Genomic DNA, 60,948 nt, shown 5'->3' with positions numbered 1-60,948 from the left:
CAAAGTCGTAGCAACCGCTATAAACTCCCTCTGTGATAACGTAGAGGAATGTCCTTGGAAATTTTGTGAACTGTATGCACTATGCACTGACATGCGGCAAGACGGTCACATTTTGTGACATTAAGCGTTTAAGGGGAGGTGCGGTGTTGGAGGATAAGAAATTATTCTGGCTTTTACCAACTTGGCGGAATACAGAAGTAGCTCACAGCGAATAAACGATTTGGCCCGGGTTTGCGCAGGTTTGCGCAGTATATTGTAAAGGTCATCTGGCGTAACCGTATTGATACGGGTAATAACGCTCAAATTGGACCGTTTCTGAAGAGTCATAATAATTATGTCGTATCGGTTGGTCAGTTAGAAGAAACCCTCGCTGCCCACGCGATAGGCTTAAACGCTTCGGTTTCATAGCATGCTTTATACAACCACCCTTATGTCTTTTCCGTATGTCATCGCTCATAAAGGGGAACAAACAATATTCAACAAAACCTTTTCCATCTCATAAAAGTTTTTATCCAATGCGAGCTACAGCTTCGGGGTCGGAGTACAGCTACACGCTACACGCTACACGCTGGTACACGTGCAGCTACACGCTGGTAATCCTTTGGCCCCAGGAAAACATTCGCCAAATCACGCGAAAACCCGGATCATATGATGTCATTACAGTTGCAATAAACGGAGGAAAAGAAAAAAAAGCCAGCAGAAACTAAACACTTGCTGTAGGGAAAACGCTGTACCACTACAATGCAGCATTAAAGATTCATCACAATATCATGACACGAAAACGGGATATCGCTGTGACGAAAAACTGCAGAAATTCCGTCGAATAAAAAGATAGGAACGCAGTCTAACAACAAGCTGATAAGTCAGACACTTGAAAGATGTTGCGGATTACACGTAGTAGGTGCGGACCGGGCGGACGACGGCGTAGCTGGCCGGGGCGGCGTATCCGGTGTAGGAGCTCAAGGGCATGTACTGGACGTTGGAGCTGTACAGCGGCGCTGACCAGACGTTGCGGTCGCTGTTGAGACTGCCGCCGCGCAGCGGGACCACCTGCAGCGCCGCCGACAGCGGTCCGGCGCCGCTGACGTAATCCGCGCCGGCGTCTGGGCTGGGACTGGCCACGGAGGTGATGACCGGGGGGTTGTTGTAGGTGCGGGAATGCGCCACCTCCACGGTGATGGACGCCGACTGCACGCCGCTACAGGACACGAATAACACCGCCAAAAATACGCCCACCGCCATTTTAACTGCCGGTTATATATACCGCACTGAAAATGTATAATACACAGTAATGAAATTCTATGCTGTATTGATCAACGTTTATAGCACTTTATATAGGAATTACTTTTCGGTATGTTTACTTTTGCATAAGTGATTAAGAAGAATGCTAATGCACAGGATACATATATGTATTTGTACATAAATGGTCACACTGCGCGGCCAGTTATAATGATACACACGCAGCATGTTGCCGGGCGAATTTGCTTATCCGTCGTAATTTTCGATTTAATTCCCTGGACAAAACCGGTCTTCCTGTGCGCGGCCCACTGCCGGACGGGATTTATCTGGCCAAACCGCTGACGAGCGGTGCTCTCAAGTGCTTCAAGACGTGCACATACAGATATTTGTACATGTACATCATGTACAGAACACCGACTGTAAAACTATTTGCACACGTTAAATGTTGCCGGTTTTGGCGCCGGAGGTATTATACGAGTACAGTACAAGCTTGTCCGGTAATTTCTGACGAATCAATACAGTCAAATAGACAAATTCACGATGTAGTGTAGTGGCAAAATTGGCACAGCGCAAACGCGCGCTAAATATAATGTGCTGTCTGTACCTTGACGTAGGAAATCACCGGACAGCCTTGTACACCATGATTATTTTCTTTTGCTTGATTATGATATTATAATAAATTTATCATTCATTTATTTTTACAATTGTTTATTACTATTAATTTTATTATTTACTGTGGTATTAAATCGTTCTCACGGTACGTACTGTGGCGGATGCAATCATAAATTTATGCAAAGCAATAATAATAAACTAATAATCAAAGTGAATGTATTATATTGGTGCGATGAAGCGAAGCCCTTTTTGCAACATGCGCCAATCCATGCAGTGAACAATACAACAAGTTGCAGTAATAAAAAGCACGGTGGAATAATAAACATAATATTCAAAAACATCCGGTAATGCATAATGAACTGTAGCCGTGTAACGATACATACAAAAAAGCAAAATATAACATTTAAAACATAACATGATGTCAAGGATTTTTGTTCTTGTTACTTATGTAATACGCGATGTAATTAACTATCTAATACAATTTTTTAACTACAAACATTGACAACAGAACATCTCTTTAGCAAATATTGCTAAAAAGATGTAGGATGCAAAAGATTATTTTTTGTATTTGTATTGCTAAAGAGATGTTTATATATTTTGTATTTAACGTGATAATGTCGGTACCGTTGAGAATGCTGTATTGTTTAATCGTAATTAGATCTTGATATTGTTATCGCGCTGTTGAAACAAAGTATATTAAACATAATAAGTTTCATATAAAAAACGCATGTAAAAACATGTCGGCAGATATTTGACAAACAGCAATATTACAGCGGCATTTGAGACTTGTTTTATGCATTTCTGGGTGATTATGCTGATGAAACTGTATTATATTGCAATGTATACGTAACTTTATTGTAATGACACTAATTGAACACGTCCCGCGAATTATTACAGGTACAGACTACTTCCTTATAGATCTTTCGTCTTCCGTCTTCTGTTGTAATTTGCCGGGGTGTGGGCATATAATGGCCAGCGATGGTTGGTTGTCTGTTCAGTCGTTGATGTACGTAATCCGCTCGTAGCCCCAGAAATCGACCGCGCGCCTCCACTAACGTAACCATGACCTTTATCGCTTCGGTCAGTCGTGGCGTGCTCGGTGCGCTCGTGGTCAGTGCGCACGCACTGATTACCGGCATCGATTGGGCCGATTTCTTTCTGAACGGCACCGTGGACAATGCCCAGTACTGTCGACAGTACAAGTACAATCCCGTGCTCTTCGTCGTGACCAAGACATTTTCGCAAAGGATGTCGACCATTGCCTTCCTCATTATGGCCGTCTCCGTGTATTTCTCGGGACAGCAGTGGTCAGCATAGGATTAAAAAATTAAACGATGAAATATGGGATTTAATATAGGACACCAGTGCGCCAAATATAAAAATGGAGTTAACTGTATTTTATAATTTTTATCATTAGGGTTTTGCTGAATGTCTTGCACAGTACAGACACAAGCAATCCCGGAGCACAGCTAAACTGCGTTCATTTCTGTTCCGATTCTTACGCAAATTGTACACTTGGTCTATTTATATTTTCAAATGATCGTGGGAAAAACCCTAGGTCACTGTACCGGACCATACAGCGGGATCTGCGTGGCGACGGCGCCGCTGACCGGGCACTAAATATAGCGGGCACTGTCGGTGACCTTTAACAAGCCAATTATTTGCTTATTGGTAATAACCGAATAATTGTCTTGTTAAAGGTCACCGACAATAAAATCATATTATTACTGGCAATTCCCATACATCGCGCCATACTATTTGTTAGAGATATAATTAATGTGGTTTTCACGTTGATTTGATGGCAATCTGTACGGCTGAAGGCCCATTATAGGTTGGTGCGCGTACGTACTTGCGTTTGATGGTCAGTGTGGCTGTCTGCTCTAGAGCGAAGAGATTGTGGAGACGACCCGTCGATTGTTGGCGGACTGCATCCGGCTGCGCCATAATGAAGTCCACAGGGCGTCCCTGCCGATGGAGGACGAACCGGCGGCCCACCATCGACCGGTACGTGTGAATCTGTACACAGTCACCAGTGAAGATGGAGGCATCAGCCTTTGACAGGCTGACGCCGCCGCTGCCGGCACCGCTGCAGTAAACACGCTAGGCGCGCTCATGGGATTAAGAATTTTCTTACAGGCATAACTTCTCCAACCGGATGTTGCGCGCACCAACGATCACGTTTTCATGCATACAAATCATCTAGGTGCACAATGCATGCGATATTGCTGTAATTATGTGTATGTAAGCTGTTATTATATTAAATTTCTATGGTACATGTATTGCGCCATAAATTAACTAATGTGAATTCACCATCATTGCATTTTATGGCGCACTCCATGTGTAATACATGCGCGGCCCGCGTGCATATATACTGTATATGTACAAAACACTATTAATTTTATATACGTATATTATATACGTATATAAAATATATAGATATATATATATATAGATATCTATATATAGATATCTATATATATATATATTCTATATATATATATATCTGTATATATATATATATATAGACATATATATATTAACTATATACATATATATCTATATATATATATATATATATATATATCTATATACATATATATATTATATATACATATATGTATATATATATATATATATCTATGTATATATATATATATATATATATATATATATATATATATATATATATATATATATAGATTATATATATATATATATATATATATATATATATATATATATATATATATATATATATATATATATATATATATATATATCCATCTGTATTCACCGGCACCCATGGATTGATAATTCAATTTTAAGCAGATGTCTACGTATATTAGTCAATTAGTAATTTATTATTCAATATATTAGTAATTTAATATTCAGTCTCTTTTCTTATTCAACAGGGCCCTTTCACATACTGTATATAAAGGCTTGCGCAGGTGTACATACTACAGAGTGCATTGTACAAACACTAATTCAAAATAATTCGAAATATGGAAAAATATAATTTAAATATTGGAAAAAACAACCAAAACCGTTAACTGAATTTAATTCGCTTTATGTGCGAGACTGGACAAACGCGTAGAAAAGCGGCGTAATTGTCCAGATTAAGCCCAAATCCCAGTATGCTGATAACTGCACACTGTGCACAGGCGTCTTAATTCTTCACAGTTTACCAATATTATTATCAACTACGTTGCGCACCGGAAGTCCTTGCCATTCGTTCGTTTGCCATGTTGAGCTCTGGCATCGTGGTGAAATTTCCATCGAATCAGATGGGAAAGAGGTTTTTTCAGGAATTCCACGCGGACTACAAAAAAAACATTCGTACGGATTTCGAGATACGCACGGTAAAGGTACGCAGGCAATGTTGAAATTGCGCCAGAAAGCCGAACCGTTCTGTAGCCGAACCGACCCGAAATCGGCCATCACAACACAGTGAACGAACCGTATTTCCAATTTTACTGTCAATATTTGCTCACTTTTGAACGTCTGTTCCACAACCTTGGCTTCTTGCAATAATTCCCCCATTCCAACGGATCCAAATCCTCAACGGAATATTTAATTATCACACTGTCTGGAAGGAGCTGCAGGCAGGAGTAGGACGACGAGAATGCCTAAGAAGAAGAAAAGCGCCGTGTTCGTGCGATCGGAGAGCTATCCAGCCGCACCCCCCGTCATTCCCTTGGGATCCAGACCCCCCTTCCTGCCCAGCAGCAGCCACCCCCCGATCCAAAATACGACCCATATCCCCCCGCTCCTTCCCCTCCCCTTCCCCCCACCGCCCCCCTTGCCGTTCGCGGGCCCCCAGCCTTTCCCCCCGCCAGGCACTGCTCCCTCGCCCCGCCGCCGCCTTCGCGCCCCAACCGTTTCCCCCGCTCCCGCGCCTCCCCTACCACCCCCCACCCGTGCGGCACCACGCCCCCTTCCCCCTGGCGCCCCCGGCACCCCCCTTTGGCGGCCATCCCGACGTCTACGCGCAGTATCTCTTCGCGTACCCCTACGGTTCCCTGTACGATGAGCGGCCGCAGCGTGTGCCTCGGCCCGCTCCGCCGCCGGTGGTCGCTGTTAACCAGAATCCGGGTCCGGTGCAAATGGATGAGGAGACGGTGCCGCGCGGCTGGTCCGTCGAGCGAGTCGTCTGCGGGCCCGCGAATCCCGTTAATGCAGCAGCGTCGCAGGCGCCCATTTCCAGCGCCGCCACCACCGTCAGAGGTACGCGACAGAACATCTGACGTAAGTAATTTTTATGCAAAACATAAATAAATATTTAAATTAATTCAATTAATAATATACGGTAATTTATTTTCAAGAAATAAATGATCTCTTATTTGTAATTTACTGATTTACTGCCGGTAGCAGTTTAATACAAAATCTGTTTTTAGTAATGGCATTTATTAATGGATTTTTTTAAGTAATAATTACTTAATTTAATATACGTATTGTAGTTTGTAAGAGATATTAATGGGATTTTTAAACAAAATCAGGTAATTTTTAAAAAATGCAATGCCGAGCCAAAAAATATAAATAATAATAATAAATCTGTAGTCGATAAAATTGAGTAGTAACTCAACGGGCCAGTAATTAATATTTTTAATTGGTGACATTTTTAATGATATTAATTGTACCCTGAGCATTTCCGTTATGCTTAATGTTTATTTGTATTTTTTTTCTGGCCGTAAATCTCGCAGAACTCTGATATTTATTTTAATAATAATACAATTTTAAACTGATTGTTTTTGTTGGGAATAATTGAAATTTCGTGGCTTATCTTGTAGTGACGAAGAGCAAAGTGAAGCGGGAGCGGCGCAAGGCGGAAGCGGTGTCGGCCGCGGCGGCGGGCGTGCAGCGCGAGGACTCCGGCGAACGCCGACTGCGCGAGTTCGGCGAGGAAATGCGACGCTTCGTGGAAGACACCACCGGCGTCAAGATTATTCGTAATGCAGCAGCGCCGCCGCCGGCCAAACCCGTCAAGAATCCGGCTCCCAAACTGCGCCGGGTAAATTCAGATATTTTACAATATTTATTATCAGACAGGTTAAATATTAAAATATTTATTAATCGGTCCACCTTTTAAAAAAATACTAAAATAAAAAGCATATAAAAAAGATACTCGTATATAAGAAGCGTATACAAAATACAAGTTAAATAAGAAGTACAGATTTTTTAATTAATTACTTTAAAAGCCCAACATTAAAATATTTTAAAATATTTATTAATAAGTAGATGTAATATTTAAAATATTGAATAATCGGTGCAACATTTTCCACGCTGATGGAGACGCACTGCGCTGACGACTGGCCTTGTGTTTCGCGCAGATCTTCCCCGCGTACAAAGGCGCCGGGAAGCGGCAGGACACGGAGAAGACGGTCAGCGGGACGCTGGTCATCAACAGCAAATCGCCCACGCAGGCCTACGTTCGCGTTCCCGGGCAGGTGTGATTGATGTTCAGATCTATTTTCTAATCACTTAATTAATAAAAATAAAATATGCACCCTGGAATTACTGTTAATTTTATTCTTATAAAAAGTCCCGTAAATTGCCATTAATCAGGTGATTGATTCGGGTATTTTTCTCAAATAGTGAAAGTTCAAATACGGCAGTAGTAACATCAATTCGGCGTCAAAAGCGGCAGTAAATAGGTAATTAATTTTCTAAAAATTCCTGTAATGTAATGAAATACAGTATAAAATTGCTAATAAGTTGGTAATTTTGGTTTTATTTTACGAAAAAATATTTCTAATAATATTGACCAGTTGCCGTTGTTAAAAATATATCAGCTATTAAATTGCTGGTAATTTGACGTGATTATTCTATAAATGCTGTAGAAAAAAATTCTAATAATATGTGGAAATTTTTCAGGACAAGGGCGACATCAATATCTGCTGCAAGGAGGACCGCAACCGCGCCCTCAACGGCGACGAAGTCCTGGTGGAGATCTTCCCGCGCAGAGACTGGAAGGTCAGCGCCACCGCTCCCTCGCTTGGCGCTTTTTTCCCCAATATTATTTTTTCCCCGATTATTATTTCATATTTTTCCCGAAATTATTATTTCATATTTTTCCCGAACATTTATTATTTTCCCGATTATTATTGTCTATTTTCCCCGAATAATATTTATTATTTTTCCCGATTAATAATTATTATTTTCCCCGATTATTTACTTTTTTTCCGACGATTATTGATTATTTTTCCCGAATATTAATTATTAATTCTTATTTTTCCCGATTATTATTTCGTATTTTTCCTGCATATTATTTGTAATTTTTCCCCAATTTTTGGCGCAGATTCGCGGGGAATATCTGAACGCGCTGCAGGAGAAGCTGGGCATCCACGACGTGGAGCTGGGGGAGGCCGTTAAGAAGGAGGACATCCTGCGGGCCGTCCGCGCCGTCCGCGCCCCCACTTCCGACTACTCGGAGCCCAGTTCGCAGGGCACGGAGCCCGAGGCGACGGCGGCGGCGGCGGCGGAGAAGACGGCCGGGAAGACGAAGAAGAAGGCGGCGTACACAGCGGGCGGGCAGTCGCAAGGGGGTAAATGGATGGACATCGCCGTCCAGCTCATCGGGCTGCAAAACATCCCGCCCGAGTGGCTGCAGCGCACCGGCAAGGTGCGTCCACCAGTTTTTATCCTCATCAGTTTTTCCCATTTTTATTTGGGTTGGTTTAATAGTTATTTAATTTTTTGTTAATTTTATGTAGTTGGTATTTGTTATTTTTTGTACAATAAAAAAATTTGTTTTTGTTTTTTATTATTTTTCTTTATACAATTTTCTAATAGTTTTCTTTGAAAAATTATTACGTTCTGGGAGCCATTTTACTTTTCTGTTTTCGTTTTATAATTTTATTTCTAACGTTCCCTTTTTTCTTTGACTTTTTTCATTCATGAAATTGTCCAGTAATTTTTTTTGCCATTGTCCATTAATTTTTTTGTCCAGTAATTGTCCAGTAATTTTTTTTATTTAAATTATTCCAGTTTTTGTAATTTTTTTGACAGATTAAAAACAACTCGGAGGATAAATTATTTTGTGGCTATATTTTTCCACGTTAAGACGATCAGGTTAAGCAAGAACTTTGCTTAAGTTTTTTCTGGTAAATTTTTCCTTTTTATAATCTCTGGTTATTTACTATAAATTGATACAATTTATTTTATAATTTAAATCGAATTTGTTTTAATTACTCGTGATAACAAATTGTTTTATGGCTATTCTTCTTTTTTTTAGGTGATTAATTTAATTCAGCCGAAGGGCACACGGCAGGCCGTCGGGCGCATCGTGCGCAGTAAAAAACAGCCGAAAACGCCGTCCGTCCCCTCACCGGAAGCGGGGGACGCCCCCGGCGCGGCGTACGTGCTGGAGCCGTTGGACGCGCGGATGCCGCTCATCGACATTGCCGCCCAGGATTTCCCCACAGGTTTCTGAACAGTACATCCATATCTGCAATAATTAGAAATTGATGGGTGAATATTTGCAGAATTATTACTGGAATGGCAGCGCGCACCGGCCGGACTGTTTTTGGGGGAAATCAGTCAGTGGAGCGAATTTCAAGCATCTCCCACCGGGTACAGAAAAACATTTCGACATGGCATTTTAAAATTAAATGAATGAATTAATTAACGAAAAATACTCTAAATAAAATCAATAAATTAAATTTAGCCGTTATAGTAAAATTATTTAAGCGACAATTAAATGAAAATAAATCAAATCAGACGGTTTAGATTGAATTTATGTAATTAAATAAGCAAAATAAATCCAAGAAAATAAACCGATAATAAAGGAAAATTAACGAAATAAATATTACAGAAAATCATTGTGATCAATTCGTTAAAATAAATCAAATAAATCACGTGAGAAAATGAATAAATTGGCTTAAATAAAATAAAATTGACGGTTGTGTGCAGGCGCGTCTTGAAGTCGATCGGGGAGGCGGCGAGCATTGCCAGCTGGACGACGCACATTCTGACGGAAAACAGCGTGGAGGATGTTGATTTCGAGCCGGAATTGTTGGCGGATTTCGTGGCCAACGCGCCCTGGACCTTCACACCGGTATCTCCTTTCATTTGCTTCATGGAAATTTTTACAGATTATTTTTTTGAAATTTATTTGCTGTTTTAAAGCCTATTTTAGCAGATGTAAAAAAAATACTACAATAATAATAAGTAATTACACCTAATTTATTGGAGAATTTGGATTTCTTTATTTATTCTGGGTTTTAATATATTTTTGTAAGGCTTTAATAATTTTGCTTATTAACTGTGATTTTTGAAAAGCTTGTTTCCCTTGTGCGATCATTTTCGTGTAATTAATTTTCTTTTTTAGGAACCTGTTTTTGATTCTTCACAATTTATTGTGATTTTGTAATTTGATTAACATGTTATTATTTTGTCAGAAACGTTTTGAAATGTTGTTTTGAATATATTTATTGTTTAAAATCTCATTTAATCAGATTCAGAAATTTTTAATTATATTAATAACTTACTTATTCGTTTTTTTTAAATTTATTCAATTTTTTCAACGTTTTCTCGGCCTCCAGGAGGAGCTGGCCGCCCGCACCGACCTCCGCGACCACTGCATCTTCACCATCGACCCGCCGGACGCCCGCGACCTGGACGACGCCGTGTCGTGCGCCGCCCTGGGCGGCGGCCTCTTCCGCGTCGGCGTCCACATCGCCGACGTCACCGCCGTCCTCCCCGAGAACTCGGCGCTGGATTTGTTCGCGCGCCGTCGCGCCACCTCCGTCTACCTGGTCCATCGCGTCGTGCACATGCTGCCCAGCCAATTAATCAATCAACTGTGCTCCCTGGATCCGGGCGCGGAGCGGCGGTGTTTTTCGGCGGTTTTTGTCTTAACCGAGGAGGGCGAGATGGTGGAGTACGAGCTGCTGCGCGGGATTATGCGCAGCCGGGCCAAACTCTCTTATTTGCAGGCGCAGGTAAATTCGCCGCGACTTTTAACAAATATTTTATTAATTTTCCTCCTTCTAATGGTTTTCTGTAATTTTGATTTTATTTTTTTTTGGGAATTTGTGGTTGAATTTTTTTAATTTGCTGCGGGGATTTTGCTTTGCATTTTTGATTTTTTAGAATTATGTTTTATTAAATTTGTAAATTTTTGTTTTTATATTAATATTTGGCCTAAACTTTTCGGTTATTTTTTTCTTGTACTTTTAATATGTGTTATTATCTTTAAAATTATCTTTAAATTTCAATTTTTTCAACATTTATTTTCCGTAGAAACATTTTACTCTGAATTTATGGGGTTTAAATTGTATTTTATCGGTTTGAAATTTTCTGAGTTAAGAAATAACTTTGATTTGTTTAATGATTTATTTTGATTTCAGTTGTACGAGTATTATAATTGTGATTGTGTGTAGAATGTGATTGACGAGCCGGTGGGCGCGGTGCAGCGCATGGCCGGCCTCATCCCGTCGCATTCCTGGGAAGAAGCGGACACCATCTGCCGCACCATCCTGGACGTGGCCCGCATCACGCAGGCCATGCGCCGGCGCCGTTTCGCTGCCGGTAAACTATTTTTACATTTTATTTTAATTTAATTTGTATTTTTTATTAATATGTACGTGTTAATTATTCGTCGCTTACTGTATTTTCTCTTGATTATCGTAATAAATCAGTTAAACTTTTTTAATAATTATTATTATTATTTAGTAATTATATTATTTATTTCATTTATTTATTCTAGTATTTATTTTTTTATTGTTAATATTTAATGATAATTATTCTGTGATTTGTAGAGTATGATTATTTTTGGTGAATTATTTTTTGTTTAATTATTAATAATATTTGAATTATTCTGGGTAGGCGCGCTGGCCATCGAGCAGCCGGAGTTCCGCTTCCGGTTGGACGCGGCGGGGATGCCGTGCGCGATGCAGCGGCAGGAGCACTGGACCAGCTGCCAGTAAGCGCCGACGGGAAAAATCCGTTAATCGCTTCATGACACGAGTTTTCGAATGTTTTTCGCTGGCTGGCAGGTTGATCGAGGAGCTGGCCTTGCTGACCAACATGGTGGTGGCCAAACGCATCCAGGACGTGAGTTACTCGCGAAGAACAATTAAATTTATTTTTTAACCAGTCAGTCGACCAACGAAAGGCTTCAGAATTTTGTAGAAATTTTTAACCAACGATAGACATTTTTCTTAATTTTTTGGAAATTAATTTATCAACAAAATTCACCAGATTTTTGCCACCGAAGGAAATTTACCAGTATAAAAAATTAATTTAGTCCCATAACAAATTAACTAATTTAAATAATTAATTAACTAATTATAAATTAATTTAATTAAATTATTAATTTAATATTATAAAATATTAATGAAATAATACTTTAATTTAATTAATTTTTTAGGAAATGTTATGATAAAAATGGAAAATATTTTCAGAAATTAATTTCGTGTAAGAAATCAAGATTTGTGTGTTTCGGTAGGATTTCCCGGAGACGGCGCTGCTGCGGCGGCATCCGGCGCCCTTCACGGCGCCCCTGGAGGAGCTGCAGCGGCACTGCCGGCTGCTGGAGCTGCCCATGGACGTCAGCAGCGCCGCGGCCATCCAGCGCTGCCTCTCGTCCATCACCGCCGCCCAACCGCAACTGCAGCCTGTTCTGTCCTCGCTCTGCGCCCGCGCCATGAAACTGGCCGAATACCTCTGCCCCGGGTACGGATTAAATCGCCATTTAATTTAATCAATTTTCCACCTGAATTTATTTGTAAAAAATGATTTAAACATTTTCCTGATATTATTGTATAAAAATGATTAAAAAATTCCGGATATTGTATAAAAAAATCATTAAAACAATCCTGATATTGTATAGAAAATTTTTAAAAAATTCCTGATATTGTACTCGTATAGAAAATGATTAAAAAATTCATGATATTGTATAAAACAAATATTAAAAAATTCCTGACATCGTGCAAAAAATTGTTAAAAAAATCCTGATATTGTATAAAAAAATGACTAAAAAATTCCGGATATTGTATAAAAAAATCATTAAAACAATCCTGATATTGTATAGAAAGTTTTTAAAAAATTCCTGATATTGTATAAAAAAAGATTAAAAAATTCCTGATATTGTATAAAAAAAGATTAAAAAATTCCTGATACTGTAGGAAAGAATTATTAAGCAATTCCTTAAATTGTATAAATAATAGTAAATCATTAAAAAAATTCCTAAAATGTTTAAAAAATGATTAAAAAATTCCTAAAATTGTTAAAAAATTCCTAAAATTGTAAAAAAATGATTAAAAAAATAAGAAATGAAAAACTTACAAATTGCAGCCCCGGAGGCGGTCGCCCGGACGACGAGGGCCATTGCGAGCCGGCGGACACGTGGCACTACGCGCTGGGCGTGGCGCACTACACCCACATGACCTCGCCGATCCGCCGCTACGCCGACATCCTCGTGCACCGCTTTTTATCCGCCTCCCTCGGCACCTCGCCCCCGCCGGCCCTCTCCCTCGAAGAACTCAAGGACATCGCGCGCAACTGCAACGAAAAGAAGCTGAACGCGCGGAAATGCCAGGAAGGCAGTTGGGATTTATTTTTCGGATTATTCCTCAAGGAGCACGGCCCCCTGCGGGAGGAGGGCGTGGTCGTGGGGGTCCACGCCGCCGGGCTGGCGGTGGACGTCCTCGTGGGGCGGTTGGCCCTGACGCAGCGCATTTTTGTCAAAAAAGAGGCCAGTGTCAAGGCGGTGAAGCATCGCGTGGATGGGATGAAGCGGAATTTGTTGGACGTGGTGTGGCAGGGGCGCGAGGGCGGCCCCGAGGGGCTGGGGGTGTGGAGTCGTGTGGGGGTGCGGCTGTTCGTCAAAGTGGACGAGAAGGATCCCGATCCGCGCAATATCCTGGTCAGTCGGAATTTTTACCGAATTATTCATTTTGTTTGTCGAATTATTCATTGAAAATAATCGGTATAATGTATGGATTTTCTTAATTATTATTGGACAATTTATATTTAATTTAATCGATTTTCTACGATACTTTTGCGCAATTTTTTAATCTATTTATTTTCCATTTTTCTGTCGATTATGTAATAATTTGGTAATTATTTATTGATAAATTGCCGAAATTGGGGAGTTATTAGATTTGTTTTCCGTATTTATTTTTCTGTTATTTTTGTCCTGTAGTTCGCGCTGGAACCGCCGACATTCTCCAGTCAATCTGCTCCGTCCCATTCTTGAGCCCGACATTTTAAAGAATTTGTTGGTTTTTTCCATTTATTTATTTTTCTGCCCGCTCATTTTGTGAACCCGTATTTCCAATGATAAGTCTCTGGTTGTTTTTCTCTGTACATTTTAGCCTTTCAATGCATTAGACAACGCGCTGTGTTCGTTCATGTCTTTCCGGCAGAATTGTTTCCGTGCTTGATTTTTTTGTAACCCGAACGAAGATGATTATTGGAATTATTCGCAGTTTACACCTTTCTCTTGCCCGGATTTTTGGCGGACCATTTTCCTACGAAATTATCCACTCTGCTGTTTTTTTTTTTAAGACGGATGTATGATTTTTGTATCGTACGGAATTAAACATTGAGTCGCGAATTAATTAATTTATCTCGATTAATTCCGAATTAATTCTACAAAATAAAAATAAATAAACGCAAGCAAATTAAAATAATGTTATCCTGTTATGTTGCATAGCATTCTTTAATTCTGGACTTTATTCCCTTTTTGGATTCAAAAAACGGATGGTGATAAAATGCGTCTAGAAATAGATTAATTTATTAATAAACATTATTCTTCAAATTAATTCTGTGCTTTTCTGGTCATTACCAATATTCCCGAAATTTATTTTGGGATAATAAATTTATTTTTATATAAAATTAATATTTCGAAAATTTATTTTTGCAAGAAAAAACCTGTAGAAAATTGTGTAAAAATTAGAAAAGTTTTCTCTTATATTTTTTTTGCAAAAAAGCGCGATAAATTGTGATAGGAAAACAAGGGTGAGGCGGACACGTGTATTGGGTGAAAACCGATTTGTTTCGATAAAATAATAATTATATTACAGGAATAGCAGACTCACTGACTACGAACGAGACCAAGTGTAAACGCTGCGCACATGCCACACAGTTCAAAAGCAAAACGTTCAAAAATGAGAATCCGAGGAACAGCAGCGAGACACAGACGGAAAAATGCCCGGTAAAACAAGGAGTAATCGCCGCGGACGGCGGCCGCGGGAGGTAGCGCCGGTGACTGACTAAAACCCGGTTTAAAGACGTAAGAAAACAAAAAAAAAACAGAATACAACAGCGCGACTGATTAGACACCAAATATTAAGATTGCACAACGTGGATAAACATTTTCCACGGATTTGACGATCATTTCCGGAATACTCCGTGTTTTCTCCGTGCGCACAGGATTTTTACTTCCCTGAATTAAGCGCGCTCTCCGCGGATGCGACGGGCCAACTGCAAACAACATTCCCAAAATTATTAAATTTAAATCACAAATTTATTCCAATTTTATTAGATTTAAATGTAACTGTTTACCGATTAATTTAATTTTATTTACGAATTTAATATTACGTTCAAATTAAAAATTCCAATTTTACCAGATTTTAAATGCAACTGTTTACCAATTATTTTAATTTTATTTACGAATTTAATATACATTTAATTATTAGAATGTAAAATTTCAAACCGACGTTTTAATGTTTCCAATTTTTTTAACAATTATTTTCGGACACAACCGCTCATTATGAAGCTGTGGAAACACAAGAAAGGTTAAATCCAATGTTTCCCAGATTAAATGCGATTAAAACAAATTATTGTCATTATATTTACGAATTTACCGAGTATTAATTTTAATTAATTAGTTTTGTTTTATTTTCAATATTTTCCAGACAGCGAGTTTATTTATCACACCCTGGAAGCTGAGCAAATCCGGATAAAAAAAATAACGCGAGCGTTCCGGAAAATAAAACAAAAATTAATTCACCAGTAATATCCGCTTGCTAAAAAAATTGCTCCAGCTATCAAGATAAATTCGTAAATTAATTTTAAAAGTAATAAAATTAATCTAAAATTAATTAAAAATTAATCAAGAATTAGTTTAAAATTAATTTAAAATTAATTTAATTTAAAAATACAGCCATTTAATTTAAAATTAATTAATGGGCGTGATATGGGATCGGCACTGACCTGAATGTCTTTGGGCATGATGGTGACGCGTTTGGCGTGGATGGCGCACAGATTGGTGTCCTCAAATAACCCCACCAAATACGCCTCGCTGGCCTCCTGCAAACCACAACAAAACCCCCATTCAATCGGGCATTCATCACAAAAACAGAGTCGACATCCTTTCCAGCCGTTTATTTACGCCACAATGTCATCACCAAATTCTTCCTGATTTTTCTCATCGAATTTCCCGTTTCCACCCTTTTATTTTTTATTAATTTTTTTGTTTTTTTAATTTTTTTTTCTCGTAGCTAGTTCAATAAAAAAATTACACAGCTATTGGCAATAAGAAGTATTGCTTGCATCACAGCTTAATTAAATTTATTTCAATTATTAATGGCGATTAATGATAAATCATCAGCCAGTTAATCGAAAGTTAAAATTAACTCCATAATTAAAATTAATTTCCGTAACGCGTATACCTCTTAATAATTTAGAAAATTAATACCGGTGTGAAAATTGAAAAGGAAGGGGAAGAGCGGGGTTATATTGCAGAATACAGACTGGTATACGTCACACGCAATTATCACAAAAGCAGCCGTCTGACGCTGCGGATTTCTTTGTGATCTTTCCCCGAATGTATCGATCCATTCTAAAAGCCTGCAGGCCATTACAGCCACTAATCCCTAACACCCACTCTCCCACGGATAAAAGAGGTCACTCTCTTCTCCAAAAAATGCTGGAACCGATTTAACCATCTGCACATCCCGTAAAAGGAACGTTCAGTTCTTAACATAATTCAAAAACAAGATAACAAAAAATACAAAATCAAAATATTAAGCAATTAAACTCGAACGAGCGGCTCCGTTCCCAGTAATACGGCCATTATACAGTACGCAACTGAACAGGAACGCCATACAGTGCGCACCATTTTGGAGCAATATTTTCAATATTCTCATGTTTAATTGTTTATCAATTGTTTAAGAGATATTGCATCGCTTTCAGGTATTAACTATTAATCTTTTTAGCGTCCGAAATCTCATAAAATAACTTGAACAGATTTATAATGCACCATAAAAGGAAAATTTCATGTTAAACAATTTAAGATGATTATTTTAAAAAAAGCAGAATATTTTGACTTTTGGGCACAAGTAAAACAAAGCGAACTCTCCAAATCCCTGTAACGCGACCATCACAAGTAGCATTCTGAACAGGAGCATCACACAACGCGCACAATTTAACGAATGTTAATTACAAAAATCTTTGTTTTATTTGTCTACACTTTACTTTACGCTGTTCGCCATTTTTAAATCACAGAAACGGAAGGTAATAAATGGATAAAAAAGGAAAACTGTCTAGAGCCGTGAACGGACCTGCAGGGCGCCGATGGCGGCGCTCTGGAAGCGCAGATCCGTCTTGAAGTCCTGGGCGATCTCGCGGACCAGACGCTGAAAGGGCAGTTTGCGGATCAACAGCTCCGTGGATTTCTGGTAGCGCCGGATCTCACGCAGCGCCACCGTCCCGGGACGGTAGCGATGGGGCTTCTTGACGCCCCCGGTGGAGGGGGCCGACTTGCGGGCGGCCTTCGTGGCCAACTGTTTGCGGGGCGCCTTGCCACCAGTGGATTTACGGGCAGTCTGCTTTGTGCGGGCCATTTCACACCAAAATACTCAAAAACTAACAAAACTTCACACAGGAATGTGCAAATGAAAATACAACACAGTGACCTAGGTTGGAATATTACGTGAGTGGTGAGACGGGTGCAAAATGCTACGGAAAACGTGTGATTTAGTCAATACACAGTGATCTGACTGCAGCGAATGAGGCGCACGATGCAAGACGGTTGCAGCCAAGGCAAGAATCGTCGATTTGCACGCGGCACGCTCCTGCAACTTTCGAATTTTTGCCTGCACGCACTGCCACAGTACAGAGCGTTGGCTGTAGCCGATATGCGCAGAGCGTGTTTAAGCGTGTTTCTGTGCTCTTGATTCGCGTATGCGGTATTTCTACGGAAACGTCGGCTTTGCTCGTCACACACAGTCACACAGAGACAGCCGTTGTATCCGCGAGTGGTGCCCTCTCGTATTTTCCGCTGGTAACCGGTCGTCAGCGCCGTCTGACGCACACGCGGCGTTGGAATTTTTATTGATTAGATTTTCCTGTTCTTTCGGCGGCCTTGTTTGTAACTGCGGTTCGCGGAAAAAAGCAGTGGAAGAAGCGCCGATGAGTCACCGAGCCAGGTTTATAAACAAAACGAAGAATTTTGCTTCACGTTTAAACGCGAACAGACAGGAAAACCAGGTGGCCCGCTTCGTGACTCATCAACCGCAGCCGCGCGATGAATGGATGACATCAGCAGCGGGAGGCGGGGCTGTAGTAACGCGTGCGTGGACGGAACGCACTGATCGTGTATCGCGACACCGACTCACAGGGCCGTACTCCGATTTGTACTCCGACGCGGAGTCACTGCAGCCTGTTTTCCGTGCAGTGTAGCAGAAAATTAATTGGCCCGTATCGTGTTGGTTTTTGGTGGCAGCGATCGGGCAAATATTACACAACGCGGTCATTATAGGGACAATAAAGATGACGCTTGATTTGTTTTGGTTAACTTTTGATAGAACTATGTTGTAAGAAGGTTAGACGGAATGAAGAGTATGGGTAGAGAGCACACGGACGGAATAAAGTCTAAATAAGCTGTGGCGACCCACGCGGGTCTTCGCGCTCACATCGCGCAGCCTTTTTCGCGCACTTTCTCAAGTGCCGTTGCACAAATCCTACTGTGAACGTGATTATTGTACTAGGAAGTAATCGGGGCAGCAAAAATGACGGGTGTTGTTGATAATCCACAAGAAAACGAAGCAGTGTATCAAAGGGTAAGATTATCGAAGATTGTCGCAATAACTTTCCTAGTTCCTCGTCGAAATTACCTTTCTCGTTATTTTCTTCGTAGAATCGTTACCGAAATAATTTTCAAATTTATGTAATAATTTTACCAACTTTGCGCAATTTTTTTATAATTTTTTTGATTTTTTTCCAATGGTGAAAACTAAAAGTAAAAAGATTGTTTTTCCAGTTAGGTTTTTATTACTGTGATTAAAAATTATTTTACTTATTCGATTTTAATTTGTTATTCGTTCCATCTTTCGTCACAAGCGTTGTGAATCATGTGATTTATTGAAGGTGGTCGGGTTGATGCACGCGGCGCAGGAAACGGGAAATGATCTGGACGCGCGACTCACGCACTTACTCAGCGTAAGTCAACGCATTTAAATTATTTAATTTTTCTGCATTAAATTTTGATATTTATTGTCTTCATGAAATCTATTTAATTTGAAAATTTGCGTAAGATTTTTTATTTAATTTATGTGATGTTTTGATAATATTTTTCTTATTTTTGTTCTTTATTTTTTAAACAGTGAAACGTTAGAAATTTTTTTTCTACAATTTTGTAGCTTGTATTAACTGCAGAAATTAATCTTCAATTGTTACAGATGGTGAATTTCACATATTAATTTTTTATGTGTGCTGATTTAACAAGAGCTGAATTTGTTAATATAATAATTTTATTTTTTTATTGTTATTGTAAGCTATAACGAAGTGTGTAGAAAAATTCCGGATTATGTTCATTTTGGTATTTTTTGTTTCTTTCTCTCTTTTATTTGCGGTAAATTTCATCGGTTCCGTCTTGAGTAGATTACATTACTTGAATTTCATGATTTGTTTGACGCGGCTGTGTGCTTGTTGCGCTTTTTATTTATTTTTTAATTTAATTTGTACTGTGACAGGTTTTATGTATTTATTTTTATTTTAAAATTACCATATTGTATTTTATTTGCTGTGTATGACGCCTGATTCTGAAATGCGGAGGTGCTAATGGTTGCGTAGGCGAAAGAGGTGATTCTGAGCAAGAGCCCGGAGCTGATCGACAACTTCTGGGCGGAGATGGTGGCGACACGGCACACGCGCAAACTGAAGGCGGTGGCCTTTTGTCTGGACTGGATCCGCGACGCCTGGTGAGGACTACTCGGCATTTTTCCCCGAAAAATGCTGCAGAAATCCCTAGAAATTCTGCCCGATTAATAATAAAATTATCTGGATTTTTTCTGGTTAGTAAAAAGGAGCCGCTGCTGATAAAGGAGCGCAACATCTTCTCCAAGGAATTGTTGCTGCGTTTAATGGAGGATCCCGCCGTCGTCGTGCAGAAACGCAGTCTCATCTGCGCCACACAGATCTACCGCAACGCCATGCGGGTGAGCACCAATACTGCGCTAGTAATTCAGTTTAATCGCTGTTTTATTTAATATTTTTTCTCCTCAATTTTGACTGCTGTGTTATTTTATTTGGCTTATTTTATATCGGTTAATTTTATTTAATGTCGTTTTATTTGATTTATTTGGCTCTAATTGTACGACGTATCTAAATCAACTGTATCTTTTTTTAATATAGGAAATATTTTTTTCACCGTTTTTGGTATCAGTAGATTTAATTGTATTTGATTTCGTTTCAGTTTATTTAATTTTTAAAAATTAGGAAATTATTTTTTCCAGCAATTTTTGGTATCAGTAGATTTAATTATGTTTGATTTCGTTTGAATTTATTTAATTTTTTAAAACTTATTTTCCTGTTGCGTAATTGTATTTATTTTCATAGCGTTGTATTTGATCGAATTTAATTTAGTTTTACTGTGAATAAACAGAGCCGTTAAAGTTGTTGTGTGTTTTTCTTTTTACAGTGGATCTGTTCGGGTGACGTGACGGAGGGTAATGCGGAGCCGGTGTGGCAGGAGCTGCGCGGCGTGAAGGAGCACCTCGTGCAGGCCATCAGCGGCGCCGAGCACGCCGAGAACCACGTCGGCTACCGCCTGCTCTCCTACAAATTCCTCCAGACCCTCATCGAGTGCCAGAGTCCCCGCGACGCCGCCGTCCCGCCCGTTAGTCCTTCCAGCATTTCACATTAATTTTCAGTTAATTAATTTTTATTACGTTGTTATTTAATTTGATCGTTAATTAATTATGCCTATTAAATTTGCCGTTAAATAAGTTAAAATCTATAATTATTTGTTAATTTATTGCTTAATAATTTCCCGAATTGCCCGCCCGTTAGTCCTTCCAGCATTTCACCTTAATTTTCAGTTAATTAATTTTTATTACGTTGTTATTTAATTTGATCGTTAATTAATTATGCCTATTAAATTTGCCGTTAAACAAATTAAAATCTATAATTATTTGTTAATTTATTGCTAAATAATTTCCCGAATTTGCTCGCCAGTGGGTGTTTAATATTTTTTTATTTCAGTAATCAGTTAATTGAAAAACTGATAAATTTGTATCATGTTGTTAATTAATTTTCAGGTTATTTGATTTTATGGTTATTAAATTTGCCGTTAAATAATGTTAAATTAAATCGATAACTGAAAAATAAATGCGTGTGTTATTTTTTGGTGGTAATTTGTAGGATCCCGAGGACAACGTGAGCTCGCTGGACATTCCCGACAAGTGGTCCGGCAGTAAGCTAAGCCGGCGCAGCGTGGAGGCCGAGGCCAGCGCGATGCTGGACGTCCTCGAGGGCTTCGTCACGCGCCAAACCCTCACGACCGAATAGTACGGAAATTCACTTGAATTGTACAAAAATAAATTACTCAAATGATAAAATAAAATCAATAAATAAGTAAAATAAATAAAAATAATTTTCGAAAAGAAATATAACATATGCAACATAATTCTGTAAGGAACAGCGTTGATGTTCAATTTGAACAATTAAATAAATAAAATGAAGGAAATAATTTTCGAAATAATCAGAATAAATGGTACATAATTGTAGAATGAACAGATTAAATTAAAAATAATTTGTAAGAAATCAAATAATTAATCAACGGCTGTTGTTGATTGCAGCGTGGACTGTATTAGCGTGTGCGGCTGCCTGCTGGGGCTGGCGCGCCGCCGGCCGCAGTACCTGCCGCGCGTCATGACGGCCGTGGAGTTCCTGCTGACCAACATCCCCGCCGGCTACACCAAGCTGCACGTCGAGGGCCTGCGCAAGTACCTCAAGACCGGATTGATCTGCGTGCTGCGCCGCTGTCCCGACCCGGAGATGCTGGACCGCACCGTGCAGCTCCTCACGCGCCACTTCGGCACCAGCCACAACGAGGTACACGCCTGGGAATTAAATGCACTAATTAATTTAAACAGATATATTTTCATTTTTTTTTTGTATATATATTTTGTGAATTAAATCATGGATTTCTTGTTGGATTTACAGGCACGTATTTTATATTTTTTTAATGCATTTTGTAAAATATGATGTCTCTTAAATGGGATTATTAATAAATTTGGCAAATGAAGAATTTATTTTTTATTCCATAGCAGTGTACGATTCCAATGTGTGGTAATTTTACTCTCCGGTTAACAATACCCGCACAAAAAATAACTTAATTAAACGGTAGTAATTTATCTGAATTTTGTCAGTTTCATCGTGTCTGTAGATTTATCGCAACCGCGCGAATATCACGGAGATGCTGCGGAAGAAGAAGCGCGAACCGGAGCCGGAAGTCGTGGTGAAGCGTCCGAAACTGGTGAGCTGGCTGTTTGTTGCCTGGATGCGTCCGCAAGTGAAACAAATGAATAAATAAAATAAATATCCCAGATCTGGAAAATACGACCATAAAAAAATACCTATTAATAGAATAAGTGTATCAAACGGGTTCTTAAATAAAAACAGCTCAAGAAAAAAAGAGGAAAAGTACGGTAAATAAGATTATAAGAATAAATATGGAAAAAGTGAGTAAATAAGAAAATAAATCGAAATAATTGTCAGACATGCGCCCATACATAAAGAAAAGTGATTTTAAAAAAATCCAACGAATTCGTTCATAAATAAACAGAAGTAAATATCTGAAAAAAATATATGCCGATAAAATAAATAATAAATGCGTTTGTTGCCCGGTTGCAGGAGGATCACTATCAGGACGACGAAGACGAAGGGGAGCCGGAAGTGGCCCCGCGGCAGGCGCCGGAACCCCTGGTCGACTACCAGTCACTGGCCACCGAAATCAACACCAACACCATCGTCCCGCGACTGACGCCCGATGTCGTCGTCCGCCTTATCATCGCCAACATGGTAAGCGTGTCCAGAGGGGCGAACGAGGATCCCTGATTATTTATATTATATAAACAATTTTCGTAATTAGATTTCTTTTGCCTAGCTATTGTGGGTTTTATTGATGTACATATATTTTTCTAAGGTTGTAATAAGATTATAATAATACTATTTAATTTTATTTATTGTTAATAAATTATCAGACTGTTTGTATTAGGCTGGAAAGAAGGATTATATTTTTGTTTAATCAGAAAAGTTTAGTAAATTGTTTTGGGTCCCAGTGCACCGTGAAAAAAAAATTCAGTTTGGTTGTGTTTGTTGCAGCGCCGCCTGCCGACGAGCATCCCCACGCAGTTCCACGCCACGTACACGCCCATCGGCAGCGGCCCGGCCTCGGGCATCCTGGAGCACCTGGCCCGGCTGATGGCGCTGCAGATGGTGGCCGCCGACGTCGGGCCCGGCTCCGAAGAGGTCGCCAAACGCAAAAAGGTCATTGGTTGTTTTTTAATGTCAGTAACTTCATTAACCGATGCATATTCGAATTAACCTCGAATGTGATTGCATTTATTTTAGAATTTAAACGCATTTAATTTAGAATTAAATCGCGTTTGATTTAGAATTTAATTGCAGCTAATGTGGAATTTATTGGTGTAAATTTCGGATTTAACTGTAATTTATTTAGAATTAAAGGGGGTTTTAATTACGAATTTAATTGTAATTAATTTAGAATTTGATTGCCATTAATGTGGAAATTATTTTTGTGTTAATTTCGAATTGAACTGTCATTAATTTCGAATTTATTTGCAGTTAATATAGAATTAACCGGGGTTAATTTTGAATTAATTTAGAATTTAATTGCAGTTAATGTGGAATTTATTTGTGGTGATTTCGAATTGAATTATACTTAATTTTGAATGTATTCTGAATTAATTGGCAAAATTATTTGGGATAAAAACCCTGGTGTGTGATTACAGGAGGAGAGTCTGCGTAAGAACGAGGAAGAGGACGCCAAGTCGGCGGCCACCGCCCAGCCCATCTCCAGCGTCCTGCGGGCGCCCCCCTCCGAGGAGGCGGCCGCGCTGGACCTGGAGAACGGCGACGCGGACAGCGGCGACGAGGCGGCCGAGGGCGACACCGCCGGCAGCGTCCCGGAGGCGGTGGCCAGCGGCCCGGTGCCCGAGGAGTTCAAGGCCACCGAGAAGGCCTTCAAGCTGGAGGAGATGACGGAGGCCATCCCGCCGGACGACCGCAGCAACGCCATTCTCTCCATCGTCAACGAACTGATCGGATCGGAGCCGAATGTCCTCAACGCTTCCGCCGAGTCGCTCTTCCACAAGTGTTTAGTGCATTTTGCCGTACGGGTCGGCTTGGAGGCCTTACGCGAGCGTAAGGAATTAAACTGAATTTTACTGCAGTTAAATTCAGCAGTAAATCGAATGTTGAGTTTTAAATGAATTAGATTAAGCAGCATTGATTTTAGCAATAATTACAGACCAATTTTTATTTTTACTTTAATGCAGTAGATTTTACTAGGCTAAATTAAGTAGAGGAGGATTTTAACAATGATTAATTAGCAATAAATGGGATTAAATTTGTAAAACTAATTGATAGCAAATTGGAGTACCGTTTTGCATAAATTAAATTAAGCCGATTTATTTATTAGCACAATTAATTGTAATAAAATGGATTTAACGGAAAGCAGAAGTGCATTTTCAGTAGATTGTAATTTAATAGATTTTACTAGGCCAAAGACAAATTAAGTCTACTTAAGTTTTAATTAACAAGAAATCAGGAATAAATGGAATTAAACTTTGAATAAATTGAAATCGCTGGGAACTGAACTGGAGTACAAATTGTAAAAAAATAGAAATTAATTTGATTTGTGGAAATGAAAGCGGAATTATAATTGAGCGGTTGCAGGCATCGCCAAGTTTATCATGGAGGATCTGGGCAGCCGGGCGGAGTTGGCCTTTCGCTGGATCTTCGAGGAGTACGCGTATGCCCGGCACATTCAGCGGACGGGGCAGCCGCCGCCGGGGGCGGGGGAGAATGAGGAGGACCTGAGTGAGGAGCAGTTGGCCAGCTACGACGACTGTCTGACGCGCTTCATCAAGGGCTTCATCGATCATCCCGAGTACCGCGAAGGGTGCGTCAATGTGCTCGTGATCCAGTATAAAATAATGAATTTTTGAAAAAGAAAGTATTGCGGTAAAAAAAGAATAAATTAATTAAAATTGAATAGAAATAATAAATTAAAAATGAACAATTTGCACAACAATAAATTACAAACTAATAATAACTTATTTAAAAAATATTGAAATTTTCCGCATGTGTCAGCGCTGCATGCGCACACTATAGAATGGTAGCGCGAACGTAGTGCAGTGGCTGCCAAAGTTGTATTTCGGTACGGACGTTGTGGGTCTAAGCCAAAAGAAAAATTAAACTGAAGTAGAAATAAAAAATCCAATCCTACTATTTAGAGTGTTTTTACATGAATGAGTTTTTACATAATGTGGGTTTGACTCAATTAACGAACTAAGTGGAATTCGGACTTAATCTGTAATAATTTCCGTTGTATTTATTATTACCATTGTATTTTTTATTCACATTGGATTTATTAATTATTATTACAAAACTTACGTCAACCAGCTCAGTTTGTTGATTAAGATTGTAATATTCGGACAATATTATCAATCATTCTTTAAATATAAGTAGCAAGGAGAATTCTGATAAAAAATACAGAGTACATTAGAAAAAAATCCCAGTGTAAATTTAGGCGTAGCTAGGTGAATAATTTGGGTAAAATGGAAATAAATTAAAATAAGAATTCGTATTGCATTTGTAATATTTTTGGAATATTTTCTTGTGTATAGGCTGGTGTCGCAGTTGTACATGGAGGTGCCGTGGGTGACGGAGGGCGCGGTGGAGCTGCTGAGCTACTACTGCACACTGCGCAGCGTGCACGGCGCCATGCGCCTCATCCACAAACTGGTCAGCACGCGGCCGCGCCCCGCGCGCTACATTCTGCCGGCGCTGGACCTGACGCTGCACCAGCGCAAGGACATCCAGGCGCAGGCCGTCCAGACCTGCGTCAAATTGTACTCCAGCATGCCCTCCCTGCGCCCCCAAGTCCAGGTATGTTCACGCCTTTTTTATCTGCTCAATAATGATTATGTTTTCGGCTAATTATGGGCCAGTTTTATTTACAATTTAATTCAATCTTTTTTAATATTTAAAAAAATATTTAACTGATTATAGGACATTATTATTCATTTATTAAAAAAATACTTTTTAATAATCAGTTTATTTGAATTAGCATTTAGGTGAATTAACAGTTTTATTGAATTGGAATTAAATTTGAATTAACAAATTTAAGTGAATTTTTCTGATGCAGATATTTTCTTATTACCATTTTCTTATAAATTTGTCGGCTAATTGGCCATTTTTTGTTTACAGTTTAATTTAGAATTTTTAAGGCTTGATAAATAAATATTTAAAAAATATTTGGCTGATTATAGGGCGTTGTCATTCGTTTAAAACAGTACCTTTTTAATAGTCAGTACATTTGTAACAATTTGTAATAACTGTTATTTGAAATTTTTCTGTTGGAAACATTTTCCTGTAATTTGTTTGAATAATAAGGTAAATATGTCAGGAAATTAATGAATTTGCGTATTTTATTTTGATAATTATTTTTTTAATATTTGGTAATTATTTTTGTTTGTGCGGCAGACGTTCGCCATCGACTGCATGAACATGCTGGGCGCCGGGGATCCGGCGGCGCTGCAGCAGGACAAGTACGGCCGGGCGCCGGAGAAGAAGCCGGAGTGGAACGAGGATCTGCAGCGGATTTGTTCGTCCCTGTTCGCCGGGATTCTAGCCGAGGACGCCTCGCTGCTGCCGGTGCTGGGCGAGATGTACGTCCAGCACGCCAACGACGTCAAGAAGACCATCTTCAAGATCGTCGACCTCCCGGTACGCATTACACTATTATTCCATCGTAACCAGAATACTTATCGGTGCAGTTTTAAATGCATTTATTAATTTCAATTCAATGGGAATTTACAGTATTAACATTAGAACATATTTATATTTATCTGTATTGATGTTTTTTTATTTGTGTTTCAAGTACATGCAGTTTTCTAGTTATTTATTGGAATTTATTGGATTTTTCGTAAGGTATGAATTATAGTTGATACTACGCATACTATGAATTATAGTTGCTGCATAATATTTATTTTCTCAGTCAAAACACACTCACGTTGAATAAACTTGCCCGTTCGTACCTGCGAATTGTAGCGCTAACGTAGTGTAATGGCTGCTATACGGCGCGGTGCTCAAAGTTGAAATCAACAGCTCTATGCGTAAAATTTCTTTCGACCAGTTAATTTAGACAAACTTTTTTTGTGTATACTGTATTCCCGAAAAAAATTATAATTCTGCAAGAATTTAACCAATTCATTACTTAACACATTTAAGCGGGAATTTTTGAAATAAATCCCCTATATGGGAAAAAATAAGGAAAAAAATATATAATAATAAGGAAAAAAATAATAAGGTAATAATAAGGAAAAAAATAAACGAATAAGAAAAGGTAATAATAAGGAAAAAAATATTGATAAATAAATAGGATTATCCGTAGTCAATGCAGTAATAGAAATGGAGGCACACGGCTGATGTTGATTATTGTTGGCGTTATCACTCTGCAGGTGCGGACGATCGGGATGAACGCGCCGGAAATGCTGGCCTTCGTGCGCAATCCCCCCAAGGGCAGCGAGGCGCTGGTGCTGCGCGTCATCCACCTCCTCACCGAGACCAGTACGTCGTGCTTCCGCTAATTTATTTTTAACTTTTTTAATATTAATCATTATTCGTAGTTATTGGTCGTGATTATATCCTTCCTCTTTTATTAATATTATACGAGTATTATTCATTATTATTTCAGTATACTATCGTTTTTTTTTACTATTTTTATCATCATTCTTTACTTGCTATCAGCATTATCGTTTGCTGTTTTTACTATTATTGGCTGGAATTATTCTCATTGGTTACATAATAGAAATTTGTGAATTTTATTTGGTTAGAATGTATTATTATTTCTTGGAATTATTTGCATTTATCGGTCATATTCATTTACTGTTGTTAATAAATTATTATTCGGCATTAATTGAATTTAGCGTTGTTTATTCAGTATTTTTAATGGCGAATATTATGAATAATATCCCGGTGGCAGTGAATAATGATACTGGTATTATTTAGACCCGCCGACGGCGGAGCTGATCAGCAGCATCCGCGGCCTGTACGCCGAGCGCATCCCCGACGTGCGCTTCCTCATCCCCATCTTGAACGGCCTGCCGAAGGAGGACATTGTGGCCGCGCTGCCCAAACTGGTCAAACTCAACCCGGTCGTCGTGCAGGAGGTCTTCCACCGCTTACTCGGCACCGGCAAACACAAACTCGGTGCGTCCCACTATCCTCTCAAATTAATTCCTGATTTAGTTTTCACATACCTCTTTTTAGCATTTTTTCTTTATTTTTAATTGGAAAGTTTTTCAGCTTGTTTGTTATAATTACTGTAATAATTAATCACATAATAAGTAGTATTTTTTTCGTTTATTTTTTTTTGTGGCAGATTCCACGCAGCGCCGGCCGTCGTTGTCGCCGGCGGAAGTGCTCATTGAACTGCACAAAATCGACATGACGAAGGTGGACGCCAAGAGTCTCATCAAAGGTGACAAATTATATTTTATAATAATTCTGAAAAAAATTTAAAAATTAATGAAATGGAACTGTCCAGAAATGTTAGAAAAAACATTAACTCCTCTAAAATTACACTGGAAAAGGTGAAATTTGACAGGTGATATGTTGCGATTTTTCCCGAATACAAGGATGTTAAAAAGTATATATTTTGAAATTAATTTCTCATACGGAATTAACGCACAGCTGTTCGTGGTGCAGTTATTGGCGCCACACACTCACATCTAGCAGCCATCGCACTACGTTAACGCTATATTATTTCCAAATTAAATATCTTTTTATACGAATAAAAATTTACCAGCAAAATAAATCAGCACAATATTGCCAGAAATGGAGTGATTGAAAAGTGAATTTGTACAGTAGATAATGTTGAGTTGTGTGATTAGCGACGGGACTGTGTCTGGAGGAGAAGGAGCTGTACCCGGCCGACACGATGATGGAGGTGCTGAAGAATCTGATCGACGCGGAGCCGTTGCCGTTTCTGCTGCTGCGCACCGTGCTGCAGACCGTGCAGCTGCACGGCCACCGCACCACCTACTTCATCATGAACATCCTCAACAAACTCATCGACCGCGAGGCAAGCCATTACAGTATTTGCTGCACATTTCATGGACATTTATTTGCCGATTTTTCTTTACAATATTGCTTGCCAAGTTTTCATTGCCAGATCATCCCGCATTTTTTTCCCGAATTTTAATTAGTTTTTTTACGGTATAACCTTTTTTTATTTTTCACTTTTTTTCGCTTTGGAATTTCCACGGGAATTATTTTGTTTTTGGCGGGATTATTTTGTCCTGTTCATTGTACAAATTATTATTCATTTATTAAATGAATATAGAAGCACGTGAATTCATAACTAAACAAATTGTTATATTAGAGTAAGTATTGACAAAATAAATCTTATTAGTGGCAGGAGTTTGAATTAAAGTTTGAATAAATTTGATCGAATAAATAACTGAGCTACATCTTAAAGCATTAAAAATATTACAATTAATACGTCAAAATTCTTAAAAAAATTAGTAATTCTCCTAGAAATTCCTAAAAAAATTTATTCTTATTCCTAAAAACCCAGAAAATTAATTATGTTAATTTAGAAAGTTTGTGCAGGTGTGGACGTATCCGCTGCTGTGGGAGGGCTTCGTCAAGTGCTGCGAGAAGACCCTGCCGCCCTCCATCCCGGTCCTCCTCCGTCTCCCTTCGGAGCGCCTCAAGGCGGCCCTGGACAGCAGCCCCGCCCTCCGCGGCCCCCTGCAGAAGCACCTGCTGGACCTGCACGCCGAGCAGCGCGCCCACCTCCCGCCGGACACCCTCCAGCTCCTCGACCTCGACCGGCTCCTCAATCAGCACCGCGAACCCCGGGAACCCGAGGAACCGGTCCCGCGGACCAACGACGCCCCGCCCAAGTCGCCCCCGGCCGCGGCGAGGGCCGTCAGCCCCCCGGGGCGCCGCAAGGAGGGGCGCCGCAGTCCCTCGCGCTCCCGGGAACCCTCCAGCCGCCCGCGGGAGCGTTCGCGCGGCGCCGAGAAGGAGAAGGAGGGCGGGAAGGCCCGCGAACGCGGCGAGCGGTCGCGCGGGTCCGGGGAGACGTCGCGGGCGCGCCGGGAGAAGGGGGAGCGGGAGGAGGGGGCGGAGCGCCGCCGGAGGGGCGGACGAGACCGCAGTCGCGAGAGAAAGGACGGCAGTGGCTCCCGCCGGCGACGCGAGGAGCGCCGCAAGTCGGCGCGCGACAATGACGAGGTAGGACGCCAGAAAATCAAACTGTAGTATGACAAATGATTTTTTTTAGAATTTATTAAGCTGATGATGAATTAATTTAAATGATTTTTTCAGAATTTATTAATTAATTCATTTTTCTACTTTTTTACAGAATTTATTCCAGCCTGCCTTTTTTTAGAATTTATTTTTACTGTAGAATTTATTGCAGAATTTTCAGAATTCAAACATTTGAATTTTTGAAGAATTTAAATTGAATTTAAATTGAATTGAATTTAAATTTTATTTTTTCGGAATGCATTAGCGACATTTTTTCATAGCAGAATTATTTAATGATATTATTACGAATAAATCTGGTTATATGTAGTTCTGAAAACATAATGGTAATTAATATTATCCAGAAATTCAGTTCTTATTTTTTCCACCTTTTAAAAAAACATTTATAAATAAATGCATTTAAAAAACAGATTCCTGATTACAATAATGACTATAATTTATCGGAAAACACAATAACAAAAACAGTTCACAAAAATGGTTTAGCAAATGCAAATAAGTAAATCAATAAAAAAATAATAGATTTTTAAGAAAACTATGCAGAATAAGAAGAAAAAAAAATAAAATGCGGAAAAAGTTTAACAAAATGGAAGAATAAATGCAATAAATAAATCAGTAAAAAAATGACTGGAAATAAATCAATAAATATTAGTTCTTCGACGAAATAAATATGTATTTTTGTAAAAATAGAAGCCGAGCGCGCCGCTGGATAACGGCGTGCTGGCGGTGGACGCCGAGAGCCCGCCGGCGGCCGACACGGGCCGCCCGGAGCCGGCGGACCCCGGGAACCCGGAAGTTGCGATGGATGTGGGCGTGGTCAGTGAGAAACCGGAAGAAACGATGGAAGTGGGCGTGGCCCACGACCAACCGGAATTGGGCGTGGTCCAGGACGTGGCGAAGGACGTCCCGGACGTGGCGACCCCGGCGGAGGGTGTCCAAGACCCGCCGGAGCCGGACGCCGGGATGGCGAGCCCGGAGGTGGTCGCGGCGGACGCGATTCCGCGTCCGGACAGTCCGCAGTTGTGATGGGGCTTCCGCAGCACGTGACACGTGTGTTTGTCTCTTTTGCGATGTTTTTTTGATGGTTTTTCGTTGACGTTTTTGTCCGGGTGAAAAACGGGAAAAGATTAATTAATGGGTGTATTTTTTTTCACCGGAAATTATTGGAAAAAATTTTGGGAACGAATATTGAAGGAAATAAAAATGGCAATTAAAAAATTGGATCAATTCAGACGGGAAGATAATATTATTTCGTTCGCATTTATTGTGCCTATAATAATATTAATTTTTGTATTTATTTGAATAATCCGTATTTATTGCTGTAATTCAGATGTATGGATAATTTAGGTGTTTCTTTTAATAATTAATTTTCATTGGATAGCTTATGCAATATGCAATTTTAGTGTATTCTGTTTTGTATGATTCAGATTCACGATAATTCGTAATATGGATTGAAATTGATATTATTTTGTTGCCGTTCTATACGATTCATACTGTACTCGTGCTCTTATACACCTGAATAAAGGTCACCACGAAATAAATATCTTCTGCAATCATTCAAGGTAATTTAAGTCAGTATATTGTCAAACTAAGTAGTGCGGCATAACTCGAAAAAAGAGCAATCCTTTCCGGATTTCTTCGACAGCAACAGATCCATAATGTCAGGATACGCCGGCGGGCATGCGCGCAGGAAGATTGGCCGATATTACCGGATTAAGGGCCACGGTGACCTATCAACATCCAGCATGTCATGACAATGTATTTAATCAATTTAATTAAAGGTCAGGATTGTCATTCCGCTCTTAACTCAAGAACTATTCAATAAATAACCCACATTATATATAAGAAATTAATTACACATATCAAATATATATTATTTAAATAACATAATATTATTTTTTTTACATTTAAGTTATTATCAAAAAATAAAATAATTATATATATAATATACGTAGACATACTGTGTATAGATATTTACATACATATTTTATGTACAAGTAAGTATCTGTACATATACAGTACACATATATAAAATATATATTAAAATATTTTATACTATATATAAGATTTCATATAAACTATTATCAAAAATAAAATAAATATCTACTATAATAATATATGTAGACTGACTGAACGTAGATATTTTATATATGTACCTGTACATATACAGTACAGATATATAAAATATATTATAATATTAAGTTTTTATAATTAATATATTTAAGATTTTACATATATTGTTTACTACGAGTATATAAAATTGCTGAATGGAAAAGCACTATTGGCTGTACATGTATGTTCATATATGCCGCATAGGTTCAATATTAACCGCAGAAAAGCCACTCTATTAAGAAAGGTCACCGACACTCGCATTTTTTCTCCACGTCATGCAATCCCGATGTACACATGCAGGCGGTATTAATTTTCATCGGGCAATGAATAATCTCCATTACGCTTATATAAAGCACACCGCCTACTGCTGAATATTTAAGGTCGATAAATCGATTCCAGCACGAACACACCTGTTAAATGTTCAGTGCCGAAACAAGTGCGTATATCATTAGACGTCCACCCGATCGCGCAATGGAAATTGAGAAGCGGAGTGTGGCAGGTGAATTGAGCGTGTAAAACTAGGAAGGGGATCCCGCATTCCCGAGGATCGGCAGGAGCGTTTATTGAGCGATGATTGTACAGCGGTTAAAAGTGTCGTGTCAATGAGCGCGTATATGCCGTATATAACATTGCACGCACGCGTTATGACTTTAATTTCATCCATCGCGAGAGCCGGTTAAAACACGCCATTTACGCAGTTTCATGTAGCGCGTTTGCCGTTGAAACTGGGTTCGCCAATGAGAACCGCGCCAGATGATTTTTTTATCGCGAACCGGCCGACGGCCGCTAGCATTTCTTAAATAATTCCGTAAATTAATCGACCAGCGGATTTAAGTATCAGTGGATAATTATCCAGTGTTTTCTACGTGATCAGCTGATTTATCGCGATGGGAGGCGGAGCACGATGGGTGCGCGGCCGTTAGCGTAATTGACAGGTAGGAAGCGGTCCCACTTGAGGGGCACTTAATTCCCCCCGATCCCGCTCGGATCCTGCGGCTAATTGGCACGGGATGCCGCGGTAATTACCCGCAAGAAATGCTGTCACCAAAATGAAATTTTCATAGCCAAAATACATTAGCCGTCATTTTGGCTATTGCCTAACTGCAGATTCCTGATATATATAATATTAAATATGAGTTATTGTCGTCATAATCCGTAGTGTTTTAATAAAATGCGTATACAAAGAACCTTGATAATTTTATTATAATTGTTTAATAATTTAAATACTTGCTTATTAATAATAAATAATAATAAATAAATTTCGGCAAAATATTAATTGTTATTAATATTATTACTGATTGTATAAGCGCGACGCAATTTCGCCAAATAATGCGTTTAAATAAGTCAAATTATCTGCGCAGATTACAGTAATTTAATTATAAATTTATAAGTATTGGTGATTACGCAATAATCTGCACGAATGTTGTGTATTAAGCAACACATTTTATCCGGCCTTCACGTAATAAAAATTCCACCCTGCATTAATGTGGATGAAAAGCGGGCATTGTGGCGTGTGTTTATGCCGGGAAGAAAACGCGGATAATCATTCCTCCCGTCCCACCATTCATCCCCGTTTTCTCCCGCATACAATGCGCCACGCCACCGGCAACACCGGGTGTTTATGCAGCGCTGCACACCGGTGCACTCAATCCTCTGTAATTCTCCCGGCAATCGATTCTGCACAGCCAGTGCGCCGGGATAATTATTCCAAGCTGCTCTCCAGTTTGACCGGCTTAGGCGTTTTTTCCCGTTCGCCTTGAGTGAGACATTTGAGCCTTGAACAGAACAAATCGGAGAGGGAAGAAAAAAACGCCGGGTGTAATTCCAACATGCCGGTTGGCAGACAATCATCCTGTCGGGACTTCCGGCCGCCCGGGAACACACGTTTAGCGCTACAACGTTCGATTAACGCCACTTTTTTCCATATGCATTTGCAATTTATTTTATATTTTTATTTAGTCATTGCATTTATATTAATTTCTTAATTAATTCAAAACTAATTAAAAGTAAAATTTGTTTTATTTTTTATTATAGGTAGCGCAAAGAAAGTCATTTCTGGGACGAAAATCAAAAAGGAAGAGTCAAGGAATTTTCAAAAATGTCAAGATAAAATTCGCAGTACGCTGCCGCACCGAGCGGTTGCAACAGCGTCATGCGCCGGAAGTCCCTGAATCTTCTTCATTTGAAATGTTCAGCATAGGGATTTTCCTGAAACATAAATTATGTTAGACAAAAAAGTGATTTCCACTGGAATACAGGTTACTTTGAAGGGAGTCGTTTGTGTGCGTTAGGAGCTTTGCGTCTTGATGCGACTTTTAACAGCGACATAAGAAAACATAAAAAAGCCGGCGCAAGATCAGAAACGCCGGTTGCAGTTTGCTTGCTGCGGGAACATGCCGGTGTCGAGCACTCACTTCCCGCCGGGACTTCCGCTCACCGGGAACAGCCTGTTCAGCCGGCAACTGCCGGACTAGCTTTCCCGGCAAATGTCTCGCTCACGCGTTGTTTCCCGCAGCCACGGGAAAAATCGGGGAAAATGCAATTATTTTTTTACATAACGCTGCATAGAACATATTGACCGCTGCGTGTGAAATTGAGCCGCAGCAGGAAGTGGGGAGTGTGCGTTTAGTTAGCTAACCTGGAGGCGCATCACGCGTCTGTATGTGCCTGTTCGAAAAACGGCCGTTCTCTAATCGGGCGCGAAAGGGATCCATCAGTCGCGCTCCAGCGCGCCAGTACACCGCGGGCCAATCGCAGCACCGCGTATATAAAGCGAAAAGAGAAAGGTCAAGTGCTAATGCGGCGCGTGTTATTCCGCTAGGCTGGCGCTGAGTATGCCCGCTTGCGCGACCAGTGTCTCCACACTTTCAGTATGCCCGCCGTCGCCGCGCGCTCCCGCCATCCGCCGCCGATGAACGCCAACGCGAAAATTGGGCCGCTGCGGCCACCGCCACCGCCCCCGGTGTCCGCCGCCAAGACGCTCATCTGTCCGTTCCATGCGCGCTACAAAGCGCGTCACGCGGCCACCGCCAACGGGAATTCCAGGTAAGCACCGTGACCTTTTTAAATCCATTTCTTAAAAAGCTAATAAGCCTTAATTTTATTGTGGAATGCCCTTTCCGGTGGTGTTTTCGTAATCTTTAAGCGTGTTTAATCAGCGCGGAGTGGGAACAAGGAACAACAGTGACTAATTATGCAGGAAGCCGTAGCTGTTGTTCAACCGTTGCTGGTATTGACGCAGGCTGATCAATTATTCCGTGTGAGATCCGGCTTTCGCGCGCGCTGGGTTTGTTATTGCAGCTGATGTGCGGTTGTGTTAATGCGGAATATAGAAGCGAATTAAGCAAATGTGAGCTGTGCGTGATAATTGTTGAGCGGGGATGTTATTTGAGCTAATTGCGGCCGCGGCATATGGTGGCTTCCATTTAGCGAAATTGCCGGTGAATCACCGGCAGCTGGTACGCTCTCTTTCGCGTACAGGCACGTACGAGTGCGGGTATTGTCAGTTAAAGTGGTGTACGAGTGTGATGGATCCGGCGGGGAGTGTACACACAGCTGGTGGCAGCCCGGATCCATTACACTCGTACGTGGTGGAAAGCCTAAACAGCCGCTTGCGCAACCCGATCAATCTCACTCGTACGTTATCGCCGCGTGCCAGACAGATCCATTTCCCTTGTACGTGTGCAGCTGCTGCAGCGCGGAAAGCCTGTTGCGCAACCAGATTTAGATTTTCATCATGTGTGTACGCGTTTATATGCGCTTTACACTTGTACATGTGCAGCAGATATACTGCACTTGTACGTGGTTAACGTACACCCGCTTGCGCAACCGGATCTCTCTCACATGTACACTGCCTTCAGCCTGTACTGCATGCTGATTGGGTTAGAAGAGGGCGTACATGCCACACTGCAGTATGATCGATCGCACGTAAATTGCTTGATTGTATGCTCTTGCAGCGCGAACAACACGGCGGTACGGCCGCCCTTCCTCCGTCACATGGTGAAGTCGTTCTCCATCGATCAGCCGGACTACGAGCTAACCGCCAACAGTCCAACGCAGGAGCATTACCGGCGCCAGCATATCGGCTTCTATCAGCGACAGCAGCTGCGCCAGCATGAGCAGCGCCTGCGCAAGAACGCCCTCCTCACCAGCACAGCCCACCCGCCTCCGCACGCGGGCCACAGCAGTGCAACAGCCGCTCTCTCCGCCGCCGCCGTAGCAACAGCAGCTGCCGCAGTCGATGATGCATCATCCCAGCAGTCGCACGAGGCAGCCGCGGATGTTGCTGCCATAAGTATGCCCGTATCCGCCGCTGTTGATCCCGATCCGGCGCTGCTGGCCCTGCACTCGCTTACTGTCCATCCGGATTCCGCGGTGCTGTCCGCCAAAGTGGCGGCGTTACGACGGGACGCCTCCTTGGGCGGTGGCAGCCCCGGCATGACCACGCGCCACTCGCTAACCACGCCGCTCTCGCTGGCGTCCAATCCGCGCTCTTTTCCCTATTTACCGGCGGCCGCCGCGGACCAGCGGATCCCCTCCCCGACCAGCACGGTCACGGCGGCGCACCAGTATCCCACTGTGTCCAAAATGTTCGCCAAAGGAGGCCCGAATGCCGCCGTGGATTCCGCCGCGTACGAGTAAGTCCAAATTTCAACAAAGATATTATTCATTAATTTTCTGTATTTTTTTATATGTCTAGGTTTATACATAAGCGCTAGTTAATTTTTTCCATAAAAACGTGGCGTTTAAACCCTGGCTTTTACTAACGGTGTACGCGGTATTATTAGCTTGAGCGTCGGTGAATAGAGGCTATCATGGAATTTTGTATGGGCGATCGATTTATGTGTTCACGCCACATGTCGAACGTTTATTGACAGACCGATCATGTTCGGTTGGCGTTGGTTATTTTACAACTGCCGCTTAGTTGATCCTGCGCTTCTCCCTTGGCATTTTGATACCGCATAAGCATGGCCAGCGTGTGTGCAACTTGAACATATATAATTTCCAAGGTTAGCGTGTGCGTTTTTCCCCATTTAATTTACACTTAGATTTATCGCGTAATTGTTAGCCATTTGAGCGGCTGTATAGACCGGGAATCGGCGGCGCTCGTTACGGCGCTGAAAAGGCCATCGCAATGCATATCCCTTTTGCAGTCGTGGCGCCGGCCGCGAACAAAGCCGGCGCTGATTGTCTTTGCCGGCGGGCAGACACGGCTAACACAGTGCAGCGGTGTGGCGCGCGCTTCCCGCTGCTCCGGCTAAATGCGCCCGCAGCGGCCGGATGTCATGCTCCGGTTTTCTGTGGAATCTATCCGCGCACGGCTGCCGGTAGAGGGCAGGCGTGCCTGGATAATGGAGCGGGCGCCGTGTACACTAGGTGATGGCGGTTAAGAGAGATTAATCTCTTAGGCGGATCAGGCCTCTTACCACCGGCAGCTGACAATCAGGGACGATGCGCTGCATTCCCTAGCCCCGGTGTCTAAGCATTCGCTGTACCGCGAGAGACTACGTTCCGCGACGGCATATATACAAGCCGGTCCGGATGATGAGCACGATAAAATACAGCGAAAAATGTAAATTAATGAGTTACGTGTAGTATAGTGGCCATCGTGCTAGTGTTAACCGCGCGCACAATATGCATTAGCTGTACCTTTACGGGCTCATCATACGGACCGGCTTGTATCTCCGGCCTCTAATCATTCGCTTTACCGGCAGAGACTACCTTCTCCCAGATATCCGTCCGTAGTTAGTTTCCGGCGCCTGCGCGACATTTGCGTCGGTCGTCCTATAACATCCACCGGCACATATATATTCTGATTTAATTAAAATATATATATAGAACCACGGGCCGCATCGGTTTCCCATCCTGTCAGCGCTCTTAATTGACCCCGTCCGCCGTAATCCAATTAGACACCGGCATTGCGTGACCTAATGATGATGAGTCCGGCGTGGCATGACAAGTCGTCCCGCTCTCTCGCTCAATCCGATCACGATAGGCGACACCTGTAATTAGAACTCGCCCGGATGTACAGTAAGGTACGGGGGAATCTCCGACCGGCATTGAGGGGAAAATTCGAATTGAAAGAGAGACTGTAGTGGTGATAGCTGTGGGCCATGAGGCACTTTATTCGGAGTGCATAAATCCCGCGCCGGCCCGGTCCATCGGGACAAGTGCGCCTGGCAGCGGGGATTGGCCCGCCGCTCACTCTCCATTATCGCCCGCTTCCTGTCGCGTCCAATCTGTGTCGCCTTTTTAGTGGCACAAGGAATGCGTTGTGCCGCGGCAATAAATTAAAAAAACCCACTAAAATATGCGCATCTCACTCAGTAATGAATTTACGCAGCTCACATTATTCGTATTAAAAATATACTAGTGCAGCTTTCATTAGACTATAGATTTGTATTTCCTCTCTTTTTAATAACCGATCCGTTTCGCTATGTACGAGTATTTTGAACGACCAGTCAACCGCATATTCTAATTTTCTGAAGGTACAAAAATTCCAAAAATAACAGCTTGCACAAATAACTGTAATAATTTTGTAATTTGCTCAATTATTTTGAAAATTTTTGTACCTCCAGGAAATTTGAATACGTGAGCGATCAGTTGTGCAAAATATATACTTTTAGTGTAAGTGATCGGTTATTGCGACAATTTTACGTTGGCTGCATTGCAAATTTAATTTATATTCGGTCTGTGAATAAACCTTATTCAATTTCGGAATAATATTCAAGTGGCAGCGCATACGACCAGCACGATGTCAAATGCCAGCATGAATAAATTGCCTGGGCAAGAATTCATTGAAGAAAGACGGGGAATCGTCCCGGCATTTTAATCCGCGTTATGCGCCGTGGCAATCTGCATATATAGTGCCCGCCGCACAAAGGCCTGATTGAGACGGCGACTGCAGTGCTCTTGTGGGGCAAATGAGAGTGCAATCAGTAATTGAGCCCTTTTCACAGCCATCCCGATTCCCGGTCCCTGCTCCCTATCCCATCCATCCCTGGTTGCTGCACACTGGCAATCGATACCGGCTACATGCTTGTCAAAACAACACGCCACACAATCACGGCCAGTGCGCTGCTGCGCATGCTTAATTAATACTTTCGGCCACGTCTCGTGCGCCGCGCGTCCCTTCTTCCCCTTTTTCCACAATACCCTCACTCGATCGATGCCATCGATCGGCCGCTGCGGTGCAACGGCACCGGAATCACGCCGCGCTGACAAGCGCATCAGGTAGATAATGTTCCCGTTCGGCGATTTTTTCAACTTCCAGGGAAGATTTCGCGGGAAGATGGGGTTCCTGCGCGTTGACTCAGCGGTGACGTGCGGGTGACGCGTGCTGTAATTGAGCAGGAGTAATCACATTTCCAGCCTGATTACACCGCACACGCCAGCTGTGTTGACATTCCGCTGCGTTTTTTTCGTTCCCCCGGAGTTGCGTTGGGTGAGTAATGGAGCCGGCTGTCACTGTCGCAATTTCCGTTTGGACATTGCACCATTTATCAACCGGGGTCGTAACACATGTGGAGGTTATTGCAGCGGTGGGTTTTACGAGGGTTATTGCATGGGTTATTACATGGGTGGGTTATTGCAGCGGTGGGTTGTACGCGGTTTCGTAATTTGACGATAAGCGAGACAATCAAAGCATGGGGTGTTCGTTATTAAAGCGATTTATTTTGGAGTGAAAAGTATGCAGTCATTTACAGTACGTATTCGGTGCAATAAACGAGGCGCTGACCGATACGTACGTACAAACTCGTACAACGGTGCATATTGACCACTATTAAACTACAGCATCAATTACGCGCAGCGATGACGCAACTGTCGTACTGCATGTGCATCATAATTATGCATATCCGGGTTGTACTTGACCACCGTCTGTTAAACTGTTTCAACTTTATAGCGTTAACCGGCTCGTACAACTCTCGTACGTGCGGTGTACTTATGCGTGTGCATGATGTGTTGAACTTGACCATAGTTCAACGGTTTAAACTTTAAACTTTAAAGCGTTGACCGGCTCGTACAACTTTCGTACAATCATGTGTGTAAACTGTGTGTGTATGTGCATATCCGGGTTGATCGGGCAGCAGCTGGTTGCGCAACCAGCTATATGCAGCCAATCAAAAGACAATACCGCGCCGTGTTTGCCTTGGCAGCTGCTGCGTTGACAGTGCAGCAATCAGCTTGAGACAACAAAAAAACCTCCAATATTGCCGCTTATCCAGTCGCATCTGGTCGCGCCGTTTGACATTGTACTAAATGTTTCCAACATTCCTGATGATGAACGGTGTGTGTTTCTCCCACAGAGCGGTGCGCATCTCGGACGTGGGCGACGGCTACGTGTACCTCAACCAGTACAAGCTGAGCAACGAGACCCTGGGCCACGGCACCTACTCCATCGTCAAGCTGGCCTACAACACGGAGGACAACACGCACTACGCCATGAAGATCCTGTCCAAGAAGAAGCTGATGAAGAAGCACCGCCTGACCAGGTACAAGGAAAGCAGCAGTTGCGCAGTGTACTGATAAAAATTAGCTGCACTTCCGCGTTGATTGTGTGGGGACCGCTCGTGTCCCTGGCGAGGCTGACGTCCTCCGCCAAGGCCACTCCAAGGTCGGCACCGGCATAAAAAAATCCCCCGCCCGGGTAAAAGCTCGTTTAATGGAAAAAAGCCGGCCCGATTTCCTTTTCCGCTGTCGAGCGCGGAGAAGCAGCGAAATTAATGGCTGGCAAATCAGGCCGCATGGAAGCGCTCCGTGGGGAGACATTTAGCGGCACTGACAGCGAGCAGACATGATGGGCTTTTAATAGCCTCGCCGCGCACAACCAATGGGGCATGCGCTGCGCGGCGTGTAATGAAGCATTGTTGCCGGGATCGCCGCGGGCGATGATGCCGGCATCCTCCCGTGTTAACGGAGTTTGGGCTGCTGTAGCTGGATAATAATAATAATAATGGTCTGGTTGCGTTGTACAGGAAGGCGGGCGATCCCATGCAGGAAGCGTACCGCGAGATCGCCATCCTCAAGAAACTCAACCATCCCAACATTATCCGCTTGATCGAGGTGCTGGACGACCCCCACGAGGACAGCCTGTACATGGTCTTTGAGCTCCTCGAGCGCGGCGAGGTCCTCGTCGTCCCGACCGGTCAGTTTTGCGCAAGTCCCCGGTGTGACCTTTAGTGACCTTTTGGTTTTTTAGAGAAACCCCTGACGGAAACGGTCGCCTGGAGGTACTTCCGGGACCTGGTGCTGGGCGTGGAGTACCTCCACCACAACGGCATCCTGCATCGTGATCTCAAGCCTTCCAATCTGCTGTTGGACGACAACGACCATCTGAAGATCGCCGACTTCGGTCTGAGCCATATGTTCGAAGGCAGCGATGCCCTGTTGTCGGGGACCGTCGGGACGCCGGCCTTCCACGCACCGGAGATCCTCTCGCTGCAGCCCAGCGGCAGCAATCACCATCCTCCTTCCACCTCGCCTTCCGCGCTCTTCCCGAACAACAAAACCGAAGGCCGGGCGGCCGGTGCCGGCGTCTCCGGGCTGGCCATGGACGTGTGGTCGATGGGGATTACGCTGTACAGCCTGGTCTTCGGGGATGTCCCCTTCCGCGACGAATCCATCGTCGGGCTCCATCATCAAATCAAATCCTTCCCGCCGGTCTTTCCCGCCCATGTTGTCGTTTCGGACGCCCTCCAGGACCTCGTAACCAGGTGCGTTACACATCGAATTCTTAAAAGATACCTAAAAATATTTAGAAATATTTGGAAATGTTTAGAAATACTGTAATTAGAAATATGCAGTTTTCAGAAATATTCAGAAATCTTTAGAAATCTTTAGAAATCTTTAGAAATCTTTAGAAATCTTTAGAAATATTTAGAAATCTTTAGAAATATTTAGAAATATTTAGAAATATTTAGAAATATTTAGAAATATTTAGAAATATTTAGAAATATTTAGAAATATTTAGAAATATTTAGAAATATTTAGAAATATTTAGAAATATTTAGAAATATTTAGAAATATTTAGAAATATTTAGAAATATTTAGAAATATTTAGAAATATTTAGAAATATTTAGAAATATTTAGAAATATTTAGAAATATTCATTACGGTGCTTACTGCAGGCTGCTGGACAAGGACCCTGACCGGCGTCTGACCATCGCCAGGATGCGGGAGCACCCGTGGATCACCCGCGACGGCCAGGAGCCCCTCCTGCCGGCCCCGGCCGACAACTGCCAGGCGCCCATCTCCGTCACCGAGGAGGACATCCAGGCCAGCGTCCGCTCCATTCCGCACCTGGACACGCTGATCCTCATCAAGGCCATGCTGAAGCGCGGCTCCTTCCACCACCCCTTCAAGGGTGACCTTTGGGACACGCGCAAGGGCTCGCTGGACAGTAACCTCCCGCCGGCGGCGCCCACGTGAACGCGGAGGCCAACCGGTGCCGACGATTGTGGTGATAGTGGATCTGATCGTGGGGGAAACGAAGCAAAACGGTGTTTTTTCCTGTAATATGACCTTTATTCTTCCGGCTTCTTTTAATGCAATTTACTTGTGGTTTTTGTATGTCATGTACTTTCGGTTATCTGTGCGGCGCTGTGTTTGTACATGTTTGGGTCTTTAAAAGAATTACGCTTTTATCAGTCCGAAACTATGAATAAATAGCGACAAAAATGATGAACGGTATCGGCGCCAGTATGGACATAAAGACATACATACTTATCGTTACATATACCACATACATATATATCTATATTAAATATATGTATACATATGCATACATACATGTACATATACATACAAATATAGATATACATGCTCTGTATAATTACGCACTGAACATAGAGTTAGCACTTAGTCCAATGTAAAGGTACCCACTAACAAAAGTTTATAATAAAAAACTACCTAGTACCTACCCACCAAAATGTCGATTCGATTAAAACCGTACCAAGAAAAGCTACATAGGCACGCTTGATTCCAGCGAGTGGTCATTCTCAGAATCTTTTCTTATGTTTTCTCACGTTTTCTTACCCCTACTGGGAAGTAAGAACTTCTTAAATTTTTTAACGAACCAGTTAAAAGTAAAATACTAGCTGCTTGCTATCGGGAGAAGTATGGTCAAACAAGTTCCAGAAAAAACAAAAGGCTTCCGGTTTAACTCTTTGACAGAGAAAAGCTTAACCGAGTTGACACATCACCGGCAAAATCGTTCCCGCAAAAACTAGAGCAAGAACTACTAAGAATACAGTGGAAGTTGTTCTGGTTGCGCTCGTATGGGCGTCGCATATATCATATACAGTATGTACTATTACTTCTGCAAAATCGGTGGCTTCTGCTGGCGCTCGCACAGGGAATTGTCAAGCGCAGGTTCCGCTGCAGTGATAGGTTAATTGTTCCCGCCTCGGCCACGGCTACCCACGAATCCCAATCCGTAGCGAATTCCGCCGGCATATACAGCACGTGCACGCCGCTCACACACCTGCGGGATTATGGATCGCCGCTGCACGCCGATCGCCGGTGCTTGACATTGCGCGGACATAATCTAATTTTTTATCTCCGTTTTCCGTCAGATCTCTGCTGCTCGCTCGGCACCAGCTATTTTTCCAGATCTACAAGTATCATACGTGCGTGGGCCGTACAGACAAGCCCGAAACTAGTGGGTTGTAAGGTTAAGCGAACTGATCCCGATGGGACGGATTGTACCATTGTTTTTAGCAAATGATGAGCGTTCTTACGCGGGTACACGCGTTTCTTAGGTTTCTTAAGTTTCTTAAATTTGGACATTCAGCGTCCGAAAACCTGGGCCGCGTGGTGTGCCGGAAGCAGCCCACAACTCGCATTATTCGTGGCCGTGAGGGAATATTCTACCCATTTAAAAAGACTATATCCAGAATTGTTCCCGGAATAACTCCGGATCGGATACGGGAATAAGTCCGGATAGAATTTTTTTAATTTGGGAAAAAAAGGACGGCATAACGAATTTGACGGGAGGGTAAAGTAAGGGCTCGCAGCTTGTAAATGCAGGAGTATCGATGCACAGTCGTTTATACAGTGTTGACAAAGTTCTGCGGTTGAAACGCAGGTGCAGACTGTACACTGTGCCTGTATGATATTGAGAAGTTGCCTTCGGATTTGGGGGCTCACGGGATCGCCGTCGAGTATTCACCGTCAAGATGGGAAAGTATAAGGCGCTTCCTGATCGTTGTTAGTTTGTCCCCACTGCATGTAAGACATTTGGCCCTTATGGTGATGTCGCAGTCGTTCCGATAAAGGAGATCGGTAAAACACTGTTCATGAGAACGTTTAAGTTTGGAGATTATGCGTGGTAATGCTATGAGTGTATTGTGCACAGTCCCTTCTCATGTTAATTGGGACAAATTCTTCATTTGATTGTATATACTGGATGGTACTCGTTGATGGGGTTTCTTAATTAACATGTAGTGTTAAAATTCGCAGCGTGCCATGCAAACGGCATGAGTCACTGACGCAAACGCCTACTTCCGGCAACGTCAACGCCGTAACCGTGTTCCCGGCGCAGCTTGTCTTGGAGCACAACCTGGCAGCCCCGGCGCGGCCTCTCTGCCGGGAGAAACCCGCCGGTGGTGCATCCGACGGCAGTCAGTAAACCGATACCCATGGCGCCACTAGTCTGGCCCCCCGTATCGGTTTCCCGACTGCCGCCTCTCGGCGGCGCTGGATGACCAGGATTGAGGCGGATGTGCCGCGTCAAGAAATGCTTCATGTTCCCAATTTGCTAGTTTCGTACAGTGGCTCGCATAATCGTTTGGTACAACATCGTCAGCTGGTGACTGTAGTCGGTGCAAATGTGTTAGTGCGTTTAACGGAAGATGACAGTCAACCGGATCAAAGATACTTCGAATGCTGCCTCATATGGGCTCCCCTTATATTACTCTCCCTTATCTGGGCTCCCGGCTAGTTAGCAATACCCGTCAAATTAAATTTATCGGAGTTATAGCAGAACCCTTGTCTACTTCTTTCAACCGGATTTACAAGTGAGCGCACTTAAGAATTCCGAAATTTCACATCCAAATTATATTTATATATATTATCTATATAATATTAATTTTTAATAATTTCAACTGGATTTGCCAAACTGAAAAACAACGAACTGAAAAATGCAGAAATTTCATATCACGTTATTTTTTTCACGGGGTTCTTACTTCTTAGTGCATTTAAGCGGGCGATGTTTCTTAAATAAAGTTTTGAAAGATTTTGAATCTGTCGTTGGTGCAACCTGAGCACTTTGAAACAAACTGAATACTACGAAAGTACTGGCAAAATAAGTATATTAAATAAATCAAAATTTTCAGTCAGGCATAACACTGATAACAGCTGCGAAAGCGTGAGTAATAACGTAACCGCCCATGTAGAGGGTTGCTCATATTGCTCGGGAGCCCAGATAAGGGAGAGTAATATAAGGGGAGCCCATATAGCATTCGAAGTATCCAGAATAATACAAATAAATCATCTCCATGCATATTTTGCATTCGTTGACCTTTATATGATTTAGCAGTATAATCCATAAAAATTAATAATTTATAATAACAGCAACGAAAGAAAAAAGCTCGGATTATATAACAAAAAAAAATAGTACGCTTTGGTAAAAAGATGGAACATATAGCACATAGTCAATACGACCGTGCCAGGCACCAAAATTCGCGGCTGCCGGCATCACCAGCACCTGGCCTCACCCGCGGGCCAAGCCGGATACTAGGTGGCTACCGCCGACAAACTGCGTAGTCCTTCCTTACAATAAGCATCGTTCAGTGACCTCAATATGATGCCATTATATATATGTCTCATTATACGGGTGACCGTTGATAAAACTGTATATATCTGCGATAGCTTCCACATAATTTATTATGTATGCGACTTTTTTAAATCCCTTTTAAAATCTTTTATTTTGTATGGTACGTTTTGCACATACATGCATTTATAGTACAGTACATAATTATTATGACCTTTTATAAGTGTATTTATATGATATGATTTTTATACGTTTTTTTTTTATGGAATTTAGCGCGTACATGTATCTATGACCTTTTGTAATGCATGTAGACAGCACCCCGGGCGCCTACCCCGGCATGCACCTGGGCGGAGCGCTGTCGCTGCCCGTGACCAGCATCACCACCGCCGGCAGTGTGCAGCAAAACCCCGACGACGCCCAACGGTGTCCCGGCCCAATCACACCGCTGCGACTACTCGCAGCACATTAACGGCGACAAGGAGGCCTCCGCCTACTCAAATAGCGCCAAGTCCGGGCCCCCATCCGTTCCTGTCCCCCTCCCCCCCCCATGACGTTTCTCCGTGCCATCAGCCCGACCAGCCAGAATCGTCGCCGATGCCACTCATGCTAATTCCGTTCCAATTTCTTGCTGGTTAAACATACTCGTACGTTCATGGTGGCGAAGTGGTTATCGTGCCGACACCGTCAGCCCCGGTGGCCAGGAGCATTCTCCTGCAGTAGACTGTCGATCTGCGTCTGGCCGAAGAGCTTGGCCAGCTGGATCTACTCGATCATCTGGCTGGCGATGCTCTGCAGTGAAGGAACTAGCAGCAACCGCTCCCCGCAGCGTCCCCTGTGATTCATACTGGCGGTGCGCAAAGTTACCGGGGAATCGCGATCTGCAGCTTTTCTAGACAACGTTTAAGTTTAGCGATAGTAAGAGGAAATGCAGTGGCTGTTTTGGATACATTTAAAATGCGTCCTAAAATTACGAACGACAGTAACGATTTTGGCTGTTTTTTCAGTATTTAAATTTGATCATTTTTAATTACATAGCGTAAATCCGCGCAGGCATACTGTTATGTGTACCGGCTGATGCCGGGTAAAACTGTCTACTGGCGGTCATTGATATTGTAGCGATAGAAGCTGTACAACCCATAAGACCACCCAGTTATGATTCCTCACTACGTTATGAATTCTCTTTGTTTTACCGGCTAGCTGTCCTTCGTTACAATTCCTACAATTCGTTCTTGTACTCATCTTGCTACAGCTTGCGCCAGCTTGATCAGCTTGTTCAGCTTGTTAAACTCTTGCCCAAAACTTGCTCCTTGTCTTGCATTAGAGTATTCTTGTCATTAAACATGCCGTGAACTTCCGTTGTTACGTTCATTAATTGGGTTACGTCAGTAAGAGCGTCCTCGGCCAGCATCGTTTCCGGCCGTGGCAGTAATAATCAGGACAGACTTTCCCCATCACCTAGATCACCGGGACGCTGTTCCATGATTGCACACTAGGAACGCCTCGTTTGTCCCGTATATTGCCAGTTGGCTCCATGTGGATAGATCAACCACCCGCAAATCGACGTCATCCCACACTTTTGCTTCTCCATCCGGATGAAACCCGCTGAACCTGCATTAACACGTACTAAAGCGTCACGTACAGTACGTAGTGCAAACTTGTCGCGTCATTTCTGTTCTCAAGGTGCAAAAAAAGCACGTATTGAGCGGGAAGTTGGCGCTGAAAACGATTAAATTTATATTTGTCGCTGTGTTGATGAGAAAGGAATTACCGTACAATCTTGTACATACCGGTAGTCTGCATTTCCCAAAGGCTCAGCGTATGATCGACATACATCTGGAGGTAGATGCGGATGCTCTGTCAGTCCCCGGGATAGCTCAGGGTGTGCAGCCAGCGCTAACTGGTTCATTATAAAATTCAACAAGTTATTATACTCCCCAGTAGCGTCGATTGCTTCTCATCCTCGGCGCTCGTAAAAGACATTCTACAGCGCCGCTCTCGTTGCATGCACAGTGCATGCCGTCGCACAGCTTTCGGATAATCGATCGGCCGGGAGCGGAAGTTAACGGAGGCTTAGATCTCTAATTCGTTTATCAGGGTTTTCCGTTTCCCATCCCCCAGTGCAAGCAGCTGTTTCATCTGTTGCCACAATAATTAGAACTCATTAACGCCAACGCAGCGATGCGGAATCTGGTTTTACTAGTGTTATGAGCAGTAGCACTGATGCGGCGCTTGCATATTTGCAACCGCATCAATGCTCATAACAGTAGTAACGGGAATGATCGTGTTGAGGGATTGAGGCAGTTGGTGCTAACGTTAACGCCGTCTCCTGCTGTATATTCGCCATAGAACGTCTTTACGCAGAGTTATGGCGAGGATACAGCAGGAGGCGTTCTTCGGCGCCGCCAAAGAACGTCTACTAGTGGCGTGTCGCAGCTTCTCGGTGAGCTTGTTCCTAAAAGGGAATTGGTGAAGATCATCCCTGGAGGAGGGAGTGCGGATAGCATTTTGATGGAGGGGAAGCCAGGGAAAAAGGCGAAATATGATGGTATCGATAACTCTTCCGTTCTATCAAATTTCGCTTCATTCCCGGGAAGAGTAAGTGTCCGAGCGCCCAGCCAGACTGCACGCTGTACGCGCACAATCACGGTATACATCTTCCGCAACTGCCAGCAAATAGGCGTTTCCTAATTTAGCAATTTGGTTAGGAACTTAATTAACCTGTTGGAGGCCCGCGGGGTGAAGGTGTGGAGGAAGATACCAGCTGACAATCCCATTTGGGATTTTCGGCTGGCATTTTCATCCCTACTTTCCTGGCCGAAAAGGGAGCGGCCTCGGAGGGACCGTGGGGTGTACGAGCAGCGGCTCGGAAGTCGACAGGCCTGATTCTGGCCGAGGAACAGGCGTCCCTATAGCGCTCATACCTCGAGGTGATCGTATGTTTGCTTATTTAGTAATGTTCTATTCTACAGCAACTGTGTAGCCTGTACTGTGCATGTTAACCATCTCTCAAGTGCAACTGCAAGTCACGCATTCTCGAATGGAATGACTGCTCTTTAAACGTCTGCGCGAAACTTTAACCGCATTACTTTCTAACCTGTATAGGTGTACCATATAAAAATGATCATTTAATTTTGGCTATTTTTACGAATTACGCTGGCAAACGAATTTTTTGAAATTGCACGAAATATTATTGGACGGAGATTTGATATCTAGTTCCTCACGTTAATAGCAGGAGCAGTAAATTGTTCAGTTTATAACGCAACCTCCTCTTCGAATTAACGGAACGTTATATTACAACGCTAAAACCTTCGTTAATTTTGCCGTTACAGTGTAATCGTGAGGCCGTGCAAAACGCAACCTACTTATTACATCAACTCTGCCATTGGATAGTGAAAAGCCGCCGTAAATATGCCATCGAAAACCTTTCTTCAATAAATGTAAAGCCGCGACATTTTGATAAAAAAAACCTGTAGTAAAATTACCGAATGCGAAAAAAGTCAAATGCATGCCCACTAGTCTAGTACCAGAGCAGAACTAGTTTTTTTTAAAAAATAACGCCGAGTGCATAAACTTTTGATTCAGTAATCGCATATATTTTACAATGGGCAGGTTTAAGTGTAAAAAAAACAGGTATTGCCAATACCGTATTGGCATTACTTACGGTAGAGCGGTTTGGGCACGGATTACATGGGCCAAGATTTGTGGAAAGGGCGCGGCAGTACCGCACTTACTGCACAATCGTATGAAGACTAGAGCACGCATTTAGTTGTAACAACTTGATTTAAGCTTGGTTGAACTTCCTTGTTAATCCTTATACGCTTCCGAATGAAGTGAACGATTCTTAGCCGATATATTCCGCGCAATTTGCAGGGCCCACTAGAAAAAGATAATTCGCAAAATAAATTCTTGGATTACTAGTATACTAGTACGGTATTTGGAATTCCATATATAAAAATTACACTCTGCATGTACTGTTAAAAGCTTCTGATTGCTTCATAAGAAAGGTACACGCATAAAAACTTTCGCTTTCGCGCACTCCCAAACACCTTTTTGCTTTGTTTTATGACATTCTGTAGCGAGATGATTGGTATGCATAAGCGTGAACCGTTTGTGCGTGCGGTATCCGGTTCGGGAGTTATGACTGTAAGAAAATTCCAAAAAGTTTAAATGCATTCAGGTGTACCAAAAAGCTTGTTATCAACCAATCGTCTCCAAATTTTGCATGCTAACGCACATATGCATGCAGACCGTTTTTACAGCGAACGACTCGGTGTAAAAACGATCTTCATACGTGCTTTAATGTGCAAAATTTAAAGATCGTTCCATAATGAGAATTTTGGTACACACATGAATGTACACACGGGTTTGTACACTTCCAGCCACAGTGTTGACGCCGCATCATTCATGGCTGGGAAATCCATGGAGCGCCTGTTTCCAAGCAATGCATGCGGACACTATTAGCCCCGAACCAGAGAACACGAACATGTCGACGTACCTCTTACAGGTGTGTTGACGGATTGGAGGCGTCACTGTCGAACCACTGCCATGCGCCTCCTATAGTCCTCATGGTAAACAAGCTCTTGGGTCATCTCGTGACGGATCTGGACCGCCGATACGCTGCGCGGGCCGGAAGCGTTGGAGGCGCGGGCGACGGATCGGGAATAACCTGTCCCGCAGCTGGTTTCGGAGCCACTAGTTGGTTCCGGAACCAGCGGCAGAACAGGTGCTGGCCCCGTTCCAAGTGTGGAGCTCACATCCATCATGGATGTGACGCCGTTACAAGAACACTCGCAAGAAAGAAAGGGCCATGGATGATCCATGGCCCTTTCTTTCTTGCGAGTGTTCTTGTAACGGCGTCATGTTCATGTTGCATGTTCCCCTACAAGCACACTCGCCAGTCTTCGTTATAGCAAATTTATATTAATCCAGTCGTTTTCAGTCCAGTCGACATTAGTCCCGTTAATATAACTTTGTTATAGAACCCAACGGGTGCAAACGCAGTGGCGCATAGATAACCGACAGTACGTACATGACATACAAGAAACATAATTAAACAGTAGTGATAGAAGCCGGAAGATCAAAGGCATCCCACAGGAAATGACGCCGTTCTGCTTCGTTTCCCCATGATTAAATCCCATTACCACAACTGTTGGCGGAGATCAAGGATATGTGTGCTAGAGCTTGAGCCGACCCGGTAGGCGACGGTCTGGGCGGCTGTCGTGTGCACAGAGCTGTCTGCCCTGACACTTTGGCGATCGGATTGCAATAACACGCAAAACAAAAAAGGGTTCAGAGTCAAAAAATCGCTAAATCCGTCTATGCAAGGGAATAAGTAATCGCAAGTATGAGTAAAGCCGTCCAGCGTGTACCTCGTACTAATCAGCCGTATAGTCATTAATTTACTAGGCCGAAATTAATGTAGTCATCGCTACGAGTGAAACTAGGCACCAGGTAGTGGGTATTAAGTGGCTTGAGATTTATCGATCAAAGGAAAATAACCACATTAATTTGGCTGCCTCATTTTATGAAGTAGAAGTATACTGCATCAGTGACAGCATACACTAACCGTTACAGCACACCGATACTGACACTGTAGCCGCCCGACAACGCATGACTCCCCTTTCCGCTGTATTGCTGGGTTAATTCCGCCTCGAACCTGCCTGCCCGCGAATCGCCGTCCGCTTCGTATTCGGCCGGCAGGCACACTGCACACCGTCACACACCGGCCCGATCATCGATCGCCGCTCAACGCCAACAGACAGACTGGCGGACATACTCTAACTCTTCATCCTGCTTATTCGTCGGATTTGTCATCCTGGTGACGGAGCGGCTGCGGCGCGTGCTAGAGTCGACGGAACGGACAGACAGTCCTGGGGAAAAGCATTGCGACTGGACTCTTGTGAACGGAAAACAAACAACGCTTGCATACATTCCACATGTCCTGTCGAATTTTTGCGAGCTTTGCTTTTTTCCCTTCATACGAGTAGGCTTTCAATATTTAGAAGGATTTAATATTATGCGGCAGAGGCGAACAGAAAAAAAGGGTTCTTCATCTGATCCTCATCAAGGCCATGCTGAAGCGCGGCTCCTTCCACCATCCCTTCAAGGGTGACCTTTGGGACACACGCAAGGGCTCGCTGGACAGTAACCTCTCGCCGGCGGCGCTTACGTGAACGCGGTGCCGACGATCGTGGTGATAGTAAATCTGATCGTCGGGAAACGAAGCAAAACGGTGTTTTTTTTTCCTGTAATATGACCTTTATTCTTCCGGCTTCTTTTAATGCAATTTACTTGTGGTTTTTGTATGTCATGTACTTTCGGTTATCTGTGCGGCGCTGTGTTTGTACATGTTGTTGGGTCTGTAAAATTTAATTACGTTTTCATATTAGTCCGAAAATCCGAATAGCGCCAAATAGAACGAGCGACAACGTTACCCGGTATGAACATTTAATTGCTGACCACGGCGGATTAGCAGTGTAAAATATCCTTCAGTATCCGCTAACAAAAATCTGCAGAAACAAATTGAGGACCGGTGTACACAGCACAGCAGACCAGATATTCTCTGCTGTTTTCGTATTTTTTTATGTTTCCCATTGGGAAGCACAAGTAGTCAACCTTTTTCTAAAAAAACCAGTAAAATAATAAATGGCTTGTGACCGGGCGAAGTACGACCGAAAAGTGGAAACCAAACACAAAACCTTCCAGTTTATCTGTTCGAATGAAATACAACATAACCGACGTGATTAATCACTGGCGAAATCGTTCCGCAAAAACAAGAGCTAATAAGAATATACTGGAAAGTATTCTTGATGCGCTCGTAACGTCTCCGCACAGATCTCAGTGAAAATCGATCGGTTGTGCGGACGCACAAGGAAATTTCAAGCCTTGTTTTCACTGTATAGATTGATTGTCGCCGGCATATATGCGCAGTGCACACTGCTCACATCTTCCGGATCCCGGATCGCCGCTGAACGCTAACATACGGTGCTTGGCATTTGGCGGACATACTCTAATTCTCGATGTTGGTTTTCCGTCGAGATGCTGTTTCTTATCCCACAGCCGTCGTTTTCTCTGTTGTTTTGCCAAAATGCTTAAAAGTTGCTGACATCAAATCGCAGTGATGCGGATTGGATGGATTTGAATATTTATAATAAACAGTGATGTGCGGCCTGTTTATTACGGGAAGGAGCGTATCGAGCGCCTCTTTCACCTGGTGATTTAAAGTGGTGTTCATTTCTCATTTGACCGTTATATGAGGCAATGGAGTCCGGATTGTGCGGCCCACGGATTGAGCTGCAGCCGTCTGTCGGTCGGGTGAAGTTCAGTCCGTGGACCGCGAAATCCCACCCGGGACAACTACCCTCCCGGTGCGCCTGGGTCCAGGTGGGAGAAATTCGGCAGGGGTACAGGAGCCGTTGGGGAATAGAGCGGTTACCTTATTTTCATCCAAGTGACCTGCAACCAGGCGTGGCTTCCGTTAGTCCAAAGCCGCAATGTGCGTTCGAAGAACCGACATCGCCGATGGCACGGTTCGTATACACGATAAATCTTTCAAGCCACTCTCTCGGAGTTATCGCTTATGTATCATACATGAGTTCTACCAACCAACCTACTCGTAAGGAAATTAACAGGATACGTCAGGGATACGGGACGGACACGATAAGGATACGTGGGGATACTGAGCGGTACCCTGTTGAATTTCTTAGGTTTCTTAGGTTTTCTTACACAAACGGCTAATACACGTTTTCTTACACAAACATCATCCTGTTCGTTGCTATGGAATGTACGGCACAGCGTGTAGCGCGCCGATGTACGAAGCGCATGCGCAGTGGCCACTTCGATTCCGTTGTCCAGACAACACGTTAAAAAAACTGTTGCGGAATTCGCTGTCCAGCGGTCGATAGCGCAACTGCAAACCGCTTCCGCCGGCTCGGAGCTATCAGTTGATGGTCGCAGCCCAGTTAGTGACTGCTTACCAGCAAAAAATTTAAAACCATTTCGACCGTGTTTTAACTTTCACACACAAGTGTGATTTGCGTTTTTACTGTTTTACTATTTTATTCCGGTCAAACCGGCGCTGATTGGCTTCCTGTCAGGTTATTATTATCGACGCTTCTTCGGTGCGGTGTGTACCTGCCTCAGCTGGCCGGCTCAGAAAGGGCTCGCTGTGCGGAGAAACCTAAGTCACGGTTCCGTTTTGACACGGTCAAAGCTTCCTAGCCTGCTTTGTTCCGGAAAAATGTGCACGGAAGCTGGGAAGCAACAGGTCTTAGGCTACAACGCCTAATTCGAAGAGCTTTATTTTCTACTCATTCATTAACATGTGCTGGCCGCATTAGCCAACAGCACAGTTTGCGAACGCACGTTGTGCCAAGCGAAGCATGTGTTACTGCTACATGCGCATGCCGTCATCCTTTACTCGTACGGACGGGCACTGTGTTAAAAGATCGGTCTATATAGCTTCCTTAGTTTAAACGGATTAAATGGCAATGGGTCAGTTTTCCAAAGCAATTTTTGAAGTTCTACAATTCAGACAGAGCAGCAGGGAAATAACGCGGATCACCAAATATTAGTACAAGCCAGTTACAACATGTACGTTTGGCAACAAAACACAGAATTACATTAACAAAATTTCTTCTACTTTATCCGCTCCATCCATCGGGTGGTTCCCAGAACGGAAGCCGCGTTGCCTCGTTGGATTTCGATCGGCAGGCGCTGACGCCAGATTTCGCCAACGCCAGCATTCGGCGCGTGTCCGTGTCCCGTGTGGCCTCCTCTGTGCCGGTTCCTGCGCCGTCCGCTGATTCAATGGCCTCCTGCACATCTCCTTCATCAACGCTTAGCCTGTAAATATCGTTTCATCAACATAGAAAACATAACTATGGTTTGTAAACATTTGCACCGTGTCAATTAAAATCAGTATTATTTAAAAGAGGCTTGCGGCCCAGATGGCGCTAGCCAAAGTGAGTGTAAGCGGAAAGGAATTGTTGCCAAAGTGACCTTTGGCCATTGCAGACTGGTCGGTTAAAGATCACTGAGTTGCTGCCAGTTTCGTTCACTTTACACTTGATTTAAGCATAATTTAAATTTGTTTAACTTACCCATGTAAATTTTAATGATTAATAATTTTGAGAGCGGTTCCTGACTTGACACAGGTTGTCGACGAACGGAATGGCCAGTTCATCCTCGCCGCCACAGCGTGCTGCATCCCCGTCTACGCCGGCATCCAGCAGGAGAGCAGCGATGCAAAGCCGGCGCGGAGCACAGGAAGAGAAAACTAATTACATCAAGAAACCGTTGAACGCCTTCATCCTGTACACGATGGAGCAGCGCGCCCAAGTGCGAGCCGAATGCATGCTGACCGAACCGGTCATCGAATCTGCGGCCATTAATCGCATTCTGGGTGAGAAGATGGGTGTCCGGACTCAGTCGTAGTTGTCGAAGATCTTGTTTAGCAATGGCTCTTAACGTTTAGTGGCTCTCTTTGGATGACGCTGAGAAGACTAAGTATTACGCAATGGGCCAACAAGAGCGCAAAAAGCATGCGCAAACCTATCCCGGGTGGACACCTAAGGCCAACGCTCGGTCTTGTTGGCAGTGCGGCAAGAAAAAGCGCAGAAGGAAGAAGGGAACGCCGGATGGTTAGCGTCGCTTAGATTTCCTTATTTTTTCCCAAATGTTTTCTTAGGTTCCTTAAATTAGAAGTTTCCCTGGTTTCTTAGGTTTGTTATCTGTATATTTGCCGTAGCTGTTAACATCCTCTCTTATTTTGCAGTACCGAAATGTAGAAACGTCCTGGGAATCGACCGTCGAGCGGAATGGTGTACCCAATGCCGGTAAGGGATTTGCACTCTCTACATCTGCGACCGCACCCGGACAAATGGCTGTGCCACATTTCGGCGCACTCGAATTCGCCGCGCGTCATACGGACACTGGAACATTGCGGTTTGGCACTACACTGCAAGCCGTATGGTCGCGAAGAATGCGACGCGGTTGGTTTTACCGGTTTCTTGGTTGGTCGGTGTTTGCCGGTATTTGGTGTCTTGAGAGCGTTTAGATTTTCTTAGTTTTCTTGGCTCTTTTAGTGAGCCATGAAAACTAGTTGGTTTTTGCGGTGAAATGTAGCCGACCGAAATACCCAGCGGCTAGTTATCTTCGGCGAAATGGCGGGGTGCCCTGACAACGGTTTCTTGCCATAACGCTTGGATGGACTGCGCACTTCATGATTGGTTGTACATGTATCTTCCATTTTAGAAGCAGACACAGGTGTACACGATTCTCACAAAACGCAGCTCTTCCGCTTAAAGAGGAAGTGAGCAGTTTGCCTGATTCAACGCCGGCTGCTTCCTTGTCCGCTGTGTCCTTCTCCGTGCCGGCTCTCGCACCCTCTACTGATTCAACGGCCTCTTGCACATGTCCCTCATCGACGTTCAGACTGTAAATATTGTTGCATTCACATAATACATTAAACAACTAAACTATGTAAATTAAAACCAATACGAAGTATTAATTAAAAGAGGACTGCGCCCGCAATGCGCACTAGCCGAGGTGGTGCGAGCGGAAATGGCCAGAGTGACCTTTAACCGATACTGGATAGTTGTTTTAAATTGCCGTCTTTTGCGTCGTTCACTATACGCCGGATTTCACTGTATTTCAATTACTCATTCGAAATTAAGTTTTATTGTCGACATCGAGCAGGAGTCAAGCAACGAACGAGGCAGGAAATCCCATCAAAAAGCCGTTGAACGCCTTCATGCTGTACATGAAGGAGCAGCGAGCCCGGGTGCAAGCCGAATACATGGTGACTGACTGTATGGCCATTTCGCGGATTTTGGGCGAAAAGGTGGGCGTCAGAACTCTGTAGCGACTGTACGAGGCTTTGGTTCTGGAATGACTGTTTTATTTGTAGTGGAACTCGCTGGAGTGTGCTGAGCAGAGCAAGTATTATGCGATGGCTCAACAGGAGCGCGAAAAGCTGGCACAAACCCATCCTGGATGGACAGCAAAATACAAGCGCCGTGACAGCGCTTTAAAGCACTGGAAAATTGACGCTAACCCAGAGCGACCGTATCAGTTGAGTTTCAATAAAATGTATGCTCGAAAATAAGAACAATTCATAGCGCTTAAAATTTAGTATGGAGAATTTAATTTTTCTAGTGTAAAGATTGGCGACGTCGCGTCCATTAATACCGGCCCATGCAACCCACGAACTTGTTTTTATTTTGAATTGTGTGAAAACTGTCCTAGTGCATGGTACTTTCTTTTATGCCATTCTGTAGCCAGATGATTGGTATACACAGGCGAGAAAACCGTTTGTGCGCGCAACATCCGGTTCGGGAGTTTTGGCTGTTTGAAAATTCCAGAAAGTTTAAATGCATTCGTGTGTACCAAGAGTCTAATTAATAACCGATCTTTTTACAATTTTCCACATAAATGGATGTACGTCTGAAGATCGTTTTTTACCGAGCCACATTTGCAGCATTTTTTTCCATATTTTAAAATAATTGATGAATTCAATTTTAAAATGTGAAAAAAATGCCGGAACCGTGGTTCGGTGTGAAAACGATCTTCATGTATATGTGCGTTTACATGCGAAATTTAAAGTAGATCGGCCCAAAATGAGAGTTTTGGTACATTTGGTACTTGAATGCATTTAAACTTTTTGGAATTTTCTAAAAGTCATAACTCCCGAACCGGATGTTGCGCACACAAACGGTTTTTACGCTTAGGTATACAAATCATCTGGCTAAAGAATGTCATAAAACAAAACCAAAAAGTGTTTGGGAGCCCGCAAAAGTAAAGGTTTTCGCCCATGTACAGGAATTTAATACCATTTACCGAACCAGTTCTTTACATCTAATCTCCTATGCGTGGGCATCACCAGAACCGTTTAATTCGAAGCCTTCGATTTTTTATTCTAAATTTTAAGTCAGCTGCGCCTTCTACCGATAAATAACATAGTTTTCTAGACTAGTTATTATTTCCTAGAGAAGCAAGGAACGAGAAAGGAAATCACATCAAAAAGCCGCTGACGGCCTTCCAACTGTTCATGAAGGAGCAGCGCGCCCGCGCACGAGCAGAAAACACGCTGGCAGATTGTAGGGACATTGCCCAGATTTTGGGCGAGAAGGTCAGCGTCACAACTTCGTCGCGGTTGTTAAAAATCTGGTTGTGTAGTTGTTCGAATGTGTTTGGTGGCGCTTTTTGGATGTCGCTGAGAAGAGCAAGTATCGTGCAATGGCTGAAAAAGGACGTGAGAAACATGATGAGACCTATAAAACATGCAGAGCAATGTCTTGTTGGGACCGGCGAGCGGAATGGTGTGTAGCATGCCGGTAAGCAGTTCGTGTCTGGCACTTTCCAGATCTGTGATCGCACTTTTTAGAATTTCTTGATTTTTCCTGGTCTCGAAGATTTCTTAGGTTTCCCAGGTTTTCTTGGTTTTCATGAATGTTTTCTTAGGTATTCTTAGGCTAAGAAACATAAGAAACTAGAAAAACCAAGAAAGCGAGCTGATTTTTAAGTCGAAATGTCGGCGACTGAAATGTCTGGCACCTAGTGGTTCTCGGCGAAAGTCGAAGTGCCACTTCCACGGTTTCTTGCACTAACGGTTGCATGTAGTGTGTACTTTATAATTGGCCGTACTAGGACACATATGTATCTTGCATTTTAGGCGCAGAGACAGGTGTTCAAGATTGTCACAACAAGCAGCTCTTCCGCTCAACGAGCAGGAGAGCCGTTTGCCAGACTCAACGCCGGCGGCGTCCGTGTCCGCTGTGTCCTCATCGTTGCCGGTTCTCGCGTCGGCCGCTGATGCAATGGCATCCTGCGAAACTCCAGACCTCATCAGCTGGCTGAATATGTATCTGTCGTCGTCCGTGGGACCGTGTCTGACGTTACGAACCAAGAGTGTCATTGACACAATTGACCTTTGTTCGATCTACATGGATCTTTGAACCGTTTTGTGGATGTTTTCTTATGTTATCTTATGATTTCTGATGTTTTTACTGTGCAGTTCTGGGACGGCGTTACTGTACTGTGAAGGTTACAACGGAAGCAACGGCATCCTTCTCACTTCTGGATAGGACTGATGATGATTGGGAATTTGCATATTATTTTAATTGTATATTGTATCTTGATCGTTATTGGTTACATGGAAAGGAAACAGTGGTTTATGAAAGGTTTATGGCTGGTTATGAAGAAAGCACTTCCCAGGCTTTTTTAATCCGCTTTAAATTGTCCCATGTTCGTACCCGCAGTCGCACGCTTATTTCTGATGACCTTTCAGTATACTGCACAAACGCTGCTACGTCGTTTTAATACCGCAGTGAGATTTGCATAGCTGTCACCAAATGAGCCTGTCCAGCTACGATTCCCTTAATTCCATCGACACTATCCAACTATCTAAGTTCCAACACGCCACCCAAGACTATGTTTTGCAGTAATACGGCAAACTCGTGCTAGCCGCATAACGCTGATAACGCGTCCCAAGGGGAACCGCTAATACTAACAACGCGCTGCCAGTCGCGTGTGGATGCGTGGATGCGCATGACCGGCGCGTGCACCTGTTGTTCATGCTGTTGTATAACTAACTTTCATTTGTCATGGGAAGTGTATCGATAGCCTTGGGTGGTATGTTGGAAAGTGTGATAACGGAGAGGAATGTCCTTGGAAATGTTGTGAACTGAATGCATTGGCATGTGGCTAGACGGTCTCATTTTGTGGTAGTGTGCTTCTGGCGGAAATGTTGGAATCAGTCTGACTTTACGATCTGTGCAGAATACGGCTTACGGTATTAAACGACTAAACATCGTTGTTACGGCATATCGTAAAGGTCACAGACGTAGCCGTGTAAAGATACGGGTAACACTCGCTCAAAGCTGGGTGGCAGTAATACGTTCAATGGTTGAGCCATAAGTGCTGCTACCAATATCCTATAAGCCTACAATATTAATACGATGCTCTTACAGCATCTCAACTGGAATTGCTTACCCAGCGCTTCCAGGGAGCAAACGACTGTTCAGGTTGGAAAAGGATGCGAGGTCACGAAGCAGCTATGATTACGGTTACCACAATCGAGAAACACTAGTTTACTGTGCGGCCAGACCGATTACTGTTATGATTGTAATGAAACCAACGGAGCGTTTACTGTCATGCTCCAGTATACAGTACGTAAGCTACCATACCGTGTCAGCTGATTGGTAACAATATTTTATATGTTAACGAATAGCGTGCAACTTGAACTATACACAAATGCGGTAGTGCTTGGCTACTGCGTGTCGTTCTTGGGGAAAACAACAAGCGTCATGGTGTTGACGATCCATTCATGGACGCCCCAGTGCGGCCGGAAGAGGCAGTGGACGTATCCCTGGTCATCCAGGCTGATGGGCTGCAAGAGCAAGGTGGCGACGGCCGTCTCCCCGGGCCGGTTGACGCGGCCCGGGTCGGTGTAGGTCTTG

At 42.9% G+C, this 60,948-nt stretch overlaps 4 protein-coding genes across 4 annotated transcripts; 3 read left to right on the top strand and 1 right to left on the bottom strand.

Annotated features, from left to right (window-relative positions):
* Positions 1–2,913: 2,913 nt before the first annotated feature.
* On the top strand, positions 2,914–14,408 carry LOC129599991 (DIS3-like exonuclease 2). Its single transcript, XM_055498367.1, has 18 exons — positions 2,914–3,158; positions 3,683–3,692; positions 3,736–3,855; positions 5,688–6,075; positions 6,639–6,859; positions 7,179–7,295; positions 7,723–7,821; positions 8,147–8,470; positions 9,083–9,272; positions 9,333–9,420; positions 9,760–9,904; positions 10,392–10,790; positions 11,232–11,379; positions 11,677–11,773; positions 11,847–11,904; positions 12,299–12,525; positions 13,147–13,717; positions 13,997–14,408. Exons 1-18 carry the CDS (start codon positions 2,914–2,916, stop codon positions 14,048–14,050), a joined length of 3,501 nt encoding a protein of 1,166 aa, XP_055354342.1. The 3' UTR covers positions 14,051–14,408.
* Positions 14,409–14,815: 407 nt separating this feature from the next.
* Positions 14,816–17,990, bottom strand: LOC129599975 (histone H3.3A). Its single transcript, XM_055498348.1, has 3 exons — positions 17,361–17,990; positions 16,012–16,107; positions 14,816–15,279 (listed from the first exon to the last, which is right to left on the bottom strand). Exons 1-3 carry the CDS (start codon positions 17,640–17,642, stop codon positions 15,247–15,249), a joined length of 411 nt encoding a protein of 136 aa, XP_055354323.1. The 5' UTR covers positions 17,643–17,990; the 3' UTR covers positions 14,816–15,246.
* A 518-nt stretch (positions 17,991–18,508) lies between these two features.
* Positions 18,509–31,916, top strand: LOC129599976 (symplekin-like). Its single transcript, XM_055498351.1, has 20 exons — positions 18,509–18,860; positions 19,168–19,239; positions 19,873–20,000; positions 20,099–20,237; positions 20,720–20,917; positions 21,442–21,587; positions 21,879–22,134; positions 22,469–22,558; positions 22,936–23,103; positions 23,407–23,571; positions 24,057–24,468; positions 25,003–25,228; positions 25,956–26,217; positions 26,815–27,057; positions 27,792–27,900; positions 28,342–28,542; positions 28,715–28,813; positions 29,226–29,416; positions 29,947–30,576; positions 31,297–31,916. Exons 1-20 carry the CDS (start codon positions 18,810–18,812, stop codon positions 31,630–31,632), a joined length of 4,122 nt encoding a protein of 1,373 aa, XP_055354326.1. The 5' UTR covers positions 18,509–18,809; the 3' UTR covers positions 31,633–31,916.
* Positions 31,917–33,234: 1,318 nt separating this feature from the next.
* On the top strand, positions 33,235–43,391 carry LOC129599979 (calcium/calmodulin-dependent protein kinase kinase 1-like). The gene is made up of 7 exons (XM_055498355.1): positions 33,235–33,653; positions 35,540–35,763; positions 36,675–37,355; positions 41,025–41,210; positions 41,694–41,863; positions 41,918–42,431; positions 42,846–43,391. The coding sequence occupies exons 2-7, from the start codon at positions 35,591–35,593 to the stop codon at positions 43,144–43,146; spliced, it is 2,025 nt and encodes a 674-aa protein (XP_055354330.1). The 5' UTR covers positions 33,235–33,653; positions 35,540–35,590; the 3' UTR covers positions 43,147–43,391.
* Positions 43,392–60,948: the final 17,557 nt, after the last annotated feature.

The sequence above is a fragment of the Paramacrobiotus metropolitanus genome, unplaced genomic scaffold (assembly GCF_019649055.1).
Source record: "Paramacrobiotus metropolitanus isolate TYO unplaced genomic scaffold, Prichtersi_v1.0 Parri_scaffold0000159, whole genome shotgun sequence".
Taxonomy (NCBI): domain Eukaryota; kingdom Metazoa; phylum Tardigrada; class Eutardigrada; order Parachela; family Macrobiotidae; genus Paramacrobiotus; species Paramacrobiotus metropolitanus.
The sequence above is the reverse complement of the archived record's forward strand: the minus strand, read 5'-3'. Positions and strand labels throughout refer to the sequence as shown.

Bases quoted from the DNA above. Each gene is read 5' to 3' on its own strand.
- LOC129599991 (XM_055498367.1), top strand. From the start codon at position 2,914: ATGACCTTTATCGCTTCGGTCAGTCGTGGCGTGCTCGGTGCGCTCGTG. The intron at 7,822-8,146 runs GTCAGCGCCACC...TTTTTGGCGCAG, and splicing joins TCCCGCGCAGAGACTGGAAG to ATTCGCGGGGAATATCTGAA. The intron at 9,273-9,332 runs GTTTCTGAACAG...GAATATTTGCAG, and splicing joins CGCCCAGGATTTCCCCACAG to AATTATTACTGGAATGGCAG.
- LOC129599975 (XM_055498348.1), bottom strand. From the start codon at position 17,642: ATGGCCCGCACAAAGCAGACTGCCCGTAAATCCACTGGTGGCAAGGCG. The intron at 16,108-17,360 runs GTCCGTTCACGG...TGTGGTTTGCAG, and splicing joins CCGCCATCGGCGCCCTGCAG to GAGGCCAGCGAGGCGTATTT. The intron at 15,280-16,011 runs GTCAGTGCCGAT...TGTTGTTTGCAG, and splicing joins TCATGCCCAAAGACATTCAG to TTGGCCCGTCGCATCCGCGG.
- LOC129599979 (XM_055498355.1), top strand. From the start codon at position 35,591: ATGCCCGCCGTCGCCGCGCGCTCCCGCCATCCGCCGCCGATGAACGCC. The intron at 37,356-41,024 runs GTAAGTCCAAAT...TTTCTCCCACAG, and splicing joins GTGGATTCCGCCGCGTACGA to AGCGGTGCGCATCTCGGACG. The intron at 42,432-42,845 runs GTGCGTTACACA...TGCTTACTGCAG, and splicing joins CTCCAGGACCTCGTAACCAG to GCTGCTGGACAAGGACCCTG.
- LOC129599976 (XM_055498351.1), top strand. From the start codon at position 18,810: ATGACGGGTGTTGTTGATAATCCACAAGAAAACGAAGCAGTGTATCAA. The intron at 23,572-24,056 runs GTCATTGGTTGT...GTGTGATTACAG, and splicing joins AGGTCGCCAAACGCAAAAAG to GAGGAGAGTCTGCGTAAGAA. The intron at 28,814-29,225 runs GTGACAAATTAT...TTGTGTGATTAG, and splicing joins CGCCAAGAGTCTCATCAAAG to CGACGGGACTGTGTCTGGAG.